At 41.7% G+C, this 62635-nt stretch overlaps 1 protein-coding gene across 6 annotated transcripts; it reads left to right on the top strand.

The window, feature by feature from the left end:
- The first annotated feature begins 3717 nt into the window (after positions 1-3717).
- Positions 3718-61710, top strand: PUS7 (pseudouridine synthase 7). Of its 6 annotated transcripts, none has more exons than XM_040472887.1 (17): positions 3718-3934; positions 15011-15443; positions 17403-17487; positions 17661-17762; positions 19932-20076; positions 25883-25900; positions 27363-27474; positions 29017-29094; positions 40589-40717; positions 41862-41987; positions 51028-51089; positions 52423-52583; positions 53626-53752; positions 54984-55085; positions 57516-57645; positions 58928-59019; positions 61131-61710. In XM_040472887.1, exons 1-17 carry the CDS (start codon positions 3808-3810, stop codon positions 61187-61189), a joined length of 2088 nt encoding a protein of 695 aa, XP_040328821.1. In that variant the 5' UTR covers positions 3718-3807; the 3' UTR covers positions 61190-61710. The 6 variants fall into 6 exon arrangements, with proteins under 6 accessions (XP_040328821.1, XP_040328819.1, XP_040328820.1 ...); XM_040472885.1 differs by lacking the exon at positions 61131-61710 and adding an exon at positions 59561-60664; XM_040472890.1 differs by lacking the exons at positions 3718-3934; positions 61131-61710 and adding exons at positions 7272-7629; positions 59561-60664.
- The last annotated feature ends 925 nt before the right edge of the window (positions 61711-62635 follow it).

Genomic DNA, 62635 nt, shown 5'->3' with positions numbered 1-62635 from the left:
AGAGGACCACTGCAGGAGATCCAAAATCTGAAAAATAAAAGAGTTCCGAAAGAAAAACCAATCACTCCTTAGGGAAAGAATGATCATCACCAAAAAATTCAAGACAATGCCTCCAAACTAAAAGTCACGAGTTTCCAGATTAAAAGGGCCCACTGAGTGCCCAGCACAATGGATAAAAGATGACTCATCCCAAATCATCATTGTGAAATTGTAGGACATGGGGGGGGGGGGGGGGGGGGGAACAGAAAAACTAAGGTTTAAAGAGAGAAAAACAGATCACTTAACAAAGAGTCAAGAGTGAAAATAACTTTCAATTTTCTCAACAGTCAAAAAAAAAGCTAGAAGACATAGGAGCAAATTCTTTTTTTTTTTTTTTTAATGTTTATTCAGTTTTGAGAGAGAGCGTGAGCGAGGGAGTTGCAGAGAGAGAGAGGGGGCAGAGGATCCAAAGCGGGCTCTGCACTGACAGCAGCCAGCCTGATTCAGGGCTTGAACTCAATAAACCGTGAGATCATGACCTGAGCCGAATTCTGACACTTAACCGACTGAGCCAACCGACTGAGCCACCCAGGTACCCCATAGGAGCAAATTCTATCAAATTTCAAAAGGAGATTTATTTCAAACTAGTATTCTACACCTGATGAGTCAAATACCAATCAAGTGTGGGTAAACAATAAAGGTATGTCCCAACATTCAAAGATCTCAAAAAATTTCCCTTTCATTTACTTTTCCTTCCTCAGGATGCTTCTGGAGGTTGTGCTCTACTAAAATGAGGGACTAAACAAAGAAAAAAAGAAGATATAGGATATAGGAAACAGAAGATATAATGCAGGAGAAAAATGATTTGAGAGGCCCTGACAACAATTCTTCACTAGACATGGATTGGTACAGGTCCAGAAGGCCCAGAAGAGACTCCATTTTCAGATGAAACTGATAGAACACCTCGTCTATCTAAGTCTTGGGAAGCAGAGATTGAAACAATCGTTAAAAAGTTTGGGCTTGGCTTGGTGATGGATAGTAAACCAAAACAAGATAATAACTGCAGGAAAAACAAAAAGCTGAGCAGGAGAAGAAAAGTGATCATAGTATATACTACTTGGCCCAAGATGTAAGTAATGTTTACCTAATCATAATGAAGTAAACAAAAACCTATTAAAAAAGGACAATATAACTAGATTGAGCAGATCAAAGGATGAAAAGTGTGGTGGCAGTGGGGAAAAGAATAGGGAAAGAAAGAAGAACTAAATCCTCATTTCCCACTAAGTGAAATCAACAGATAATGCCTAGAAGTGAGAAATCGAGAAATAGCAATGCAAACATTTTATATAGAGAACTGAAAGTAAATATCAAAATAACCAGTTAAAAGACAAAAATGACTGCCTTTAAGGAGGGGGAAATTGGTAAGGGGGGGTACAGTCTCTGCTCTTTCATTGCAATTTATAAGATTTCTACAGAATTATTTGGCACTAAATCACAGACATGCATACTCTGATAAAAATTAAAAATAACATTAAAGGGAAAAAAGATTGCTCTAAACCCAGATTTTTGCTTCTGGAGAATTCACTTCTGGTAAGGGAAACAGAAATGAAAATAAATTAAGATTGAATGCAGTAGACTCAACCACGGAAATGTTTGCAATGACTGAGGGAGCACAGAAAACAATTGACTACTATCTGGGGAGTGTAAAGAGGCAATCTAAGATGGACAGAATAGTAGGCAATAATAAGGACGAAACGAGATACAGTGTATGTTTTGGGCCCTTACCAGTTCATAGTGCTGGTGTGGATTAAAAGCAGGATCCCGAATATTATACATAACATACATGTTAGGATGTCATTTGAAAGTCAAGGAGAACATTAAATTGTTAAATGATTATTAGAGGGAGTTGGAATTTGGGACAGGCTTTGAACACTTCTGTATTATTTTAACTATAAAAGCCAATAAAGGGCTGTCATTTTGAAAAACAGAAAACTAAAAATGCATGTTTCACTTGGACCTTGTCTGAGGCGGTTCAGGATAAAATGCAGTAAGTTTTGATCATGGATCTAGCTAGCTAACAGCCAAAGGAATGTGAATGTTCTTTCCTTCCATATGCATTTATGAGGCGTTCGGCCTCAGAGAAGATAATTTTTAAAGTATACAAAAATTTAAAGTTTAGGATTGAATTTTTACTGTGTCTGTGGTAAACATATGTGCAGTTGCTGTCATTGGGACATTAACCTATGAATTAGCCATAGCCCAGGACATGTGATTATACCTGGATTAGGGACAGAAAACTGTCCTCAACTGAGGTGACTGATCTCAGAGAAAGACAGTATAGAATCCTACCAGTCTGAGTGAATTATCCATACTGAGTATGGATAATGTAAACCCAGATTTTAAAAACAAGTCTACAACTACTATAGGAAACAAAGTGGGGTTGTTCAAAAAATTGAAAATAGAATTAATATACAACAATACCACTTCTGGGTATATACCCCAAGAAATTGAAAGCAAGGTCTCAAATAGATATTGGAGCACCCGTGTTCATAGCAGCATTATTCACAATAGCCCAAAGGCCAAAGCAACTCAACTGATAATAGGGGAACAAAACATGCTATATATATGTAATGGAATATTATTCAGCCTTAGATAGGAAGGAAATTCTGCCACATGCTGCAACACGTGTTGCATCCTTAATGGATGAACATTAAGGAAATAAGGCAGTCACAAAGGGACATATGGCTATATGATTCCACTTATAGGAGTTACCTACAACTGTAAAATTCACAGAGAGAAGAGTAGAATAGTGGTTCCCAGGGCTAGGAGGTGGGGAGACTGGGAATTTGCTACTTCCTGGATAGAGTTTCAGCTTTGCAAGGTGAAAAGCCTTCTGGAGATGGATGTTGGTGATGGTTGTACAACATTGTGAATGTACTTAATGCCACTGAATGTACACTTCAAAATGATTAAAGTGATAAATTTTATGTTGCATGTACTTTACCACAATTTAAAAAACCAAGTCTAATAGAAATTAAAGGACTTGAAATAATATATAGGTGTTTCACTGAGGATTGAAATTTGGCAAAATAGTGCAAAAACTATTAGAGGCCAGAATTTGGTCGCGAAACGTGTGCTACTTGAAGAGGATGGAAGGAGTATGGATTTTATTTTTCTTCACACAGAAGCACAAACTTGCTATGATCAGTTTTTTTCTGGAGCCTATCCTATTGAGGAGCCGTCAAGCAGGAGGGGTAAATCGAAGAAGTGGGAAAATGCTTCTCTCGGATCCCCTGCACTTGAAGGAATAATATATAGAACAATATATTCCCTAAAGTTATTCTTTTCCTTAAACTAGCCGCATGTGTTGGGGCAACACAAAACGGCCATAACCATGTGGAAGAAACCTTTATTAAAATACGTGAAGCATTCGTTAAGGCCATGGCCACGACCACTTTAGAAGTCCTAAAGACTGTCTGAAGGACTCTGGTGCACGATGAAATCCCTGTTTGCCCGGGCCCTGGAGAAATCACTGTTTGCCCAGGGCCTGGACAGGCTCCCGCCTCCGTGAGCTGGCAAAGCCGCAGTGAACCAACGAGCTTCCCCCAGGCAGAGGCCACTGGGTCACTGGGCGGTGGAGAGGGGCGGGGCCTCGTTGCTCCGGGCCCGCGCGGAGGCGGGGCCGGCGGCGGAGGGCGGGCCCCGCCCCGAGGGTGGGGCAGATTAGCGGCGGCGCGTAGCTGCGCCGCACGTGTGAGAGCTCCGCGCCCGGCCAGTGCGCCCGCGCGCTCCGGGACCCAGGGGCTGAAGACGCTGACGGCGTTGCCTATGCCGGGGCGCCCTCGCAGCTGGCTCTTCCGAGTGGCCCTCGTCGCCGCCGCCCTCCTGCGCCCAGAGCAGCGCGCCCGCCCCCTCGCCGCCCGGCCCGGGCCGCGCCCGCGCTCCCAGGCCCCGGGTAAGTGCGTGGCCTCGCCGCAGCCACCCGGGCTCCACGGCCCGGCCTCAGGGCCCCGCCCGGAGGGGCAGTGCGGCCTGGGAAGGCGTCCCGGCCGCGGCGTGAGCGCACGGCTTGCCCACGGCGCCTCCATTACTGGCCGTGCCCGCGGAAGCGCGGCTGGAGCCTGGCGATCCTCCTCCCGCGGTGCCAGCCCCGCCCCCCCTTCCGGGGCCGATCCGCAGGGGGCCCAGTGCCCTCCCGCCTCCCAGTGGCGCTGGCCGCCCTCCGTTCCCAGCCCCTTTCCTCCCTTTCTTTGCCCCGGGAGCTCCCTAAACTCCTCTCCTCGCCAAAGAGAAAACCGGCCTCTATCCCGGGGCCCTTACAGCCTCGGTATATCGCGGGGCAGGTCTTCTGCAGGGTAAAGCCCACGTGCTTTCTCTCGTCCTCGTTTTCACCCATCACTACTTAACTGCGAGGCTACTGCAAGCCAGGCAAGCACCCAGCTGAATGCTTATTTTTGTACGTTTCCCAGAGTAGGAGCCAACAGGTTGGGGACCAGGAGTGTTTTCTCCAGCTCTCCACCGGGTCCGTGTTTAATGAGTGGATGTTTGGAGGTGCTGCTGTGCATGTTGAAACTCATCTACGCCGAGTCCTTACCGCCAGCCCTGCACTGAGAGGTTTAGAAGTACATCCTAATTGCCTGGGTTATTAGTGCCTGCCAAGAAGTAGGGTTTGGAGAGAGTTTCGTTTGTCAGATATTTAATCCCGTTGTCAGGCCACTTTTTTTTTTTTTTTTTCATTTCAAAAATCTTGGATTACCGAGGGCTTTTGTTTCAAGTCTCCAGTCGTCTGTGCAGTCATATTCCGTTCCCTTGGGGATACCTTGGCAATTGAGGGATCTGTCAAAAATAGGCCGTACAGTCATAGTGAAAAGAGGATGAATAGGCGATAATTTTGTTTAATCATTTAACAGCTCCTTTTGAACATCTTTTGGTAGAGGCTGAGGCGATGCAAGTATTAATAAAAGGTATATTGACCCCAAGTAGGAGAGAGATACTGCAGTCCAGCTGGTCCGTTGACTTAAGTTTTCTCCTGTTTCAGGTCCTTTACCTGTGCTGGTCCTGCTGCCTGGAACTCTCCCCATACACATCTTTTCATGTCTATAGTTCTTTCTCCCCTTCCCTTTACTCTGTTTTATTTGTAGCTCTTACGGGTGTATGTCTCTGAGATTATTATTGTTTTCGTTGATATTTCCTTAAATAAATATAAACTCTGGGGCACCTGGATGGCTCAGTCGGTTAAGTGTCCGACTTAAGCTCAGGTCACGATCCGCGGTCCCTGAGTTCAAGTCCCGCGTCGGGCTCTGGGCTGATGGCTCAGAGCCTGGAACCTGCTTCCGATTCTGTGTCACCCTCTCTCTCTGCCCCTCCCCCGTTCATGCTCTGTCTCTCTCTGTCTCAAAAATAAATAAACGTTAAAAAAATTAAAAAAAAAATAAATACAAACTCAAAGAGGACAAGAAATTGCCCCTTTTCCCCAGTGCCTAAGATAGTGCCAGACTCATAAGGGGTACTCACATATTTGTGGGATGAACAAATCTAATGGACTTAATGATTTTGCATATTAGAATGTAGAGTGTGCTCTGCCCTGAAGAAAGTGCTCTTTATTATATGTGTGTGTGTGTGTATTTTTTTTTAACGTTTATTTTACTTTTTGAGAGGCAGAGCACAAGCAGGAGAGGGGCAGAGAGAGGGGGAGACACAGAATCTGAAGCAGGCTCCAGGATCTGACCTGCCAGCACAGGATGCGGGGCTCAAACTCACAGACTGTGAGATCATGACCTGAGCCTAACGAAGTCAGACGCTCAACAAACAGAGCCACCCAGGCGCCCCAGAAAGTGCTCTTTGTACTGAGCTAGAGGGGTTGTTGACAGTTTGCAGAGGCTGGAGGATAGAAGTATTTAAAGGGGCACCTGGGTGGCTCAGTCGGTTGAGCGTCTGACTTTGGCTCAGGTCATGATCTCGCGGTCTGTGAGTTCAAGCACTGCATCAGGCTCTGTGCTGACAGCTCAGAGCCTGGAGCCTGTTTCGGATTCTGTGTCTCCCTCTCTCTCTCTGCCCCTCCCCTGTTCATGTTCTGTCTGTCTCTGTCTCAAAAATAAATAAAACATTAAAAAAATTTTTTTTTAAAAAGTGGAAGTTGTATTTTGAAATATAGATAGGACTAAGACTAATATGGCTTTAGATGTTCATTTTACAGAAATAATTTTAAGGGATTATCGGTGTTGTATTACAATTTTGAAAATGTTAAACTTTTGTTGTTGTGGATGTAAAGAGAGCTTATTGGTGAATTTAGTATCTTAATGAAAAAGATTTTAAAATATTGATAAGATTGTAATATTCCTAATGTCAGTTGGGTCATTTGGAGTATAAAAGAAACAAAACCCATTTTTTTTAGTATTCCCTTCAAAAAATTGCATAGGACTTTGAAGTTCACAGGTAAGTATCAGTAGATTCTCTTCTTGGTGGTGGTGTGGTCTATATTACTTGACTGATTACTATTTTGAATAGTGTATTTGTGCAGCATAGTATCTCTTTAAAAACTTTTTTTTAAAATAACATTTAAAAAACTCATAAAGCTGTACTCTCTACCCTTCCTCCCCTTTTTAAAAAGCCAGTCATTTCAGCTTTGAGGTAGCATGCTTGAATATGTATATTTGGATTTTCCTGAATGCAAAACTTTTTCTTAGGGAAATCACACCGGGGCATCCTGAGTGGTTTATTTTTCTGATTGAATTCTTCCCAGCATCTTCAATGTTCACAGGATCTGCTTGCTCCCTCCCCTCATTTAAAAATTAGATTGCAGGAGCACCTGGGTGGCTCAGTCAGTTAAATGTCTGACTCATGGTTTCGGCTCAGGTCACGATCTCCTGGTTTTGTGAGTTCGAGCCCCACATCAGGCTCTGCACTGCCAGTGCAGAGCCTGCTTGGGATTCTCTTTCCCTCTGTCTGTGCCCCTTCCCCACTTGCTCTGTCTCTGTCTTTCTCTAATAAATAAACCTTAAAAAAATCATACTGCATTTTAGTCTTCCCTTTCATATAGTTCTTGCTCATGAAAACAATGCTAATTTGAGCTCTGTCTCTCCTAGTCCAGAAGTTTGAACAGCTGTTACAGTAAATATGTTCTCAGTTTCTAGACCCACTGAAAGAACTTAGCAAAATACATATTAAGTGACTTATAATCATTGGTACCATGTATATTTTAATAATTAATGTGTATGATAGGGTTATTAAAGCAAATGGAAAGTATTTGTAATTTCATTTGAAACACAAAAGTGAGATTAGTTAATGAGCTTGTCTTGTAAGTTAAATATAACAAGGAAAAGAGATTAGGCAAGTGTCCACAAATATTGAGAAAAGACTGCTCAAAAATATTAAAGGCCTGTTTATTTGGTGCTGTTGGCAGTGCTTTGAGGGACTCTTAAAATTAAATGGTATTTGAAGGAAGAAACCCGTGTTTAATCATTAGCCCAGAGAACAAAAGAAGCCTAAGAAGCTTTGTTTTTTCCCCAGACTCAGCAATACAGTTCTGCTGTATAAACCATCCATAATAAATATTAATGACCAGTAGTTGAATAGGAACAGCTATTACAGACCTTTGAGCAACTCATCATTTTTCAGCTTTGCAGAGAAAGAAACCTCAGCTTAGAGAGGGTAAGTGGCCCACTCATAAATGGCAGAACCTAGATCGGGTCGAAACCAGTGTGTGATATTCATATGTGTGATCTGCTAATATTCTCATGCCAGGGATGTTAGGCATAACAGTGCTGTTTGAAACTTTCCAGGATTTTATTCACGAAATTACTGATGTGGGCGCAGCGGAGAGCAAGGAGTTGGGTGATGACCATGTCCTGACTTAGGTGACTGGTAGTTGGTGGCAACGTTCCCTGAGCTGGGAGGTATAATGTGTGTTGGTGGTGGGAGATGATGAGATCAATTTAGGGCATGTTGAATTTGAGCATTTGATTCAGCTCTTCCTAGCTGGGTCAGTTGGAGTAAGACACGGATATCTGGCAATGCTAATGAACCCGGAGCCATAGGGTGGAGGAGAGGCTTGAATGAGCTCACTGGGTGCACTCTGCAATTGCTCAGCTTGACAGCTATTGCTTTGGACTTCCCAAGCAAACTGGGAAGTCAGAGATGGGTCTTGGCTAGGAAAATGTGAGTGAGAAGGGAACAAGACTGGGGTAGGAACCTAGAGATGCCCAAATTTAAGCAGCAGCAGAGAAGGAGGGGAAAAGAGTACCTCAAGAGGCAGGAAAAAAGGGGTAGAAAGAGTTTCAAGGAAGGAAAGTGGCAAACTGTGTCCAGTTGGGAAAAGATGTCAGTTAGAGCCAGGCTTGAATGACTATGGTTTTGGCACAAGGAAGCCATCGCTGAACTTGAAAAAAAAAAAACAACAAAACACTTCATTGGTGTGTGGGAGGCAGAAGCCAGATCTTTCACTAAACGTCAGCTGCACACTGGCGGGGCGTTGATTTGATTTGCTGCAGTGTCTTTTCGCAGTGCCTGGAATACCGCCTAGCGCAGGGTGCACAGTAGGTATTTGTTAAGGGGATGAAGTGCAGCGCTTAGGAGTGAGTGTTAGAATGGCTGGACTTTTAGGAGGATTGTCTTATTTAAGGGAATGGTTATAATGAGTGGTCTAGTGCATATGCTGGAAAGAAGGGTAGACATCTGTCAGAGGAGGCCCGCAAGCAGGACTTGAAGAAGACTGTACTGACCAGGCATGGCCATGAGAGTAGGGATGGCTGTTTAAGAGGGGAAACCCCCTCACCTGCTGTGGTTTTCTCTAGCAGCATCCAGGAGCACAGACCTAGACAGTAGGTTTGATACTTGGTTGGGGTTTAGCACGGATCATGAAGCAGCACCAGTGAGCAAGAGTGTTGAGTGGTGGCTAACAGATGTGGAGGTTTGGGGAACTTGAAGAAGTGAAGGTGGAGAGGGGCACTTGGGTGGCTCAGTCAGTTAAATGACTGGCTCAGGTCATGATTTCATGGTTTGTGAGTTTGAGCCCCGCATCAGGCCTGCACATCAGATTTTTTTTTTAATTATTAAAAAAAAGTGACAGTGGAGAGACGGTATCTTGGGACCTGTTTGAAGAACACGTGATGAGAGAGAGCGGAACAGAAGAAAGGGTAAAATAGTGGTTGATCAGAACACAATAGTTTGTGTATCTTTTTATACTTCATATGTTTGAAATTTTTTGTAATAAAAAGCTTACTGTAGAAGATGTGATAACCTCCCCATGTTCCCATCACTCAGTTTCAATAATTATGAACCTGGTTTCAAATCTGTACCCCCTCCACTTCCATTCACCACTGGTAAATTATTTTGAAGCCAAATTCCAGACTTCGTAACTTTTCAACCATAAATATTTGTTAGTGTGTCTAAAACATAAGGATTCTGTTTTTAAATGTAACCACAGTAACATAATTGTACCTTTAAAAGTTAACAGTACTACCTTGATGTCATCAAATATTCCCAGTATTTTGCATCCCTCATCATCTCAAATGCTTACTCATTTGTTTTTTAAAATTTACATCCAAGTTAGTTAGCGTGTAGTGAGTGCAACAATGATTTCAGGCGTAGATTCCTTAATGCCCCTGACCATGTAGCCCATCCCCCCTCCTACAACACTTCCAGCAACCCTTTGTGTTCTCCATATTTAAAAGTCTCTTACGTTTTGTCCCGCTCCCTGTTTTTTATATTATTTTTGCTTCCCTTCCCTTATGTTCATCTGTTTTGTATCTTAAAGTCCTCATATGAGTGAAGTCATATATTTGTCTTTCACTGACTGACAAATTTCACTTAGCATAATACCCTCTAGTTCCATCCACGTAGTTGCAAATGGCAAGATTTCATTCTTTTTGATTGCTGAGTAATACTCCATTGTATATATATACCACATCTTCTTTGTCCATTCATCCATCGAGAGATATTTGGGCTCTTTCCATACTTGGGCTATTGTCAATAGTGCTGCTATAAGCATTGGGGTGCATGTGCCCCTTAGAAACAGCACACCTGTATCCCTTGGATAAATACCTAGTAGTGCAATTGCTGGGTCGTAGGGTAGTTCCATTCTCAATTTTTTGAGGAACCTCCACACTGTTTTCTAGAGTGGCTGCACCAGTTTGCATTCCCACCAACAGTACACAAGAGATCCTCTTTCTGTGCATCCTCACAAACATCTGTTATTGCCTGAGTTGTTAATATTAGCCATTCTGACAGGTGTGAAGTGGTATCTCATTGTGGTTTTTTAAATTTATTTTTAATTTTTTTTAACGTTTATTCATTTTTTGAGAAACAGAGTGTGAGCGGGGGAGGAGCAGAGAGAGAGGGAGACACAGAATCCAAAGCAAGCTCCAGGCTCTGAACTGACAGCACAGAGCCCAAAGCAGGGCTTGAACTCACAAACCATGAGATCATGACCTGAGCTGAAGTCAGACGCTTAACCCACTGAGTCACCCAGGCACCCCTCTCATTGTGGTTTTGATTTGTATTTCCCTGATGATGAGTGATGTGGAGCATTTTTTCATGTGTCAGTTGGCCATCTGGATGTCTTCTTTGGAGAAGTGTCTATTCATGTCTTTTCCCCATTTCTTCACTGGATTACTTGTTTTTTAGGTATTGAGTTTGATAGTTCTTTATAGATTTTCGATGCTAACCCTTTTTGTGATATGTCATTTGCAAATATCTTCTCCCATTCTGTCGGTTGCCTTTTAGTTTTACTGATTATTTCCTTCACTGTGCAAAAGCTTTTTATTTTGATGAGGTCCCAATAGTTCATTTTTGCTTTTGTTTCCCTTGCCTCCGGAGACATGTGGAGTAAGAAGTTGCTACAGCCATCAAATACTTTTCTAAATGCTTCTTTTAAATAGTTGACTTGTTTGAAGAAGGATCCACTCGTTGCATTTCTTTGTAGGTTTATATGTAAGTTCCCCTCCCTCTTTTTCCCCTTGCTTTTTATTAGTTGAGGGAACTGTCTTTGTCCTGGTAGAGTTTCCCACATTCAGAATGTTGCTGATTGCTTCCCCATGGTGGTGGTTAACATCTTCTGACTCTGTGTGCTGTCGAAACTACCAATTAGACATAGAGTTTCAGTCAGAATACTTCACAGCATGTGCTTTCAGGGACGTGCAGTGCCTGCCTGTCATGTATGTTAGTGGGCCATTCGTGGTGCTTGTCCAGGTCCACTATTTCATTAGGCATTTGCTACTTAGTGTGACTTTGATCTCTACAGGTGGGGAACAGTTTCAGCACCTGTTCCAAGAAATCTACAAAATGTCTATAGAAGGCTGTTATACCACTCTGAATTCTATGGCATGTATAAAAGAAATAATGTCCTCAAAAAATCTGCAGACTTCTTGAGGGGGGAAAGGGGACTAGCTTATTTTGTTCCTACTATATCTAACCAGGATATAGTGTTTATCATTTCATTTAATCTTCGTGGCAGTCTTGTGATACACATGTCATTCCCATTCTACAGATGAAGAACAGGGGCTTGGAGAAATTAATTTACTTCAACGGACAGCTAGAAAATGGCAGGAGAAAAGTATGGTACCCAGGTCCCCCATGGTAGTGCAGATGAAGGGAGGTAAAATGGCAAGACGGAATTAGTAGAGAGGAAGGCACAGCAGTCAGGACTCATGGCCTTCAGATGAGCCTTGAAGGACTGATGAGGCCAGGGGTGATCTTAGACAGGTGTGGAGGACTTCCCATTGGAGAGAGCTCATGAGCAGTCAGACTGGAAGCAGGAACTCATTGGGACTGGGCCTGAGTTGTTGCAGGTGTGTGGAAGATAATGGTACAGGTTGCTGGATGATGGGCAGTGTCAAAGCAGGATGGAGCAGACATTTCTGCAGAGGAAGTAATTGATGTGGCTTATGACCATCAGTTGTTAAAAAGGAGCTTGATGAATTCTCTGCATTCTGGGAAGGAGGTAGACATGTGCTGACAGCAAAGTCCCTGAGCCACGATACTGATGTGGTTGTCATTGGCTGTGCTTTCCTCCCTGCTGAGAGTTCAGGCGTGGAAAGGTATCAGGATCTCCTAGTGGACCCTGGCATGCCAGCTGGGACGCCATTGCACGTTTGGGGTTGAGAGTATGTGTAACACAATGTAGTGACTGGCTTCCGGATGTTCCCAGGTACCTGTGACACCTCAGGACCATAAGTGGGCTTGTCTTCCTACTCCCTGCTTCTCTTCTGGGGTTCCGTGTTAGGAAGAGCTCCCCTGTCGTCTGAGATCCCTAAGGCAGAACACCTGAGTCATCCTAGGGTATTTCCTCTTTTTGCCCACATTTGTCATCCAGTCCTGTTCCCACCACCTCCTAAATGTCCCTGAATCCAAACTTTGTTTCTGTCACCCTTGTCTCAGTCTTAGATCATGTTATACTAATTTCTTGACTCAATTTTGGTCATACCTTCTTTTTTAAGTTTTCTTTTTTTTAGTGATCTCTACACCCAATGTGGGGTTCAAATTCACAGCCCCGAGATCAAGAGTCACGCACTCTTCCAACTGAGACAGCCAAGTGACCCTCAGCTGTACCCTCTCACCGAATCTTCTATCTAACCCCTGTTTCTCTTCAAAGAGGCACTGTGACACCTTTCTAGCTCACGAGTCTAGTGGTGGTTTGGTTTTCAGGATGGAATCCCCTCCATTCTGCTGGTCTAGCATCTGCTCACTCGCTAGCTTTACCTCCAGACTCGCCCGTTGTGTGTTTTACCCTACTTGGGCTCCCACGCCTCTGCACATGCCCAACCATCCCCCCCAAACAGCCTCCTCCCCGCGTTCTGCGACCTCACCCGTTCCTCACAGCCGGGCTCAGGTGTTCGTTTCTGGTCTGCCATAAGGAAAGGTGTCTTCTCTGACACCCTCACCGGCAGTGCCCTCTGAGGTCTTTGTTCCTGTAGTCCCCGAGTGACCTGTGCCCTTTGTGTCTCCCACATTGGCGCGCAGGCTCTGTGAGGGCAGCCTTGTTGATAGAAAGTGAGCATGAATAGCACCAGCATTTCATAAACCATTCTTTTTCTTACTGGACCTTGCTTAGAACAAATAGAGAATAAATGCTTTCCTAATTGAATTAGAGGTAATTTTTGTATAGTTGTGGTCTACTTCTGTTCCAGATTCTTGGTTTCTTCCATTTTCTTTATTTAATTTTTTTGTCTTTCAAAGGAAATTGGTTTTACTGGCATCTTTCTGTACCTTTTCTCCCATTTTTTTTGTAGTCATCATCCCTTTTTCTTTCATTTTGTGCATGTATTTGCATTCTTCTTTACATTTTCTTTCCATTCTAGATTGTTGACAGTGAGCCAAGATCAAATGTGGATTTTTTTTTAAATTTTTTTTTTCAACGTTTTTATTTATTTTTGGGACAGAGAGAGACAGAGCATGAACAGGGGAGGGGCAGAGAGAGAGGGAGACACAGAATCGGAAACAGGCTCCAGGCTCTGAGCCATCAGCCCAGAGCCTGACGCGGGGCTCGAACTCCCGGACCGCGAGATCGTGACCTGGCTGAAGTCGGACGCTTAACCGACTGCGCCACCCAGGCGCCCCGGATTTTTTTTTTTTTAAGTTATCTCTAGATGGGCCTGAAACTGATGACCCCAAGATCAAGAGAGTCACGTGCTCCACTGACTGAGCCAGCCAGGCACCCTTCAAATATGGATTCTTTTTTTTTTTTTTTCAACGTTTATTTATTTTTGGGACAGAGAGAGACAGAGCATGAACGGGGGAGGGGCAGAGAGAGAGGGAGACACAGAATTGGAAACAGGCTCCAGGCTCTGAGCCATCAGCCCAGAGCATGACGCGGGGCTCGAACTCCCGGACCGCGAGATCGTGACGTGGCTGAAGTCGGACGCTCAACCGACTGCGCCACCCAGGCGCCCCTCAAATGTGGGTTCTTAAACTTTAGCTCGTTGTTATTATTCTGTTGTAGATGCTTCTGTAGTTGGGTTTCTTGTTAACTAGGCTTTGGAGAACCTTAGAATGTTAGTTTTCTGCTCATTTATGTTCTTTTATGAGTATGCTTAGTAAGTTCATTAGCATTTTAATTATAGCACCTCCGTATATAATTAATGTAGGAAAACTTTTATCCTTAATTTACCAAGAGCACCAAGTAAGGTCAAATTAGATAAATGTATTTATTTTGACTGCCACATGTTACCCCTCTGGCAAGCCGCCCAGTCCTGGGAGGTGTGTATGGCTTCTTAGACTTTCTCTCATTACATTGTGTGTGGGTTGCTTACATGATAGTCTGTATTGTTTAAATTGTGGCAAAATGCACATAACACGTAGCATCATCTCCACTTTTAAGCATACAGTTCAGTAGCGTTAAGTACATTCATACTGTAGTGAAACCAATATGCAGAACTCTTTCTAATCTTGCAAAACTGAAACTTTATAACCCATTAAACAACTTTACATCCCCCTTGCTTTTTTTTTTTAATATGATACTAGTATGCGTTCCTGTCAAGTGTATTTATACACTATTTTTATTTAATCAGGTTTTTTTTTTTTTTAAAGAATAATCTACATGAAACAAAGTTCAAGTGATCAACTACGGTATTCACTAAAACCAGCACGTCTCCCTGCTGTGCCCAGCCACCCATATTCTGTGCTAGAAGAAACCATCCTTCCCAGCTTCTGTTCATATTGTTTCATTGTATTGTTTAATTTACAGACGCAGGCATCATTTTTCTTAGTTTTTTGTTAATGTAAAAGTACTGAAATGACTATCCTTAAACCTAAAATTGTAAGCACTTCAGTTATTTTAAGATACACCCTGAAAGTAGTATTTCTGGGTCAAAGGGCATACATTTTTTAAAGTTTTTTTTGAGGCATACTCTCAAATTCTATGCAGAAGTGTTGTGCCATTTTTCTATGCCACCAAATATATACACCAGCATCAGGAAAAATTATTTTAATAGATGAGTTTTAGAACCCTAGGAACAAAGTTAACTGTGCCTCTGTTTGCTGAAACCCACTTTAAGGAAGTGATTGTTACTTCCTGCGCTCTCTTCCTTCCTAAAAGGTTCTCTTAAATGTTTTCTTGGAGCCTTAAAAATGGAGATGACAGAAGTGACTGGTGTGTCGCTGAAACGTGGGTCTGTTGCTGTTGAAGACAATGACAGGGTGGCCCCAGCTGAGGAGGCAAAAAGACAGAAGATCTTGGACCATTGTCTGACCAAAAGTCAGAGCGAGCTGGAGCATGTCTCTCCACCCAGTGGGGTCAACGTGCCTGAGCCACCTGAGGCTGTGAGTGCCAGAGAGGGTACAAAGAATTCTGATGTGCAGTTGGAAGAAGAGGAAGAGGAGGAGGAAGATGGCCTCTCTGAGGAGGGTGAGGAGGAGGAGGAAGCTGAGAGTTTTGCAGACATGATGAAGCACGGCCTCACTGAACTTGACGTTGGCATCACCAAGTTTGTAAGTTCTCATCAGGGATTCTCAGGCATCTTGAAAGAAAGGTATGTTTCACTTACATGTAAAGTTATTTTTGTTCTATTTGTTTTTCTGGTTTTTTGTTTTTTATTTACTTAAATTATAGTTAACATACAGTACGGTATTGGTTTCAGGAGTAGAATTCAGTGATTCATCACTTACATACAACACCGAGTGCTCATTGTAACAAGTGCCCTCCTTAGTACCCTTCACCCATCTAGCCCACCCCTCCACCCACCTTCCTCCATCAGTCCTCAGTTCTCTATCATGAAGAGTCTCTTGTGGTTTGTTTCCCTCTCTTCTCTCCCCCCACTCTTTTGTTCTTCTGTTTTGTTTCTTAAATTCCACATAGGAGTGAAATCATATGGTATTTGCCTTTCTCTGGTTGATTTATTTTGCTTAGTGTAATACATTGTAGCTCCATCCACAGTGTATTGTTATTGGAAGTGGCAAGATTTCATTCTTTTTGATGGCTAAGTAATATTCTCTTGTGTATATCTACCACATCTTCTGTAAATGTTCTTCAGTCAATGGACATTGGGCTCTCTCCATAATTTGGCATTCTATTTGTTCTTTAGAAAGAAATTAGCAAGGGGCGCCTGGGTGGCTCACTTGGTTAAGCGTCTGACTTTGGCTCAGGTCATGATCTCACAGTTTGTGAGTTTGAGCCCCGCATCGGGCTCTGTGCTGACAGCTTGGAGCCTAGAACCTGCTTCGGATTCTGTGTCTCTACCCCCCCCCCCGCCCCCCGCGTCTCCATCACCAATATGTTCTATTTAACTTTCTGTCCCCAAGAATGGTTTATTGACGATCATGAAGGAATTAGGATGGAGGAGAGCTGTCTAAATGAGCAGATGAAGCCATTTCAAGATCAAATGAGTAAATAAAAAATAATTTCTGTGTCAAGCCTTGCTAATATGTAAATGAGTGCTGTTCACTTCTTTAAAATAAATTATTTTAAATGGTTTTAAGTTTTCTCTTGAATTGGTCTTAAAATCTTAAATCCTTAACTCTTCCACCTGAATGTGCCACATCTACAGTAGACAGAAGGTAGTCTTTGGAGCCAGAAGGATCTGGGTATGAATCTAGACTAGTTGCATAGTATCCTTACCCAAAAAATGGTTCCTAATACTACCTTGTGGTTTTTGAGAAGGTTTTAAATAATGTGTGTAGAATATTTAGCATAAAGGCAAGCTTCAGGTTGGTTCATAGTAGATATACTGGGTTGTGATATATATTTTTTTAATGTTTATATTGGGGGGGAGGGGCATGGAGAGGGTGGGCAGATAATCCAAAGCAACCCTGTACTGTCAGCGCAAAGCACCAGGCTTGAACTCACGAACCTTGAGATTATGACCTGAGCCAAAGTCTGCTTTTCAACTGACTTGACTGAGTCACCCAGGCTCCCCAACGGGGTTCTGATTCAATTAACCATGCCATAGTTTATGATTCACTTTAGTATGGACTGTTTATATAATCAATAGGGTAATAAGCTTTGATTTATGCATTTCTCTGAAAGAATATCCTAAAGCTCAGAGGGTCTTTACGTTCTGTGTGAAGAATGCAAGCTGTGGCATAGCATTCTTTAAGAAACCAGAAAAAAAAAAAACTGCACATGAACTTAGTAATGAAGAATTAAAAAAAAAAAAAATTCCTGTTTTGGGGCTCTGGATGGCTTAGTCACTTAAGCATCTGACCCTTGGTTTCAGTTCAGGTCATGATCCCAGGGTTGTGGGGTCAAGCTCCACGTAGCAATTCTCTCTCTCTCTTTCTCTCTCTCTCTCTCTCCCCACCTTCCCTCTACCTCTCCCCCCTACCCCCATCTGCCCCCTCCCCTGCTCGCAAGTATGCTGTCTCAAAAAAAAACCCCAAAATTAAAAAAAATTTTCATATAACCTTGAAGCTTAATGTTGATAAACTTCCTCCTAAAATTAATCAGAAGCAAAATGTTAATGCTTTGAAAGTTTGTGTTTTCTTTTCATCAGATACTCCGACTTTGTTGTTCATGAAATAGGAAAAGACGGACGCATCAGCCATTTGGATGACTTGTCTGTCCCCGTGGATGAGGAGGTGAGAGCAGCTCTCCGACAAGCCACTTTCCCTATAAAATAGCACTTCCGAGAGATCCAGAACTATAGAACTCTAACAGCATTGACTTAGCATTTCCGAGAGATCCAGAACTATAGAGCTGTAACAGCTTTGAGTTCTGTGTGTGACTCACTGGGAGTTTCATTATTTTCAAGGATCCAACGGAAGATGTATTTACGGTTTTGACAGCTGAAGAAAAGCAGCGTTTAGAAGAGCTCCAGCTTTTTAAAAATAAGGAAACTAGTGTTGCCATCGAGGTAAATAGCACAAAAACATACATTTCAGGATTTTCATTGCTTCTTTTTGGGTAAAGTCTATAAGCATCTATTAGAAAAATTACAGTAGTTGACGAAATGATGACTTTGCCCTATTTGATGTAAAACAGCATTACCCTAAAAATGTTTTGATCAGTGGCAAATAACCAGTATCCAGACATACTATAGCAAAAAAATGTTACGTCGTAAGAAAATTTTATATGACCACAAGTCAGCAAAGAAATGCGTTGTTCCACGGGGCATCTGGGTGGCTCAGTCAGTTAAGTGTGCAACTTCAGCTCAGGTCATGATCTTGCGGTCCATGAGTTCAAGCCCCGTGTCGGACTCTGTGCCAACAGCTCAGAGCCTGGAGCCTGCTTCAGATTCTTTGACTGTCTGTCTGTCTCTCTTTTTCTCTCTCAAAAATAAATATTTAAAAAAAAAAAAAAGAAAGAAAGAAATGTGTTGTTCAGACCACAAAGTGACTATTCTGTCACAGTGTCTGTAGCCAAAGGACTGCCACCATCTAACAGATGTGTGGCCTAATAGGCCCTGGCCCTGGCTCTCCCTCCAGCAGCCTCTGGCTGTCAAGTGGGTCGTGGAGGGAGAGGAGTTGGGAAAGAAGTAAGGGAACATTTCTTTGCTCAACTTGACTCAGCTTCTGCTATTGAAGAAAAGGAGAGCTCAGCTACTAAATGGGCTAGTAGATGTTTTTTCAAAAGCTTTTGTTAGGAAAATTTTATTCTTCTCAGTGATGTCCAGTAGAATTATGTGAGCCATGTTTGTAATTTTAAATCTTGTAGAAACTTAAACAGGTGCAGAAACAGGTGAAATTAGAAGCGACTGAGGGTGGTTCAGTCCCACCAACTGTGAAATCATGACCTGAGGCGACATCGAGAGTCACATGCTTAACTAACTGAGCCATCCAGGTGTCCCCCGACATTTGTTTAAGTGCAATAAATTAAATAGAAAATAACAGTGTATTATATGCATTAAGGATAAATATTTTGTAAGGTTTTTTAAATTTTTAAAAAATGTATTATTTTGAGATCGAGAGCATGAGCAGGGGAGGGGCAAAGAGAGGATCTGAAGCAGGCTCTGTGCTGTCAGCACGTAGCCTGATTCAGGGCTCAAACTCGTGAACCGTGAGATCATGACCTGAGCCAGAATGAAGAGTCAGATGCTTAATGACTGCGCCACCCCAGTACCCCTCTAGATTTTTAGTAAGGCAGGTGCATGTATATATTTCTGACTGTTGACTCCAGATGTGAAATGTATTTCTTAGTGTGAGACACATTCAAAAATTGAGCAACAGTTCCTTACATAATAAGTTTACATTTTTTGATGTTGATTTTTTTTTTTTTATTACAAACAAATATATGAGAACACCATTATAAAATAATCCAGTATGGAATAGGATTCATTGTGAGGCAGTGTAGATTGGACTATTCAAGGGAGTTGAGTTTCTGATATCCTGAAAGGCACGGCTTGCCTCCATTTCCATCTGTGAGCCCTGAGGTGTTCGCCCAGCAGAGTCCCTGAGCAGGGGTATCTGTGATGGGTGGCTCTGGAGTCACAACCTGGACTGTACACGTGGCTCTGCTGCCCTCCAGCTGTATGACCTTAGGTCCTTCTCTTAACCTCGTTTTCCTGATCTCCAAGTGGGTATACTAGTAGCATGGTAGGGAGATGATAAGGATTAACTAAGACAGTGACTCTGAAGTTCCTGGTATAGTGCCTGTTAGAGAGTCATGCCTCATAAACAGGCTCTTAAGATGTGCGGTATTATGAAGCTCTAAAAGATTGTTGAAGGGGTGCCTGGGTGGCTCAGTCGGTTAAGCGTCCGACTTCGGCTCAGGTCATGATCTCTTGGTTCGTGAGTTCAAGCCCAGCATCGGGCTCTGTGCTGACTGCTCGGAGCCTGGAGCCTACTTCGGATTCTGTGTCTCCCTTTCTCTCTCAGCCCTCCCCACCTTGCACTCTGTGTGTATCTCTCAAAAATAAATAAATGTTAAAAAATAATTAAAAAAAAAAGGATTGTTGAAATCATACCCATGTACCTCTGTTACTTTGCATAGCTGATAACCTGACTAGTGATTTTACTACTTCATTAGTGTTGTTTCCCCATTTAATGTTTCTTCAATCAGTAGTAGCATGATTTGTTTTTAATAGGTTATTGAGGACACCAAAGAGAAAAGAACCATCATCCATCAAGCGATTAAATCTCTGTTTCCAGGATTAGAGACAAAAACAGAGGATAGAGAGGGGAAGAAATATATTGTAGCCTACCATGCAGCTGGAAAAAAGGCTCTGGCAAGTAAGTGTGTGCATGACGTGGCATTTCATCTGTCTGTTGGTCACGGGTGGCATCCTGCTTCTCGTGTTCCTTGCCTGTTCGTGTTCAAGGGCTACTTTGCTGTTATGCAGAAAAGGATATCGATCATGTCATTCCTTCAAAGAAGGTGAATAATATCACTTCAGATGCCAGCACCATCCTGCAGACTGTCTGGTTAGGGGCATTAGGTCTCTTATGTGAGTGAAGATTTGCTACATTTACAGTGGTGCCTGAGAGATAGTCGTAGCAATTTGATATGTTCCCTGAAGAGCAGAGTGGGCTCAGCGGCAATTCAAGAAGAAAATGGAAGGACGTTGCTCATTCTATATTCTTAATGGAGGAGAGAAAGCTTTCAGATGAACAAAAAGTCCCTGTGGCACATTGCAAGAGCTGTTGCTTTACAACCCTGAGTCTCTTCTTCACTCACACATAAAAAACATGGAATACATGGCAAAGCAGCCCTCCACCCAAGCTCATCTTTCGTTGTATATGATTCATTTGAAATGGGTGTGTTGTCAGTGAATTTCTTTGATATTTATGCTCTAAAAGAATTTCTACAGCCATATATGCTTGCATATAATCTTAAGAAGAATTTTTCTGCCAAATCAGCAGACATAATTCTAATGAAAATTAGAATGGGAAAAAGATAGTTCATCACCCTCATTTCCTACCAATGATGGCTTCTATTAGTAAAGAGTCGTTTCTAGATAAATTTGTTAGAGGAATTCCAAGACTGCATAACAAAAGACTTCGTGCGGTTAGTGCTTTGTGAGTATTCTCTCAGGCTAATGCTGTGAATGGATGAAGCCTTAATTGTTTATAAGTATGATTTTAGTGAAATGGAGGAGGGTATAAAAAATGGGAGCAGAGAGAAGTTTAGTTAGCTGTGCCTGCAAAAACTATGTAGTCAATTCGGTCAGTCTGGATAGTGACACAGGAATCAGAAATCTTGAGCAGCTGGGGAAGAGAAGGTGGACATTGGAGGTCACTTCCCCGGAGATACCAAAAAGAAAATGACATGATGTGTTCCGGAACAACTGAGGGCACAGGTTGCTAATTACCTCTCAAACCACAGACAAATGGCTTGGCTACTGTGTGTTTCTCTGATGTCTGAGTCACAGTATAAGATAGTACCTTAGCATGCTTTCTTCCAGCCAGGGTTCTTCAGCAGAATTAAACCCCATGGAGAATGATTCGAGTGACTCTTTTTGCATTCTCCCAAGCTTGGCAGATACCTAGTAACTATTCTAGATGTGGAGGAGAGAGGGTGACTTAACTACTGCAGCATTCAGTCTTAATTGTCTCAAGGAGCCCAGGCTGAGAACGGCTGCTAGGGAAATGCCCCTTGTAGAAAGGCAGTCCCCATCGGTCAGCCACCCTCTTTCAAAGGCGAGAAGAAAAGGCAAACTCTTGCTCTGCAGACTCCTGCTTCTTGGAAATGATCTTTGTTTCTTAGAAGATGCCAGCCTTTGTGATCGGCAGGGAGGGATGTTAGGGCATTTGCAGGTCATGGTGGCCTTTCAGTTTTCCCACCCTTTCCCCTCAAGTGACTGGTGCCAGACCTCTCACGTTTTGTCTGTATCCACATTCTCTAAGCTTATGCCACACCCACCTTTTTTCTTTCCCAAAGAAAAAAATTTCCTTCAGATTTTTCAGGTGAGCTGCTGAGCATGTATGACGCAAACCACCCTTCTCCATTGCCCTTACACATCTTCAGTAAAATATGAATTTCCCAGTTTAAAAAGAATCACAAAACCAGGTCACATTGGATCGTCACTTGCAAAGAGATCTAAACCTTTTGGGCTCGAGATGTGGCATTTGGTCAAAGATAGACTAGATGTCTGAACTGTCGTCTCCCACCCCCTCCTAGACCCAGGCACTGGAGAGCCTGCGTTCACCTCTTGCAGCTCTAGCTCCCTCCGAGCGAGAGTACCTTGTTAGTTAAATACCATTAGAAAAGTAGAGAGAGCTAGGATCCAGAGACTGTTCTTGCTTCTGTAGACAGAATCCAGCGCCAATGACAGCTTGTCTTCCTGGGCTGCCTTGCCTAGCATTTGAACGATTACCTTTTACTTATTTTTATAAATTTATTTTTTTATTTTGAGAGAGTGCTAACAGAGGAGGGGCAGAGAGAGAAGGAGAGGGAGAATCCCAATGTGGGGCTTGAGGTTCATGAGGTCATGACCTGAACCAAAATCGGGGGTTGGATGCTTAATGGACTGAGCCACCCAGGTGCCCCTGAATGAATTAGCTTTTAAAGCTTCATTGCAAAGATAAGTTTATAGTGTTTTTAGCACTCCTTTCCTACCACACCCTGATATAAATTGTTACATGCATTATCTGGCAGATTTGCAATATTCTTACCTAAACTCTTCTCATCTAGAGCCATGCATCCTAAAACATGGGCATGGTGGATTCTAAATCATGGTGCCCAAACACTACAAATTACCAGCTGTTTTAACTCAGATGTTATTTTGTTTGTTAATCCAGTCAGATAGATAGGGCCCTATCTAAGCATAGTTTGATTCGCCTACCAAAGCATACTTATGGTATTTTTCTGAAAGTATAATTATTATAAATCATTAATCAGGTAAATTAATTTATATTTTGAGAAGCATAGTATATATTCCAGATGCCTCTAAGAACTTCTTTTCAAAGACTTAAGTAAAAGAAAAAGGAAAAATCCGCTGCATGATATATAGAGGTTCTCCATACTTAAGGAAATGAATGGTTCCCAGCAGGGATACTGGATCAGGGAATCCACAGAGACCAGCGGGAGGAAGAGCCAGACAGATAAAAAGGAAACTGTCTGGGAGTCTGGTGTTATGGAATCCCCAAGAAGAGTGACTGCCAATAACCAAAGTGATGAGCAGTGGAAAATATTATGGATGGGTTCAGTGAGATAAGACTTCTGAAATATATCCATTGGTTTTTAGCAACATAGAAATCATTGGTGCGTTGACCGTAGCAGCTCTAGTGGAGTAAGATTGGAAACCAGGTTACATAGTGGGTTGGGATAGAAGGCAATAAATACAGATTGCTTTTTATTTTTATTTATTTTTTAAAATTTACTTATTTATTTTGAGAGAGCGTGCATGAGCAGGGGAGGGGCAGAGATAAGGAGAGGGAGAATCCCAAACAGACTCTGAGTTCAGCATGGAGCCCGATGTGGGGCTTGAACTTGTGAATTGTGAGATCATGACCTGAGCTAAAACCAAGAATTGGACACTTAACTGACTGAGTCACCCAGGCGCCCCCAGACTGCTTTTTAAAATAAACTATCAGCAGGGGCTCCTCGGTGGCTCAGTTGGTTAAGTGTCTGACTTCAGCTCAGGTCATGATCTTGTGGCTTATGGGTTCGAGCCCCTCTTCTGGCTCTGTGCTGACAACTCAGAGCCTGGAACCTGCTTTGGATTCTGTCTCCCTCCCTCTCTGCCCCTCCTCTGTCGTGCTCTGTCTCTCTCTCAAAAATAAACTTTAAAAACTTTTTTTTTTTTTTTAAATAAAATAAGCTGTAAAGAGAGACACCTGTCTGGCTCAGTCAGAGGAGTGTGCAGCTCCCGATCTTGGGGTTGTGAGTTTGAGCCCCACGTTGGGTGCAGAGATTACATATATATATATATACATAATTTTTTAAAAGGCTGTAAGGAAAAGAAGAAAGGAAAGCATCATGGTTGAAAGGGAGGCATCGGTTTGACTTTTTTTTTTTTTTTTTGAGAGAGGGCGCAAGTGAGCGAGGGCAGAGAGAGAGAATCCCATGAAGGGCAGAGAGAGAGAGAGAGAGAGAGAGAGAGAGAGGCGGGACTTGTGCTCACCTGATGCAGGACTTGAACTCATGAACTGTGAGTGAGATCATTACCTGAGCCGAAGTCAGATGCTTACCGACTGAGCCACCCAAGCACCCAGGTTTGACTTTTAAAATGGAAGAGCTGTGGGCATATTGGTATCCTGAAGGGAAAGAGCCAGGGGGGAGTGGGCAGGCAGAAATTATGTTAGGAGAGTAGTAGTGGGTGGAGCAGGGTCCTGAGGGTGCTGGCAAGGTCAGTGAGCAGGGGTGCAGTCGTGGAAATGGCCTCGAATAAGGAGGAAAGAATGTTCTGCAGGCTACCCCATACGGTCATCTTTCTCAAACTACATTTTTTCCTTCCTTATTCATGAGGATCTCAGCTCAGTACATGAATCTTCCTGGATATGGTTTCTTCTGCTGTTGGTTTCTATTTCTGCTGTACTGATGCTGCTGTATCAGACCATCAGAAGGTTGCTTCCAGTGATCTCAGCCTGAGAATTTTTTGCATTCACATTTTAAATCAGAATGTCTTGAAAAAAAGTCTCAAAGTTATTTTAAATTCTCTTCAATTACAAAGCTACTCATATCCTACTTAGAGTTCTAAGGATTCAGAGTTGAGAAAGTCAAATTGCTCAAAATAAGTTGAGACTCGTTGCTTTTTCTGTTATTCAAAATATTCCCAGTTAATTAATACATATGCTTGCTATTTTGTATCCTGAGTACACTTAGAAAAAGAACCTTTGTATCTGCTTTAGACAGAGGAGATAATTGTATGCATGCTCAGTGCTTGGTTTTGCTAATAAAAGATGCATGTGTGTGAGCCAAAACTCATACTCAGTTGTCATGGTCTCCCTCAAGGTGTAATAGCGTTTAGCTTTTTCACCTTGTGGCTTCATTTATTTCTCACCATTATAGTTGTTTGTGAATGCTCTGAAGGGGTCATTAAGGGAAAGTATAGCTTGCACTTCATCAATTTTTATCACAAGTTTTTGCTAACTTTTTATTACGGACATTTTCAGACGGGTGCACAAAGTAGTATAGAACCACTGTACCCCCATCACCCATCTTCAGGACTGGCATTCTGTTGTTTTTCTTTGATCTTCCCCTCCCACTTATTTTTTCTTGTGGAGTGTTTTAAAGAAAATTCTACATAGCACTTCATTTCACTTATCAGTATTTCAGTATGTATTTAGCAGCTAAGGCCTAAAACCCCATACCAGTATCACATCCAACATAAGGAACAATAATTTCTTAATATCTAATACTCAGGGCACGTTCAGTTTTTCCCTGTCTCAAAAATGTCTTTTACATACAGATTACTTGTCAAATAATGATAGAAACAAGTTCCGAACATTTCATTCAATAGAAAAGTCTCTTAAGTCATCTCAAATCCCTTTTAATTTATCAGTTCTGGAGAACTGTTTCGGTAATGATTTTTTTCAAGTAACGTTGTTGTACCTGACTGCAGGAAACTCATAAAACCCAGAAAAACACAAAGCAGTAATTACTTAGGTAATCTTAAAAATAATCTTAGGTAGTACTCTGTGAAAACAAGTCTCTAAATGTGGAAGCATTTTGTATTCAGTCTTTTTTTAAGTTCTTATTTAAATTGCAGTGTGTTGACATAAGAATGTAATATTAGTTTCAGGTGTATGGTATATTGTATTCAGTCTTAAACCTTTTGCTACATCCCTCGGGTACAGACAGTGTACCCATGCAACTTTGAGGACGCACTGACATGTCATTGTGAGGAGGTGAGGAGGTTGAGACAGGGAGGCTTGTCCCTGTAGGTGAGTTTTCTCCTCGTTCACCATGTGCCTCTGAGACATTCCATTGTTCGTGTCTGAATGGCTGTTAACCCACCACATGACTAGCAGGTGCCGTAGCAGTCCTCGGTAACCTGTCCATGCGATCATTTGCATGTTCACCTCTTAAGCACTTTAACGTTATTCTGAATTAAACATTGCTCTCTTGTGCTCTTTATGCTGTGCATTTGGACAGAGGTCAGAACTGCAGCAGGTAAGAGCGGTTGGTGTTTCATGTAGATAAAATGAAATGCCAATGATTTTTCTCCCAAGTGCTAAGTATAGACAGTTTTATTTCACTGTAGTGAGCTGGAAGGAAAGCCAAAAATAATACTCTTATTCACAATCTTCTGAGGATGAGTTGTGAGGAATTCACACCAAGAGCCAAAGAAATACTTTTTTTCTCCAAGACAGAAAAGACTCACGTTCATATTTATCAGAAAGGAAAAGCCAATCGCCCAGCATACGTGCTGTGGCAGTTTTCCGAGATGATTTATTGGTTCATTTGTTCTTTACATTGTAGCATAAATCACTGGCCTATCGAGAATGCTTTTTGCCTTGACAAAGCCAGGTGTCTTAGCAACTTCAGTGCCAGGAGTTTCTTATCTCTGTGAAGAAGAAGGATTCATGAGTTCATGCTAAAGGATTATTTTAGGGACAAAGACAAGGGAACATTTTTAAGAGAAGACAACTCTTAAGGATTGTATGAAGTATTTTTCCACAGTTGTTCTTTCATGGAGCTACAGAAATCAAGTGAATTAGATGTGTTCAAGTAACAGTGGCAGCTGTGTGTTGCTCCAGACCCATGAGTCTTATTGTACAGCGTCTGAAAGTGTGATTGTGGCTTACATATTTTCTCCCAAATACGTTGATTTTTCAAAATCAAAGTTTAAATCCTAGTATTTTTTAAAAAATCTGTCTCTACATTACAGTATAGTTAAAATGTTGGTTTAAAAAAATACTTTTAAAAGTTCTCCGAAGTCTGGACAGATTTGCCAGTGTTCAGAAAGTTGAACAATCAAACTAACTGTAGTTCAGAAGTTAACGTTTAACTTGGCTTAATTTTTAGTTTCCTTTTCCCCAAGAATAATGACCCATTTTGTTTTGAATGGCAGCTGCTTGCTCTGTCAGGTAAACATTTGTAAACCAACTAGTATTAACTAAACTTTTGTGACCGAAGTAGCCTTTGGAAAATTCAAACCCATCACTGTGGCAACTTTCACAAACTTTATCCCCGTCCCTGTGGAGGCGTCCAGCCGGGGTGTGTGAACACCTGGCCGAGGATACAAAGCAAGGTGTATAGATGCCAACTGGAGTGCTGTTTCCCTCTGGACTGTGTGTGTTCTAGAAGGCCAGTACCCACCTAGAAGCCATCGGGGGAACAGTGGACCTCTCTGTTTCTCTGTGTGAGGACCGCTGTTTAGTCTCACTCATTTATCACACCTGCATTTCAGCTTTTGATTGTAAATATGGACAATGTTGCGTACCCAGTCACAGGAAGTATAATTCCTATAGTCTGCACAACTGTAACCATTTAACCTGTATTTCTTGTCAGACTAGATCTGATTTCTCACTCAGAGGTTCTTTGGTGAAAAATGAGCTTGTAGGTTTCATAAGAAAAAACTTAGATCGCTTTTATTATGGTATATATAACATTTAATTTTTTTGTTTTTAAGATCCAAGAAAACATTCTTGGCCAAAATCTAGGGGAAGTTACTGCCACTTTGTACTCTACAAGGAAAACAAAGACACCATGGATGCTATTAACGTACTGTCTAAATATTTACGGTTAGTATCTTGTTCTTGTGCCCATACAAAATCCTCTTTGCATGCTAATGAAAAAGGAGTGGGAAAACAGGCAAATGGATAGCAAATGTGTCTCCCAATTATAGTTTCCTTAGATAGTAGGTGAATTCTTCTAACCTCCTTGCTTATTGCCAATGATCTGAGGTGGAAATTCTTTAAGTGAGTAGTTCACGTAGAGCTGAGAGTTACCAGTCTGTCCAGCTGAAAGTAAAAATTAACCTGCTCCCCGGAAGCCCATGCTTCAATGTGTTTGCCGGGATTTGCTTTACTAGACTGTAAACTCTTAATTCTTGGAGATTGACTAGATTGAAAACCTGAGACCAGTCAGATTTTCTCATAGGAGTGCAAATATAGCAGAGATGGAGTCTCTGAGGATGGGCCTGGTGCCGAAGAATTTTTCTTCCATCATGGACACAGACACCGCAGCAAATCTGTGTGCAATGGAAATTTACTTTCTGATATATAGTAAACCCAGTTTAAACATGGTACACAGTGTGATAGTTTGCTGTGGCTGCCATAACAAAATATCACAGACTGGTGGCTTAAGTAACAAACATATTTTCTCACAGCTCTGGAGACTAGAAGTCCCAAGACTTGTTTTTTTTCTGAGGCCTCTTCTTGGCCTACAGATGGCCACCGGCTCTCCGTGTCCTGCCATGGTCTTCCCTCTGTGTGCATGTGTCCCTGGCGTCTATGTGGTCAAATTTTCCCTTCTTTTTAGAACACCAGTCAGCTCGGAAGGCCCACCCTAAACTGGCCTCATTTTAACTTAACCCCCACTTGAAAGGCCCTATCTCCAAATACAGTTACTGTTCTAAGGTAGTGGGGGTCAGGGCTTCCACATATGGATTTGGGGGAAAAGATCATTCAGCTTGTAGGATGCAGTACTCTATAAGTAACATTTTATTTTACTCCAGTTGTTAGCTGTCTGGGAGAGAGTCAGTGGTACCTGTCTGTACCTGAGCCTGGGAGAATAGACCACTGGGGAGGGAGTTCCTCTGAGATCTGCAGTTGGGGAGTGCACAGAGTTCAAGAAATTTTTCCTGTGGTTTTCCTTCTCATGTGGAACGGTTTCTGTAGAATACTTCTTAGTTAACGTAGTTACTTACACTTTTACATCAAAACTATTCCTATCCCTATTTTAGCATTTGGCTTTCTTAATGCAAAGAAATAGCATGTGTTTTTGGAAACTTCACATTATTATTAACTTTTTAAAAACTGAAGATGTAAAATTTTCAGAGTGGTATGTTGTCAGAAATGAGTTTCTTTTTACCTTCACAGGTGTGTGATCTAATGAACAGCCCACGATCAGTAGGAAATGCATTGTTTCCTTTGTGGTTACTGGCTAGCCAGTCTTTGAATGACATGCTACTCACTCACCACAAATGTTCTAAGTTGGGCCCTGCTAAGAAAGGAGTTATTTGGGCGGTGTTTACTTTCTTATATTTGTTTTGAATCTTAAATTACGAGAAATACAGTTTCCTAATGGTGTGCAAGTTCATATGTTTGTTTTTGTTTTACCAGAGTCAAACCAAACATATTCTCCTACATGGGAACCAAAGATAAACGGGCCATAACCGTTCAAGAGATTGCTGTTCTCAAGTAAGTATAGAGTACATACTGGGACTCGTTCTGCAGAAACCCTAGCACCACCTTCCAGAGTCCTCCGCTCCCCCCTTGAAACGGTTGCTTCTGTCTATTCAAAAACACATTTTTTTCCTTATCTGTATTTTGTAACATTTTTACAGCAAACAGGTATTATTTGTGTGGTTTTTAAAGGATTTTTGTGGTAGAGCCAGGAGAATAAGTGCTTCTTTCTCTCTTTCCTCTCTGTTGTTCATCCATTATTAATACGAGTTATTTAAAATTTAATTACAAAACAGTGAATGGGCTCTTTTGTTACACACCAGGGATATACAGATGAAAAGATGGTCTCTGCATTAGAAGCAATTATAATTTAATGGAGCAGGCAGACAAGTAAATCAGAACTTATCACACAGTGCGATAAATGAGGGGTTGTTGGGACAGACCTGACAACAAAGCGTGGGGCTTGTTTTGGGGGGCAGGCCAGGGAGGGCTTGCACAGAAATTGGGATGTGCGAGTTTTCATCTAATCAGGGCTTCTTGGCCTGTGCCATCACCTTTTGAAGTGGGTAATTCTTTGCTGGGGGCTGTCCTGTGCACGTTTAGCAGTGGCCCTTGTCACTACCCACTAGATGCCAGCAGCATTCTCCCCCAACCCATTCCCCTGCCCCCCAGCTGTGACAACCAAAAATGTGTCCAGATTTTGCCAAATGTTCCCTAAAGGGCAAAATCGCCTTGGTTGAGAACCACTGGTCCAGATTCTAGAAGGACAAGTTGGAGTTTCCTGGGGCCGTGAGGGTCTGGGGTTGCTGGTTTGAATCAAGAAAACAGCTTGTGAAAAGACGCTGAAAGCGAGTTGGGGAGCGCAGCACATGGGGTACCTGGCAGGCACTTGAGTCTTGGGGAGCTAGCAAAAATAAGGCTCAAGGGAACGGCAGGATCCAGATCCTGAGGGGCCATAGGCCTCGGTGAGGATCTTGGACTTGACCGTGATATAATAAACAGAGGGATCGTGTGTAGGGGCAGGAGTAGGGGTTGTGACTGGAGCAGGTGGGTAACCCTGGAGATCAGGGCCATTGCAATGTCCTGGGGGGTGGGAGAACAGAGCTCTGAACCCAGCAAGCTTAGTGAAAGGAAGGGGAAAAGATGTATTTGTAGCTCTGTGATGTCAGACAAATTTAGGCTTTCGTCTATGCCCCCTCCTCCCCCTAAGGTAAGGAGTGATGGGAGGGAGAAATAAAGGGGCAGGAGGAAACTTCTGTGTATGTTCATTATCTTGAATGTGGCGATGATTTCCTGGGCCTATTCACACGATAAAACGTGTACGTTTTGAATATGTACAGCTTACCACAGGTTAATCATGCTGTAATGAAAAGTAAAGTCGTTTATACTTGCTGTTCTCGCTTAAAGTAAATACATATATTTATTTGTAATTCCCGTATCTTTTCATAGAGTTGAGGTGGCATCTCCTCTGCCCCACAATCCCCTGTAGTCCGCTGCTTTCCCACTGTTTGGATTCACTTGCAGTGGTGTTGGGGTTAAGTGTCCGGTTGCACCCTGCTGCATTTTCCAGTCCTTTTCCTCCTTGACCTTGGGATGGAGGCAGGATGTAGTAGTGAAAGTAGAGTAAGAACATCTGCTCTCCGTGACTTTACTGTGTGTGCAAATGCTGATGTGTTTGAAAGAGAGCGGCACAGATACCTGAAGAAGTTCTACTTGGTGGCCTGTTCCTTTTCTTCCCATGACACATAGAATGTGGAGTCCTCTGCTGAGAGTGGAGGGGGCAGGAGTGGGGAGGGGAACTTGAAAAGAGTGTGAGGATTTGAAATCGCCTCCAGGGGGAGTGGGCCGGTGGGGGCTAGTCAGAAATGGGGAACAGCAGTGATTTGAGGGCTCAGGTTTTCCATCCTCCATGGTTCTTGCCTTCCCTTTGGGAGCTAAAATATCATTGTAGACAATTCCTGTGTTTTCTGGCTGGCTCTGTGAATTTTTTTCACATAAATTAAAAAATAAGTAAAAAAAAAAAAAAAAGTAAATTCATCGCCTGGCTGGCAGTCAGTGGAGCATGCAACTCTTGATCTCAGGGTTGTGAGTTCAAGCCCCATGTTGGGTGTGGAGGTGACTTAAAAACAAAATCTTTTAAAAAATAAATAAGTTAGTTTTGTTTTCATCACAGAAAGAATGAGGTAGAAAGTGAAAGTTAAGCCATAATTGTCCTTCCTCCTAGTTGCCTTGTGCACAGCTCAGTGTGTTTTTTGTGAGCGACTCTTTTCCTTTGAACCAAAATATTTATATAGAATGTGTTCTCGTGAACAGTAAATGGTGCACCTCTTTCCCTTTTAGTACATAGCAAAAGATATTTAGATATATGGCGAATCCTAATTTATGAACTGTTACTCTATTTGGGGATGTTGACATTGTTTCCCATTTCTTGCTATTATAAGCAATTCCATGACAGACATATCGGTAGCTAAATCTTGGGCACATCTGTGAAAACTCCATTAAGATAAACTTAGCAGTGGAATTCTGACTTAAAGAGAATGTGAAACTCAGGTTTTGGGTTTTTGATACCAAGGCCTAATTACCCTATGGGAAGGCAGTACCAACTTACCACCTCTATTCTGCTTCCCCAGAATCCTCCCTAACACAACTTGTGATTTAAAAAAAAAAAAAAAAAAAATCAGGGATGTCTGGGTGGCTCAGTCGGTTAAGCATCTGACTTCAGGTCAGGTCATGATCTCACGGTTTGTGGGTTCGAGCCCCACATCAGGCTCTATGCTGACAGCCCAGAGCCTGGAACTTGCTTCAGATTCTGTGTCTCCCTCTCTCTCTGCCCCTTCCCTACTCACACTCTGTCGCTCAACAATAAATAAATGTTAAAATTGTTTTTTAATAAAATAAATCATTTGCTAATTTGAGGGTCAGAACATGGCATCTCTTTCTTTTAGATTGCATTACATGATGTGAAATCTTTGAATATTTGGAATGAAGATATTTATCTCTCTTCTTGGTCAGCCACCAGGTGTCCTACTTGATCACACTGCGCTCTGTCTCCATAGCCCTTTGCTGCTTTTATCATCTTCCTGTTGACTTAGTAAGAAACCATATTAGACACCTCAGCATTGGCCTTTGGAAAGCACATAGCACTTATCTCGCGGATGCAGGCTACACCCTTCGTTTGCTTAATGGATACCCGGGGCCAGGCAGGCGGCCTTTCCCGTGAGAACTGGTAGACAGGATAAACCCTCTCTGCCACACAGGCATTTTAATTATTGCTGAATCGCTCAATCCTAGGGGTAAGCAGCATTGCTTTTCAGCTTCATGTAACTCTCCAGCCACCTCGTCATTTTCACAGGATCTCAGGCAGGAACAGCCTCATTCAGAATGATTTGTTTCTTTTCTTGCCTCTTCCTGCCAGTCTCCTTTTTGAACCTGGGCCAGTTTCAGTGCCTTTGTTAATAAGGGCTGATATGCAACCTGTTGCTTACGTTGGCTCCTTATGTTTGAGAGTGAGATTTTTAGTATTCCCAAGTTATTCACAGAATTCACTATGAATTTACAAACCAGAGAGCTCCATCTGAGATCGTCAAAATTACAACTGTGAACAGTATCATGAAGATACTGTCTATACCACTTCATCTCTTATCAGGGAATACCCATCCTTCAGAACGAGTATAGCTCCTGCTTTCTCCTGTGCCAGTGGGATTCAGAAATACATGTCTGTTGTATGTTCAAGAATACACAATAGAGGGGCGCCTGGGTGGCTCAGTTGGTTAAATGTCTGACTTCGGCTCAGGTCATGATCTCATGGTTCGTGTGTTCGAGCCCTGCATCAGGCTCTGTGTTGACAGCTCAGCGCCTGGAGCCTGCTTCGGATTCTGTGACTTCCTCTCTCTCTCTCTCTCTCTCTCTCTCTCAAAAAGAAATAAAGAATTAAAAAACTTTAAAATAAAGGGATTGGCAACAGAATGTGATGCATCCATAAGAAGGAATGGAGTACTGATTCATACTACAGCATGGGTGAATCTTTAAAATGTGATGCTGAGTAAAAGAAGTCAGGCACCAAAGGCCACATATGATCTGATTACATTTATATGCAATGTCCACAGCAGGGAAATGTGTAGAGACAGAGAGTAGGTGAGTGCTTGCCAGGGGCTACAGCCAGCGGGAAAGGGGTAAGTAGGTGTAGGGTTTTTTGGGATCATGGAAACGCTCTGGGATTAGATAGCCGTAACTGTTGCACAACATTGTGAATATACTAAGAGCACTGAACTTTGTAACAGTTAAAATTACCAATCTTAGGTTATGTTAATTCTATCTCAGCTTTAAAAAGAGGGAAAACAACAGAGCTGTCAGGCACCTCCATGGCTCTCTCAGAGTACCCTCCAGGATCTCCCCAGAGCTGCCAAAACTTATTTTGTTTCTGTGTAGTTGTTACTGACCAAAGAGGAGTTCTGTCCTCGTCTTCCTCACTCTGTGCATCATAATCCCTCTGCCTCCTGAATTCTTTGGGATATAGTTCCTGGATGAATTTATGCCTTGTTGGTTCCGCCAGTGTCCCCCTCTGTATGCAGTCAATGCCTGGTGCCCCTTTGCTAATGGAGCTGCTCTGAGCAGCTCGTCCAAGGCTGGACCTGACCTGCTCTGTGCTATGTGGTTCTCAGGTTGGACAAGGGGTTGGTGGTGGGGAGGGGATGGAGTACGAGCTCTGCCCGTTTCCCAACTTCTGGTTAGCTTCCTACATTTTGTGTTAATGGGGCAATGACAGATTTTTTTTCTCAAATTTGGTCAGCCTGCTTCTGCACATATTGAACTAGGAAACAAATAAGCTGATTGATATGCATCAAAGAATTGATTGTCTTCAGAAAGTATAGGGAAATTTTCAGCAAAGAAAAAGAGAATTCTGTGAGATGAAATGGCAAGCTGATATTATATAGGTGCATTTTAAGCAATTTATTTAACTCAGTAGCAGCATATTTTTAACTAAGGAATAAGATAAAACCCAATAATTTTTCATGTAACACTGGGACTTCAGACACTGCAGGGCACGGTTCACCCCTTTGTGGGGCTGCGTCCACGATCTGCTACTTTGGGTGTATAGACCAGGCACTTTGGGGCAGAGCTCAGCCTTTTATACAGGCCCGAGGCCCAGAATCCACTTTCAGACACACACACCCACACTTCCAACTCTTGTATTTCAGGCCACAGCTGGACCATGTCTCCCGCTAGCAGGAATGAGCTCAGGGACCAGTGCTGAAAACCAGTCTAGAGCGTAAAGTATATTATTCAACAAAGTGAAGCACAAACGCTCTTCATTGTAGTAGTTCTCAGAGTAGCTATCTTTTCAGAGCAAATCTGTATTTAGAAAAACTTAAAACTGTTTTCTTATGTGCAATGATATACTATGCAGCATTATTTATAATTTTGAGAACTTGTGAACAACCCAGATGGCACAAATTGGGGAATCTTAAGTAAAAAAGTAAATTTCAATTGATGAATTATTTTCAAGCATATTGGATTATTCCTAATTTTATTTTATTTATTTTAATTTTCTTTTTTTTTTTTTTTTTTTTCAACGTTTATTTATTTTTGGGACAGAGAGAGACAGAGCATGAACGGGGGAGGAGCAGAGAGAGAGGGAGACACAGAATCGGAAACAGGCTCCAGGCTCTGAGCCATCAGCCCAGAGCCTGACGCGGGGCTCGAACTCACGGACCGCGAGATCGTGACCTGGCTGAAGTCGGACGCTTAACCGACTGCGCCACCCAGGCGCCCCTAATTTTCTTTTTTAATGTTTATTTTTGAGAGACAGAGACAGCACAAGCAGGAGAGGTGCAGAGAGAGACGGAGACACAGAATCCAAAGCAGGCTCCAGGCTCTGAGCTGTCAGCACAGGGCCTGACGTGGGGCTCGAACTTGTGAACCAAGAGATCGTGACCTGAGCCCATGTTGTACAATTAACTGACTAAAACACCTAGGCACTCCAGATTATTTCTAATTTTAAAAAACCTCTTTACCAAAGTAGAGATGAATGTTGTCATAACAATATAAAAATATTTTAACATGACAAAATTTGAAAATCTCAAATGAGGGGCTCCTGGGTGGCTCAGTTGGTTGACTGTCCAACTTTAACTCAGGTCATGATCTCACAGTTCATGGGTTTGAGCCCCGCATTGGGCTCTGTGCTGATGGCTCAGAGCCTGGAGCCTGCTTCAGATTCTGCATGTGTGTGTTTCTCTCTCTCTGCCCTACTCCCACTCGTGCTCTGTCTCTCAAAAATGAATAAACATTAAAAATCAATTTCAAATGAAAAACCATTGTCTTATTTTTTTAAAGTTTATTTTCTGTTTGAGAGAGCACGGGAGGGGCAAAGAGAATCCCACACAGGTTCCACACTGTCAGCACAGAGCCTGACTCAGGGCTCAATCCCACAAATGGTAAGGTCATGACCTGAGTCAGGATCATGAGTCAGATCCCTGGGGCACCTTGGTGGCTCAGTTGGTTGAGTGTCCGACTTCAACTCAGGTCATGATCTCACAGTTCTTGAGTTTGAGCCCCACATCAGGCTGTGTGCTGAGAGGTCAGAGCCTGAAGCCTGTTCTAGATTCTGTATCTCCCTCTCTCTCTGCCCCTCCCCTGCTCCCGTTCTTTCTCTTTCTCTCGAAAATAAACATTTAAAAAATTTATTTTTATTATTTAAAAAAAAGTGTTTTGATGTTTGTTTATTTTTGAGAGGGAGAGAGACAGTGCAAGCAGGGGAGGGGCAGAGAAAGAAGGAGACACAGAATCCGAAGCAGGCTCCAGGCTTTGAGCTGTAAGCACAGAGCCCAATGCGGAGCCTGAACCTGTGAATTGTGAGATCATTAACTGAGCCAAAGTTGGACGCTTAGCTGACTGAGCCACACAGGTGCCCCCACAATGTACCTTTTTAAAAGGACATAAATCAAAAAGGCACTTGTGATGCTGTTATTTTAAAATGTGGAGTCCAAGCCACTGAGCTGCAGCTGACCTGGTTGCCAGTCTGTATGTGAAAAACGCTTGCCCTTTTCTTCCCTTGACCTCCTTGTTGCTTAGCACGATGAGCTGCATGGTGTAAAGCAGGTGGCGAGAACAGCAAAACCTTCTGAGTGAGCATCACCTATCCTGCTCTTTCCTAAACCATCCACTTTTTGCATCAGAGGTGGGCTGGGGAGTGAGAAACGGAAGCTCCCCCTCAGCCCCTGGAACAACAGTGCCCAGAGTTCTATTTTTCTCCACAACCAGTGGAAACTTGTAAAAACCCAGTAGTGAAAATTAGTGGGTTAGTGAACCCATGGAGGCCGACTCTGCTCTAAATGAGCCATGATAAAAAGTAATCACTACTCTAAGCCAAAACAAAACAGAAGTGCCCTTCTTACTAGGAAAACAACTGTAAACGTACTCTACTTAATGTACTTCAATAATAATCTCCAACTAGGAATACTCTTTCTAAGGATGACTTAAATCCCAGACCTACTAAAAAAATATTCATGAACATAACTACAGTTTTACTATATAGTCCTTATTTACGGAAGAATGCCAGCTAAAGCAGGAGTGGTAGTACAGAAAAACACTCACATCAATCCAGTAGTATTTACTTCAGGCAATACGAATTCTCAGATACCTGAACAAGCCGATGCAAGACTGTGGGAGAACAGGGTAGTTGCCCAGTTTTTAAAATACCACCCTTCAGTTTACTAATTACAAAGAAAGGAAGGGGCGCCTGGGGTGGTTCAGTCGGTTAAGCATCTCTGTTCAGGTCAGGATCTCACAGTTCCTGAGTTGGATCCCCACATCGGGCTCTCTGCTGTCAGTGTAGAGCCCGCTTTAATCCTCTGTTCCCCTCTCTCTGCCTGTCTCCTGCTGATCTCTTTCTTTCTCTCTCTCTCAAAACTAATAAACATTTTTAAGTGGATGGATGGATGGATGGATGGTGGGTGAAAAGAGAGAAAGGTCCCATTACAGTAGAAAAACCTAGCAAGTACCATCATAACCCAGTGATTAAGTTTATACCATCAGTGATGGACAGACTGAACATTATTGCCTTTTGCTGTGGTACACCATAAAAGCCACAGTATCACTTAAGTAATATGTGTACCTAAGTCTAATCACGAGGCGTCAATCAGACAAATCCAAATGTAAAGGCATGGTGTAAAACAGCTGGCCTGGATTCTGCTAAAAGCCCGATACCAACGTAATGCAAAAGGCTGGGCAGATCCAGATACCTTAATGGCGAATAACTAGATGTCCCAATGGGAGTATGTGGTCCTCGGTTAGATCTTGAATTTAAGGAGCTTAAAAAAAAATCGAAATTGTGTTACTGGGTAATTGAGTGAGTTTGGATATGGACTGCTTATTGGTAGTGTGGAATTTCATGTTAGGCTTCCTGAGCGTGACCCGCTTGGTTAGGCAGGCAACTGCCTGTTCTAGGAGATACACACACAGCTCTCTAGGAGTAAGGTGTGATGTCTGCAACTAACTCACATGGGTCAGTCAAGTATTTACTGTGTGGGTGTTTATAGATCTAGAAAGAGATGTAAAGTAAATCTTGGGAAAAGTTAACATTTGGTCAATCTCCCTGCAAAGTATAAGGTTCATTACATTGTTGCCACTTTCTGTCATTTGAATTTTTATAATTTAACAGGAAATTTTCTGAAGTATAAACTACTTTAAATTCACGAAATGGGAGATATTATTTGCAAAACGTGTGGTAAAGAGATTACCTTACTATGTAAAAACAGCAAGAAAAATAATATCAAAAATAGGTTTAAAAAAGGCAGAGGCGGGGGGGTGGGGGCGGGTGGCAGCGGCACCTGGATGACTTACTTGGTTGAGCGTCCTAGCTCTTGATTTTGGCTCAGGTCACGGTCTTGTGGTTCATGAGATCAAGCCCGGCATCAGGCTCTGTGCTAACAGCGTGGACCCTGCTTGAGATTCTGTATCTTTCCTCTCTGCCCACCCCTTGTTCATGTACACGCTTGAGCTCTTGCTCTCTCTAAATAAGTAAACACATCTTAGAAATAGGTTAAAAAAATAGGTAACAGAACAAACAGGCAGTTCGCAGTCAACATATGTAGAAATGTTTAAATGTTCCTTGCAGTAGGAAGTATGTAGGTAAAAACCAAGATAAAATACCATTCTTAACAGACTGGCAGAGCTCAAAAAGGTTTATAATATGCTATGGGAGGAGACACAGGGATGAGGCAGCAGGCACTTACATATTAATAGTGTGAACATAAATTGATAAAACTTTTTTTTTTAATTAAAAAAAATTTTTTTTAACGTTTATTTATTTTTGAGACCGAGAGAGACAGAGCATGAATGGGGGAGGGTCAGAGAGAGAGGGGGAGACACAGAATCCGAAACAGGCTCCAGGCTCTGAGCTGTCAGCACAGAGCCCGACGTGGGGCTCGAACTCACGGACCGCGAGATCATGACCTGAGCTGAAGTCGGACGCTTAACCGACTGAGCCACCCAGGCGCCCCGATAAAACATTTTTGGAGGGCAATAGGGATTAAAATTTTAAATCCACATCTAGGGATTTATTCCAGTCATGTACCTATATAGATGCACAAAGAAGTATGTGTAAGGTTATTTGCTATAGAATTGTGTGTGATAGCAAAAGATAGGTAGCAATTTAAATGCCCTTCAAAGGAGACTGGTCACGTAAAGGATTGAATATCCATGTAGGACAGCAGCCATCCTTGTGCCGCTGGCCAAAGAACGAGGCAGCTTCAGAAGTACTGCGTGAATAAAGTAAACCTCGGATTTTCATTGTTTTTTTTGAAGTTTATTTTGCGCGCGCACGTGCGGGGGGGGGGGGCGGCAGAGAAAAGGAAAGAGCATTCCAAGCAGGCTATCAGTGCAGATTTCAACGCAGGGCTCAGACCCACAAGCTACGAGATCATGACCTGAGCCAAAGTCAGACGATTAACCGACTGAGCCATCCAGGCGCCCCATCAGATATTCATTTTTAAGTGAAAAAAGCAAGATGCTGAACAATTTACAATGTAATGAAATTTGTTTTCTAAAAGGGAGGATCTGGGTATTAGTTACATGGTTGTGTTTACTTTGTGAAAATTCATCAAGCAGAACACTTATGAGTTGTGTATTTTTCCATATATATGACATTTATGTTAAAAGCTTCCCAAAAAATACTTAAGAGAGAGGAGACAGTAGGTACTTACATGCTTCTATATACAGAAAGTGTTTCTGGAAGGAAACATGAGAAGCTATTAACATTGGCTACTGGTGGGGAGAGTTGTTTAGGGCTGGAGAAAGGACAAAAGTTTTTCAGTCCTCTATTTGTTTTTCTACATGTATTACTACCTAGGGATTTTTCATGAACACTTTCTAATACCTTTTAAATGATAGCAAGGTACACATTCGTGGTAAGATTCCATCTGTATCTGTCTGTCTGTCTATCTATCTGTCTATATCTATCATGTGTTTAAGAAGAAAAGACTGGAGGGGTACCTGGGTTGTTCAGTTGGTTAAGTGTCTGACTCTTGATTTCAGCTCAGGTCATGATCTCATGGTTTGTGGGTTTGAGCCCCACATCAGGCTCAGCACTTACAGTGAAAAAGCATGCTTCAGATTCTCTCTCTCTCTCTCTCTCTCTCTGCCCCTCCCCTGCTCTCTCCCTGTCTCTCTCAAAATAAACTTTAAAAAAAAGAAAAAGAAAAGAATGAAAAAAAAAAAAAGAATGGGAGGAATTACAAAGTTAGATATTAACATTTTTTGCAGGTAATGAAACTATAAATTGCCTTTCTTTGTACTTCTCCAAGTTTCCTGTAGCAAGATTACAATATTTTTCTGAAAATGGGACTGACTCTTTAAAATGTTTAATAACAGGGGCGCCTGGGTGGCGCAGTCGGTTAAGTGTCCGACTTCAGCCAGGTCACGATCTCGCAGTCCGTGAGTTCGAGCCCCGCGTCAGGCTCTGGGCTGACGGCTCAGAGCCTGGAGCCTGTTTCCGATTCTGTGTCTCCCTCTCTCTGCCCCTCCCCTATTCATGCTCTGTCTCTCTCTGTCCCAAAAATAAATAAACGTTGAAAAAAAAAAAAATTAAAATAAATAAATAAATAAAATAAAATAAAATGTTTAATAACAATCTCTGCAGTTGTATGGGATTGCTCTCTGTTCTTATCCCCTTGCCGCACCCTTCCCCCGTCACAAAAAGTAGCAGATTGCGCCTACGTGATTGTCCCATTACTGATTATAAATAACTTGAGGCTTTATGAATATAAGTATGGCCCAGGTTACGTCTGTCCAATAAGAATGAACCAGTATCATTTTGCTGGAGGAACAGTCCAGAGGAAAATGGAAAGTAACGCTCACCCTAGCTGCTGGGGTGCCTTTTTCACTCTTCATAGCATGCTGTAGTCTGGTTTCAAGTAGGAACAAGTAACAAGCGTCCTGGACTATTTTTCAGTGAGGCAGTATTTCATGATCTCTTTGTGCTCCTTTTTTTTTTTTTTTTTATATTTTTTAGAATAACTGCTCAAAGACTTGCCCACTTGAACAAGTGCTTGATGAACTTTAAGCTAGGGAATTTCAGCTATCAGAAAAACCCTCTGAAATTGGGAGAGCTTCAAGGGAACCACTTCACTGTTGTCCTCAGGTAAAGAACTGCAGGTAGGAATGCAGACTAGAGGGTCTTGCTGGGGCACCTCACGTCTGTTTGCACCAGTGATCAACCCAGGTGAGCTGGCACTAACAGGTGTGGCAGGAAAGGAAGGCAGAGCAGAGCCCCATAGGGCCAGGAGAGCAAGTACTGCTGCAGTATTTGTGCCAACGCCCCCTCACCTCTCAAAACTCAGCCCTTCCTTCTGAGAGAAGCTGTCTGCTTCCAACACAGGGTTTAAAGATCAAGAGGCTGTGCTTCCGCCTACATGCAGTACCTGGATGGGCGCACTCACAGACACAAGAAATAGAGTAGAGGTTACCTGGGGCCTGGCGTAGGAGGGGGAAAGGAGAGCTATTGTTTAGTGGGTGCAGAGCTTCCATTTACAATTTAAAAAAAGAAAAGAGAAAAAGAAAAGAGTCCTCAGGAGGTAGAGAGAAGGCTACCAGGGATAAGGGAAAGGCAGGGAGGAGCACCTGGCTGGCTCAGTAGGAAGAGCATGTGACTCTTGATATCAGAGTCATGAGTTCGAGCTCCACGTGGGGTGTAGAGATTACTTAAGTAAAACTTAAAAAAATTTTTTTAATGTTTATTTTTGAGTGACAGAGAGTTTGAATGGGGGAGGGGCGGAGAGAGATTGGGACATAAAATCTGAAGCAGGCTCTAGGCTCTGTCAGCATAGAGCCTGATGCCAGACTTGAACCTGTGAACCGGGAGATCATGACCTGAGGTGAAGTCAGACGCTTAACCGACTGAGCCACCCAGGGCAGCCCTAAAACCTTTTTTTTAAAAAGGGGAAAGGTGGGGCGCCTGGGTGGCGCAGTCGGTTAAGCATCCGACTTCAGCCAGGTCACGATCTCACGGTCTGTGAGTTCGAGCCCCGCGTCGGGCTCTGGGCTGATGGCTCGGAGCCTGGAGCCTGTTTCCGATTCTGTGTCTCCCTCTCTCTCTGTCCCTCCCCCGTTCATGCTCTGTCTCTCTCTGTCCCAAAAATAAATAAACGTTGAAAAAAAAATGCTTTAAAAAAAAAATAAAAAAAAAATAAAAAGGGGAAAGGCATGGAAGCTAAGCCATATCATTTATATGTATCCATGAATATGTGTGACTAAATTTTTTTCTGGGAAATTTGGGCCCTTAACAGAAATATAACAGGAACTGATGAACAAGTTCAGCAAGCCATGAACTCTCTCAAGGAGATTGGATTTATTAACTACTATGGAATGCAAAGATTTGGAACTACTGCTGTCCCCACATATCAAGTTGGAAGGTTTGTATTTCATTCCTTAACTTTTGTCTGAAAGAGCTCTCATAAAAAAAGAAAGATTTTTTGTTGCTGTGATTTTTAAATTTTTTTTAATGTTTATTTATTTTTGAGAGAGAGACCGTGAGTAGGGTAGGGGCAGAGAGAGAGGGAAACACAGGATCCGAAGCAGGCTCCAGGCTCTGAACTGTCAGCAAAGAGCCCGACACAGGACTCAAACTTACAAACCATGAGATGATGACCTGAGCTGAAGTCACACTTAACCAACTGAGCCACCCAGGTGCCCTGTTGCTGTCATTTATAACTATTCATGTCTGGGCCAAATGAGCCAGTGTATCTCATCAACTGATCCATAATATCCTTCTAATTTTTTTTGTGTTTTAAGGTAATACATGTACGTGGAAAAAATAAAAATACATCAGTGTTCAGAAGGTATAACCCAAAAAGTAAGTTTTTCTCCCATCGGGGATTCTGTTTTTAGTTTCTTTTTTTATAGGTAAATCTTGGCTCAGTACAATAAGCAGTTGGGTGACTCCGACCCAGAGTAGCCTGACAGAGATGGTGTAGTTTGTGATCTCTGTTAACAAGCACTTCCCAGTTTATTAAACTTACATCTCCACTCTCCCACCTTTAAAGACAGTGGCATAGAATATAAATTGCGTGGTAGAATTTATTTTAAGAAATCTGATTCTCTTGGGGCGCCTGGGTGGCTCAGTCCTTTGAGCATAGGTCATGATCTCACTGTTCATGAGGTCAAGCCCACATCAGGCTCACTGCTGTCAGCGCAGAGCCCACTCCAGATCCTCTGTCCCCTTCTCTCTCTGCCCCTCCCCTGGTTGCACTCTATCTCAAAAATAAATATTTAAAAATTAAAAAGAAATCTGATTCTCTTTTAGGCAGTAAATAGGGAATCCCTCTAGGGTAAGGTACGGTGGGGATCCCATCAATAAACACTTAGACTCTCGGCGTTATTCGAGCCCCATGTTGGGTGTAGAGGTTACTTAATGAGTAAGTAAATTAACTTGAAAAATAACTAAATACTTGGTTTCATAAACCTAAACCTGTATATGCTGCCCTGCTGTCCTGTAGACTGTGTTACTAAAGTAATCATTCTCATGGGAGTTTGGATTGTAGAGGTTATGAGTTGGTGGTAATGTGAGAGCTTACATAGTTTGCATTCTTCCTTGGGTTTCAAACCCCTGTTGTAGCAAAGGTGAAATTTAGGCTTGGGGTTTGCTGGAGCTCACCAGTTTTCCTCCATAGTCCTAGGAACAGAGGACTTTTCTGGACTTCCAGTGCATGGTTGCAGCAGCCGACTACACGAAGTTGCATCTGTTCATGTGTTTTTAAAAACACAACATGATAAAAATCTGTGATGTAGTATTCCTCTACCTCTTTAGGCAGTGTTGTAAAAGTTAAAAGCTCAGGCAGTAAAGTCAGACTTGGGTTTTGAGCCTCAGACTACTCATCTGTAAAATGGAGATCATAATACTAACCCCACAGGGTGGTGAAGTGGAAGTGACATGGTGTCTATGCAGCATCTATTTCTATGCCTTAAATACAGTAAGTGCTCAATAAGCAGAAATAATATTTTATTTGAGAGAGAGAGAGGGAGAGAATCTTGAGCAGGCTCCATGCTCACTGCGGAGTCTGATGCAGGGCTCCATCCCATGACCCTGGGATCATGACCTGAGTCAAAATCAAAAGTCGAAAGCTCAAACAACTGAGCCATCCAAGCGTCCCCAGAAAGTAATATTTTTTTTTTTAATATTTATTTTTGAGACAGAGAGAGACAGAGTGCAAGTGGGGGAGGGGCAGAGAGAGAGGGAGACACAGAATCTGAAACAGGCTCCAGGCTCTGAGCGGTCAGCACAGAGCCCGATGCGGGGCTCGAACCCACGGACTGTGAGATCATGACCTGAGCCGAAGTCGGACGCTCAACCGACTGAGCCACCCAGGCGCCCCCAGAAAGTAATATTTTAAAACTAAAGCATCCTAAGCACAGAAAGAATTTTTGCCAAGAAGAAAACTAAAGTAACTGGTAATCATTATTATTAGATAATAAATGATGATGTTTTCAATCTTGCTAAATGGCCAAAGGACATTGATAAAGATAGTGAAGATGTTAATTGTATTATGGGACAGAATATTTAAGGGAAGACTGTATCAACTTTTGAATTTGTAATGAATTTGGCAGAAGAACAGCGGTGGGACCATGCAAATTTTGTACTCCAAAGATAGTGTAAATTGATTAATGAAGATGAGATCAGATTTATCAAAAATATAAAGGAACAGGGGCGCCTGGGTGGCGCAGTCGGTTAAGCGTCCGACTTCAGCCAGGTCACGATCTCACGGTCCGTGAGTTCGAGCCCCGCGTCGGGCTCTGGGCTGATGGCTCAGAGCCTGGAGCCTGTTTCCAATTCTGTGTCTCCCTCTCTCTCTGCCCCTCCCCCGTTCATGCTCTGTCTCTCTCTGTCCCAAAAATAAATAAACGTTGAAAAAAATATATATATAAAGGAACAAAAATTGCATTGCATGCCTTAAGTATACAGTATGAGTATACAGTGCATTTAGAATCCCAAATCAACAGTTTCCACAAGCTAAGAATATTTCCTAGCTTCAAAGAAGCCCACTGTTACCATCATAGGAAAACAAAAACAAAAAACAAAACCCTTAGTTTCGAGTTTTGGAAGGGTGACTTACATCCAAGATTTTTAAAGAACTCTTACAAAGCAAAGACACAAGGACAAATGACAGTCTAAAAACGGGCAAGTGAGAGGCACCTGGGTGGCTCAGTCTTTTGAGTGTCTGACTCTTGATTTCGGCTCAGGTCATGACCCCAGGGTCTGTGACAAGCCCACGTGGAGCCTGCTTACGGTATTTTCTCTCTCTCTCTCTCTCTCTCTCTCTCTCTCTCTCTCTCTCTCTGCTTTTGCCCCTCCCCCACTCACATACACGTGCACACTCTGTCTCCAAAAAAAAAAAACTAAAATAAAAACAGGAGATCTGAGTAGACATTTCTCCAAAGAACATAGATTAATGGCCAGAAAGCACATGGAAAGATGTTCAACATCATTAGGGAATCACTAATCATTAGGGAAAAGCAATTTAAAACCCCAGTGAGCTATCACTTCACATCCACTATGATGGCTAAAGTCAAAAAGGCTTACAATAAAAAGTGTTGGTGAGGATGTGAAGAAATTGGAACCTGCATGCCCTGCTGGTAAAAATGTAAAATATTATACCTATTTTGGATAACAGCCTGGCTAGTCCTCTACACCAAATACCATATGACTCAGCTGTTGCGCTCCTAGGTATATACTCAAGAATTTGAAAACGTGCGTCATACAAAAGTTTACACCAATGTTTATAGAAGCCAAAAAAAGGGAAACGACCCAGATGTCCATCAACTGATAAATAGATAAACAAAATGTGATGTATCCACACAATGGAATATTATTCAACAATAAAAATAAACAATGAGCACCTGGGTGGCTCAGTTGGTTAAGCCTCCACCTCTTTTTTTTTTTTTTTTTTTTTTTTTAAGTTTTATTTATTTGCAAAGGGAGAGAGAATCCCAAGCAGGCTCCATACTGTGACCACCACGTGGGACTCCAATCCACCAACTGAGACCATGACCTGAGCCAAAACCGAGTCAGAAGTTCAGCTGACTGAGCCACCCAGGTGCCCCAAGCCTCTGACTCTTGATTTTGGCTCAGGTCATGATGTCATGATTCGTGAGATCGAGCCCTGAGCTGGGCTCCAGGCTGGCTATGGAGCCTGCTTAAGATTCTTTCTCTCCTCCTCTATCCCTCCCCTACCCCCCCTTAAAACAAAGGGACAATAAAAGAGAATGGAGTACTGATACTTGCTACAACATGTTTAAACCTTGAAAACATGCTAAGTGAAAGAAGCTAGTCACAAAAGGCAAAATACTGTAGGATGCATTTATATGAGTTATCCAGATTACACAAATCCATAGAGAAAGGAAGTTGATTAGTGGTGCCTAGGTCTGGGGGAGGAGTAATAGATAGTGACTGCTCATGGGTGCAGGATTTATTTTTGGGTGATAAAAATGTTCCAGAATTGATTGTGTGATGTTGCACAATTCTGTGAGTATACCATAAGCCATTATATTGTGTACTTAAATGGATGAATTATATGGATACATGAATTACACCTAAGTAAAACATTTTTCTTTTAAGGTGTAATAAATCTTTGCATATATGGTCAAATAACAAGGATGACAAGACCATTCAATGGTAAAGGACTGTCTTTTCAGTCAGTTGTGTTGGGGAAATTGGGTATAAACATTAAAAAATGAAGTTGGACTCTTATCGTACACCATTTACCAGAATTAATATAGATCAAAGACCTAAACATAAGAGCTACAACTATAAAATTAGAAGAAAACGAGAAAACCTCATGACATTTGGTTGCCAATTTCTTGGTTATAACACCAAAAGAAAAAAATAGGTTGGACTCCATAAAATTTAAGATATTTATGTACAATATCCAGATGGCTAACAGACATGAAAAGATGCTCAACATCACTCATCATCAAAATACAAATCAAAATACAGATAGAAATACAAATCAAAAACATGATGGGATACCACCTCACACCTACCAGAATGGCTAGAATTACACAAGAAGCAACAGATATTGGCAAGGGTGTGAAGAAACAGGAACCCTCTTGCATTGTTGGTGGGAATGAAAACTGGTGCAGCCACTCTGGAGAACAGTATGGAGGTTCCTCAAAACTAAAAATAGAACTACCCTATGATCCAGCAATTGAACTATTAGGTATTTCCCCAAGGAATACAAAAATAAAATTCAAAGGGGTACCTGCACCCCAGTGTTCATAGCAGCATTATCAACAATAGCCAAACTATGGAAGAGCCCAAATGTCCATTGACTGATGAATGGATAAAGAAGATGTGTGTATATATATATGTACAATGGAATATTATTCAGCCTTCACAAAGAATGAAATCTCGCCATTTGCAATGATGTGGATGAAGCTAGCACATATCATGCTAAGCAAAGTAAGAGAAAGACAAATACTATATGATTTCACGCATATGTGAAATTTAAGAAACAAAATAGATGAATGTATGGAAGGGGTGGGAGGAAAGGAAGAGAGGCAAATAAACCACAAGAAACTCTTAATGATAGAGAACAAACAGGGTTGATCGAGGGAGCTCGGTGGGAGATGAGATAGATGGGTGATGAGTTCTAAGGAGAGCATTTGTGATGAGCACTGGGTGTTGTATGGAAGTGATGAATCACTGAATTCTCCTGAAACCAGTATTTCACAGTATGTTAACTAAAACTTAAATAAAATTTAAATTTAAGAAAATAAAAAGTTTTTGTGTCCAAAGGACACTTATCAACAGAATGAAAAAGCAACCCACAGAAGGGGAGAAAATGTTTGCAAATTATATATCTGATGAGGGGTTAATATCCAAAATATATAGAGTTCCTACAACACAACAGCAAAATAACCTGATTTTAAATGGGCAAAGAACTTGAACTTTCTTCCAAGAAGATACATATTTTTTAAATATTTGTAATGTTTATTTTTGAGAGAGAGAGACAATGTGAGCAGGGGAGAGGCAGATAGAGAGGGAGACAGAAAATCTGAAGCAGGCTCCAGACTGAACTGTCAGCAGAGAGACTGACGGGGGACTTGAACTCACAGACCATGAGATCATGACCTGAGCTGAAGTGAGACACCCAACCGAGCCACCCAGGCGCCCCTCTTCCAAGAAGATACATTAATGACTAATAAGCTAATAATGAAAAGATGCTCAGTATTACCAATCATTAAGGAAATGGAAATCAAAATCACAATGAGATACTATATCCCATTAGAAATGCCATTAGTTAAAAAAAAAAGACAATAAAACAAGTGTTGAACATGTGGAGAAATGGGAACCCTTGTGCGCTGCTGGTAGGAATATAAGTGGTACAGTCTCTATGGAAAATGATACGGTGTCTCTTCAAAAAATTAAATGTAGAATTAGCGTATGATCCATAAATTCCATTTATGAGTATATACCCAAAAGAAGTGAAAGCACTCAACATATATTTATATGCCTATGTTTTTGAGCACTGTTCACAATAGCCAGAAGAAGGAAGCAACCAACTTTCCATTAACAAGTGAATGCATAAACAAAACATGGTACATAGATACAATGGAATATCATTCAGCCTTGACAGGAAGGAATTTGTGACACATGGTACAAGATTATAAACCTTGAAGACCTTTATGCTAAATCAGCCAGTCACAAAAGGACAAATAACTGTAATTCCTCTTACGTGAGGACCTAGAATGGTTAGACGCATACGCAAGGTGGAGTGCTGGTTGCCAGGAGCTGGGAGGAGGAAGAGATGGGAATTAATGTTTAATGTGTGCAGAGTTTCAGTTGAGGAAGATGTAAAAGTTCTGGAGGCAGGTAGTACTGTTCACGGCAATATGAACGTACTTAGTGCCATAGAACTGTACACTTCAAAGTGGCTAAAATGATGAGTTCGATGTTATATGTATTTTATACAATTTTTTAAAAAAGGAAGGTAAATAATAGGGCACCTGGGTAGCTCAGTTGGTTAAGTGCCCAACTTCGGCTCAGGTCATGATATCACAGTTCATAGGTTTGAGCCCCTAGAGCTTGCTTCGGATTCTGTGTTTCCCTCTCCGTTCTTCCCCTGCTCATGCTGTTTCTCTCTCTCAAAAATAATAAAGATTTAAAAATTTAAAAAAAAAAAAAGGTAGGTAAAGAAAGAGAACATAGGAAAAGTAGAAAACATCTTAATGTGTAGTGGGCCAGATAGAATGGCCTATTGTAACCACATCTGCGAATATTTAATATGGCAGTGTATATGGAACTTGCATGTATATAGTAGCATCTTAAACTTTGCAATATTTTGTACCACTTGTTGGCAGACTTGTTCTGCCAAGGGCCACACAGTAAATGTTTTAGGCTTTGTGGGCCGTGGAGTGTTCATAGAACGACTCACCTCCACTGTTAAAACAGTGTGAACCAGTCATACACAGTGTGTAAATGGCTGAGCGCAGCTGCTTTACAATAAAAGTATTTACAAAATCAAGTGGCCAGCCAGATAACAAAGGTTTTTGAATAAAGACAGCTCCTTCTATGATACCTGGCAGACCAATGCCTAGTCCTGAGTTAGAACTCTCTTCTCTTGGGAGGTGTTGCAGATAGCCTAGCCAGCTACATAATGTGTCACCCAGGAGAATATTTAAAGACTGATAGAGCATGGCTTGTTCCAGGAACGCAAGGATGGCCAGTAGTAGAAAATCTGTTACGTAATTAATCACATTAGTGGATAAATAATCCATATGAGCACATCATCGGATACCAAACAGCATTTTATACACTTTAATATACAAAAGTATCCCATATGGGTTAACTTAAATACGAAAAATTAAAACCCTAGTTAACTAAAACTAAAATTAATGGGTATTTCTATATTCTTATGGTCAGAAAGGCCTCTCTAAGCATAACTCCCAAGACCAAATATCTTAACAGAAAAAAATTGCAGATATGATAGGCAAAATAGAATTTTTGCGAGGCAAAAGATAGTACAATAAAAGTTAAAGAAAAAATTGTGTGCACTTAGACAGATGTATCAAGAAAAGTCATGGGGATGTCTGTCTGGCTCAGTCGGTGTAGCACATGACTCTTAAATTTCAGGGTTGTGAGTTCAGTCCTCATGTTGGATATAGAGATTACTTAAAAATCTTTTTTAAAAAGTCATGAAAAATACACTCTAAAGTGTTAATTTAGGGGCACCTGAGTGGCTCAGTCAGTTAAGTGTCCGACTTCCGCTCAGATCATGATCTCACGGTCTGTGAGTTCAAGCCCCGTGTCAGGCTCTGTGCTGACAGCTAGGAGCCTGGAGCCTGCTTCTGATCCTGTATCTCCCTCTCTCTCTTCCCCTCCCCCACTCACACTCTATCTCTAAAAATAAATGAACATTAAAAAATAATAAAGTGTTAAATTAGATTACAGGTAACCTTTCTTATGTACTGTTTAATTTTTAAGAATCATGTATAACTTATAACCAACAAAAGTAAAGATGTTTCCATTTGGGCCAGAATAACAGGGAAGGATAAAGTGTTACTCTTTGTCTAGGCAAGAAGGTATTTAACACAGGGGAGAAATTTCTTGAGAGGTTTCAAATAAGTTTTAGTACAGATTTGTACAGATACCATGTTTAACAGCTTAATGACTTGGTAGTATTTACTATTATAGCTTTTAAAATCTGTGACAAGGGGCGCCTGGGTGGCACAGTCGGTTAAGCGTCCGACTTCAGCCAGGTCACGATCTCGCGGTCCGGGAGCTCGAGCCCCGCGTCAGGCTCTGGGCTGATGGCTCAGAGCCTGGAGCCTGTTTCCGATTCTGTGTCTCCCTCTCTCTGTGCCCCTCCCCCGTTCATGCTCTGTCTCTCTCTGTCCCCCCCCAAAAAATAAATAAACGTTGAAAAAAAATTTTTTAAATAAAAATAAAATAAAAAATGAAACCTGTGACATAAGGGGCATCTGGGTGGCTCAGCTGGTTAAGTGACCAACTCTTGGTTTTGGCTCAAATCATGATCTTGTGGTTCATGGGATCGAGCCCTGCATCAGGCTGTGTGATGACAGTGTGGAGACTGCTTGGGATTCTCTCCCCACCCTCTCTCTGCACCCACCCTCCCTCTCTCTCTCTCTCTCTCTCTCTCAAAATAAATAAACATTTAAATAAATAAATAAAAATACAAGTTGATGTGATGTTAAATGTTAATAAGTAAACATTCTTAATTTTCTTCTCTCTTTTGAGTTCTTTTCTCATTTACATTTGAAACCTATATCATTAGTTTTTCAGCTTATTTTTAAGTTTAATAAAATATATAGAATTTTAACACAATTTTTTACTCCATAAATTTCAGCGTATAAAATTTATCTTAATGCAAAATTAAGTGAAATAATGTAAAATTAAGTAGAAAAAAATAAAGTAAAATAAATGCTGTTTCATTTTAGAGCTATATTACAGAATTCCTGGACTGAAGTCATGGATTTAATATTGAAACCCCGTTCTGGAGGTAAGAATAAAATTGATGTTAATGAAAAAAAATAGAATATCTTGTTAGGTATTTGTGGAATTGCTTTGAATAAAAAATATCTGTGTATATTAGGTAGGTATTTCAGAAATTTTAAAAATTGTTTTTGGGGCTCCTGGGTGGCTCAGTCGGTTGGGCGTCCGACTTGAGCTCAGGTCATGATCTCCCGCTCTGTGAGTTCCAGCCCCGCGTCGGGCTCTGTGCTGACAGCTCAGAGCCTGGAGCCTGCTTCAGATTCTGTGTCTCCCTCTCTCTCTGTCCCTCCCCCATTCATGCTCTGTCTCTCTCTGTCTCAAAAATAAATAAATGTTAAAAAAAATTTTTTTAATTGTTTTTATAGTAAAATTAAAAGGATAGTTTATTTTTTCACAAATTTTATGTATATATTTGAGATTTATAATTTGTATCCTGTGTTTAGCTCTTTAGTTCATCTAATATATTAATTCATAAACAAATATATTTCCTTTGCCCCATACACTACTAAATCCCTGAACGTGCAGGAATCCAAACACATCTCACTTGTGGTTAATTTGTTAAAGCATAGTGTAGTAGAGATTAAAAACTGGGCAAAACGTGTTGAAGATTTTAGTTTGTTAGCTACTTTCCAGAAAGTACGTCTAAATTCATATCATCTAAAAAATGATTTAAATACTACTTTACAAATTATCAAAATATTTAGTCCCTTTGGGTAATTATTCATTTCCAAATTAAAGAGATATGGGGGCGCCTTGGTGGCGCAGTCGGTTAAGCGTCCGACTTCAGCCAGGTCACGATCTCGCGGTCCGTGAGTTCGAGCCCCGCGTCGGGCTCTGGGCTGATGGCTCAGAGCCTGGAGCCTGTTTCCGATTCTGTGTCTCCCTCTCTCTCTGCCCCTCCCCCGTTCATGCTCTGTCTCTCTCTGTCCCAAAAATAAATAAAACGTTGAAAAAAAAAATTTAAACAAATTAAAGAGATAAAGTTGTCTACTTTTAAGGAGAGTTCCTATCAAATTTGCCAACACAGTAGAAAAAGAGAAAGGAGAAAAGGCTCCCTGGGTTTTGTCTTCTGTTAAATCAGCCGTGATAAGGGGACAGTAATGGACTTTCAATACTGGAGGTGGTGGGGGGGCTAATATCGACGAAGCTGTTTCATTCTGTACATTCTCCCCGTCCCACCTTCTCACCTCCTGACAGGTATTCTCAATGAGCAGAATCTGTTCAGAGTACCTGTGTTTCAAAGAGCATTTTCTAATTTTGTGTTCTCTAGGAAGCGTGTTAAAGTTACGGAAATCCGTCCATTTCATAAATTGTTTTAACACACCTTTTTTCCCCCCCAGCTGAAAAGGGCTACTTGGTTAAGTGCAGGGAAGAGTGGGCGAAGACCAAAGACCCAGCTGCTGCCCTCAGAAAACTACCTGTCAAAAGGTGTGTGGAAGGGCAGCTGCTGCGAGGACTTTCAAAATATGGAATGAAGAATATAGTCTCTGCATTTGGCATAGTGAGTGCTATTTGTGAAGTCAGGCAAATGACTTGAGGTGGCTTAATTCTTTTTAAATTTTACCTTTAAATATTTTACTAAATCTTAGAAGAGCGGAAGGTAAATAAGGATCCTTTGGTGATCTCGGAGACGTGTGTTACCTGAGTGATCCTTGTGTGTACCCTGAATGGTGACGAGGGAGGGTGGTGGGTGTGGGTGGTGTTGGCAACAGTTATTCACATGGAGGGCTGAGAAAAGCATGAAAGTGGTAAATACTGCCTACAAGGAAATTTAATTTTAATTTAATTAAATTTAACTTAAGGAATTTAATTTAAGGAAATGTAACTTAACTTTAATTTTAAGTATCTTGCTACTTGAGAAATTCAGAATCCATCTTAGGGTGCACTTGTTGATAGTTGTCCAGCATCGGGACTGCAACCTGCCTCAGTAAGAGGTTGCACGGGAAGCGCCCTAGTGATTACATTTTAGTTTGGTTTCTTCGTGGTTGTTCAGGAGTGGGTACCATCTTGGCAAGTGTGGCCTCTGCCAGTGTTCAGATGGCTGTGATCCCTCGTGGACTAAAGGTTAACTCTTAAACTTAACGTCTCATTTACTCTTCCCCTGGTAAACAAGAAAGAATTTTTACTGCATGAAGTCAGTTGTCAGTTCAGTCATTCAGATTTTCTCCCTCCACGGCCATTAGCAGGAAGGAAGCACTATTTGCTGTGTAACTAACCAATATCTGAATTTCTAGAGTTTGAGGGCCGTGTCTTTGGTTTAGGGTGTGAGCTCCACAGGACTTGATTTATTTGCACGAACATGTGGGAGCTGCCGCCATGGAAGCTGACCATGAGCACCCCGTAGTCGGAGGAGTTCTGTCTCTAAAATTGGTTGCTGTGCATCAGTCACTGTTGCTATAAGCCTTTAGAGAGATGAGATTTGAGCTACGAGCTTCTTGTTCTAGGGTCACCACTGAGCAAGTGGGAGGCCTGGGAAAGTACAGTACTTTTAATATTCAGAATATGTATTTTTTTCCTTGCCTGTTTTTTATCCTTCCCTCCAGATACCAAGAAATAATCGCTTAATGTATATTCATAGCTACCAAAGCTATGTGTGGAATAACATGGTAAGCAAGAGGATAGAGGAGTACGGACTGAGACCCGTCCCGGGGGACCTCGTTCTCAAAGGAGGTAAAAAAGCAGATATCCTCCTAACTCCACCAAACTAGGGTTCAGTCATTTGACACTAGTGCTTAAAATCCAGCCTGGCCACTGCTTGGGGAGGGTGGGGGGTGTCTAGTAAGGTTAAATGGAAAGGCATTGAACACTTTGCATCTGTATCTCTAATCAAAATATGCATACGATTTGAGTAAGCGTCTGACTCTCTTCTGGGTCTCTGGGCCTCCATTTTCTTGGCTAGAAGAAGATTTGAATGAGATGTTGTCTTTAAGTCTTTTTCTAAACTTTAATCTGGGTGTAGCAAATACTCCTCTACACTTCTGGACTTGCCTTGGCACCTCAGCTATTGTCCGCCAGTTTTAAAGAGTTTCTGTAAGTCAGCTCTCGACCGGAGCTCACTTCACACACGGGCCGTGACGTAACAGACACTTAGTGCGTACTCTGTGCTGGCAGTGTTCATAAAACACACAGCTGATCCCCTCTGATGCTGAGCCCCCACCTTGTGTCAGGCCTTGTGTTAAGCCCTTTGCCTACCTCTTCTGGTTTAAAGCTCGCAGTATTCTGTGAAGTGTTCCCTGTGTTCTTCAGACAAGATTCACAAGATTCCACATCTGGTTAAAAAAAGAAAAGGCAGAGATTCAGAATCAAAGTCGGCCTGTTTCCAAAGTCCATGTTCTGGCACACCCAGACGCCCTTCGTCTGTCTGAAGACATAGCCTGTTCCTCTACATGTATACCCAATAAGTCCACTAAGGGTCCTGTTGAGAAATTTTGATTATCCTGGATTAATAGTTTTTAATCTCCTCCAATGTTGATTACATCCAGTGTGTTTTAATGTCCCATATGCCATCACATTTCATCCTCTAAACGCAGACTGATTTAAAATTATTCTTTTATCAAAATGCATCCAATGGCGATAGCTTTCTAGATAGTATTTTGTAGGATTGTTTAAAAAGGAGAAAGCAGCTTGTTTTTTTAAAGCATTCTAAAAACATATGGGTGCAGCTGAGAAATAAATGTTTGTTTTTTTGTTTTTTGTTTTTTTGACTTTCCACTTGTTATGAATCCATGATTTTATTTCTTGGGTAGAGCAGAAAAGACAGAAAGGTACCTAACTTAATTTCCTTAAATTTTGTAGGCCACTCATCCTGTGTCAGCTTGCATATAATTTTTGAAGATCAAGCTCATGAAAATATCACCTATTTTTGTAGTTTTTCTTAATTTATCTGTGTGTCAATTTGCAGCTACAGCCACCTATGTTGATGAAGAAGATGTTAATAATTACTCCATCCATGATGTGGTAATGCCTTTGCCTGGTTTCGATGTTATCTACCCAAAGCATAAAAGTAAGTTCCCTGTCAGGGGAAAGTAGATAAAACAAAGCCTGACATATTTAAGCCACTTACCAGCCACCAAGAATAGAGAGAGGGGAAAAAATCAGTACTTTAAATATGTAATTTTAGAACTTTCATTTCTGTCAGACTTGAAAATGTTTAGATTTCAAACATTTATAAACTATGTTTACATATATAAAGTCTCCCTGAAAGGTATTCAAGTGGATAATTTTTTTTAATGTTTATTTTTGAGACAGAGGGAGACAGAGCACGAGTGGGGGAGGGGCAGAGACAGAGGGAGACAGGGAATCCGAAATAGGCTCCAGGCTCTGAGCTGTCAGCACAAAGCCCGATGCGGGGCTCAAACCCACGAACCATGAGATCATGACCTGACCCGAAGTTGGATGCTTAACCGACTGAGCCACCCAGGTGCCCCTCAAATGGATAATTTTTAAAAAATTTTTATTTTTAGGTAATCTCTACACCCAACATGGGGTTCGAACTTAAGTACCCCAAGTTCAAGAGTTGTATGTTCCACTAAGTCAGGCGCCCCTGGGTAATTTAAATTAAGAAACAAAATGGTGGAGGGGCTTCTGGGTGGCTCCTTCAGCTAAGGGGCTGACTTCTGCTCAGGTTATTATCTTGAGGTTTCGGGAGTTAGAGCTCCGTGTCAGACTCTGTGTGCTGGCAGCACACAGCCTGCTTGTGATTCTCTGTCTCCCTCCCTCCCCCCCCCCGCCCCTCCCTACTTACACTGCCTTTGTCTCTTTCAAATGAGTAAAAACTTAAAAAAACAAAAAAAAAGACGTCTTTTCTCTCGAGGGGTCAGAATGATTATTTTGCTTATCAATGTTATATTCCTTGTAACCATACAAGTTACAGAATGCTTAGGAATTAACACCCTTCTTTGATACTGCAAATACTGACAAAAGTTAGTCATCTGCCACTTACATATTAATATAATCAGATTGCTGCGCTTCTAATTCTTATGTGAGGTTGACTTCACTGAGAGAAAGCAGAGAAAAGGAAGAGGGAATGAATAGGAGGGGGGAGGGGAACAGTCTGCCTACCCTATGGCACAGGGTAATGCCATTTAAGCCATAAATTCAATACAGCTTTTGACAAAGTTTGTTCATGGAATCCTTGTGGCGAAGACAGGGGCTCGTAGACTGGATGGGCATGTGGATAGGTTACATATGCGCGCTTGGCATCCAGCAGTGCTCAGTTTAGGGATCCCTGTTGTCTTATAGATACGTTGTGAGGGAGTCTTTCCTTGACCCTGGTCTACCCAATATTTTTTATGACTAACTTGAATAAGAAATCTGCAGGGCGCCTGGGTGGCTCGGTGGGTTAAGTGTCCAACTTCAACTCAGATCATGATCTCACGGTTCATGGGTTCAAGCTCCGCGTCGGGCTCTGTGCTGACAGCTCAGAGCCTATAGGCTGCTTCAGGTTCTGTGTCTCCCTCTCTCTCTGCCCCTTCCCTGCTCGTGCACTCTCTCTCTCTGTCTCAAATATAAATAAACATTTTTTAAAAATCTGCTTATCATGTTTGCAAGTTATGTTACCCAAAACTGTTAATACTAATTGTATAAAAAGTAAATTTTTTAAAAGAACTACAGAAGGCATTTAATAGAGTTAAATATAAATTCTTACTTCTGTAAAGGTCCGGCTTGATAGTAGTCTATATAAAAAGTATCTGGAGTTCTTATTGAACATCATTCTGCTACCCTGAGGCAGATGAAGGGTTTTGTGGAGAATACAGCAATGTCAGAAGAGGGACAGTTGAAAGAACGTGTGTGTGGCCTAAAGAAGATACGGCTTGAAGGTCCAGCACTTGTGTGAACATGTGAAAAAGGGCAGTTAACCTGCTGTGTTGCAAAGCAGTGAACAGAAGTTATAAAAAGACAGATTTCAGTTTGGAATAAGGAACTTTCTAACAATTGGTGAGCCTCACAAAGACGTTACTGTAAATGGCAACCTGCAAGCAAAGGCCGGGTGACTGTCTCTCTCAGGTGTTATAAAAAAGATTCCACATCAGGGGTGAGGGTGAGCCAGATTGTTTTCCCAGGTCTCTTATTTTTATACATTTATTTATAACTGCCTTCTTCAGGAATTGGAGGCCTCTACATGCTGTCTTCCAACTCTGAGCATGTATAAATTATAGGTTAATAACTTCTCTTGAAATGGCCTTTTATAGTTAGCTTGAGAACCTTACACCCCAGATACTGTGGCTGCTTATGAGAGATAACTTACAAGCTCAAATCTAAGCTGGAGACATCTAGTCCTAGTAGTTAATCCCTAAATTTTGATTCTAGAGAACAGGCTGGATTATAAATGAGAGAGACTAATTTTGTTAGGATGCTATGAATTTATTTGTGGTCTGGCAGAAGGTGGCTTGCTCACATGCTGCATTCCAGCTAACTTTTTGTATCTTAACAGTTAGCGAAGCCTACAGGGAAATGCTCACAGCAGACAATCTGGATATTGACAACATGAGACACAAAATTCGAGATTATTCCTTATCAGGAGCCTACCGAAAGATCATTATTCGTCCTCAGAATGTCAGTTGGTGAGTGATAGTCTGGAAGGAAGTAGAACTGAATTACAATGTGAGATTTAAAGCTTTTGCATCACATGTTTATTGTCCAGTGTTGACAACCTGGCATAGAAGCATTACTTGTTGTTACTATTATCATTATTACTTCTACTTGCATTTTTCGATCATCAGGAAACAAACAAGTGTAAGTGGTTAAGTTTACATTTTATAGACCTTGCTAAATTATTGAAAATCTATGCAGAGTGGGGCGCCTGGGTGGCTCAGTGGGTTAAGTGTTTGACCTTGGCTCAGGTCATGATCACGCGTTCCATGGGTTTAAACCCAGCGTCAGGCTCAGAGCCTAGAGCCTGCTTCGGATTCTATGTCTCCCTCTCTCTCTGCCCCTCCCCTGCTTGCACACATGCACGCGCTTGTGAGATCTCTCTCTCTCTCTCTCTCTCTCTCTCTCAAAAATAAAAATAAACATTAATAAAAAGGAAGAAGGGGCACCTGGGTGGCTCAGTCAATTAAGTGTCTGACTTCAGCTCAGGTCATGATCTCATAGTTCGTGAGTTTGAGCCCGCGTCAGGCTTTAAAAAAAAAAAAAAACAGGAAGAAACATTTAAACTTTTTCCCTACTTTGAAAAAACTAAGATTTGCTTATAAAGCTATCCCTGAGCAAGCTACCTTTATTCCAAATTAGCTATGAGTTTCAAACACTGATCTGTTTGTTTTAATATGTTCTGAAGAAAAAAACATACATGTATTAACTCATTTAAAATATTTCAGTATATGTATTTGATAATTTTATAAAACTCATTTCTGTTTGATAATTTTAAAAACTAAATCCTGAATTAGTTGTCCATTGCCGGGAGATTCTCTCTTTTCCCTGTCTCCATCTCTGGGTTGTGGGATGAGGTTGGCCAGGTTGGACTTGGTCTTCCCCACCCCAGAGAGCTGTTTCTGGTGAGTAACGCGGTGCTGTTAGAAGTGATGACCACCGTGGAGAAGATACAAATGCCATTACTAATTCACATCTTCACCAAGTGAAGTTTCCACCTACATAGAAAAAGAATTTCCATCCTAAGGAAGCATTTTATATTTTAACGTAGTCTGGCATCATTTGTCATCTTGTATGATCGTACAAAAGCAATACTTACATGTAAAATCTGGCCCTGTTCTTTTATTGAACAACTTCCCCTTAGAATTCCTTACACAGGCCTGTGTGTTTTTTCCTTTCTAAGAAAATGGTGATGAGCAGTTTTAGTTCCTTTCATAGAAGTTTGCATTCACACTTTATTTGTGTGTTTTGAAGGGAAGTCGTTGCATATGATGATCCCAAAATTCCACTCTTCAACACAGATGTGGACAACCTAGAAGGGAAACCACCACCGGTGTTTGCTTCTGGTAAGTTTACTCAGCTGTCAGCCCTGTGTCAACTTTGAAACATTTTCTCAGACGAAAACATAAATTAAACTGCCACCTTCCACCTGCCCAGTGATTGCTATTTTGTGTTTTGTCATCTTGGTTTCGTGGTTATAGCTTGATGTCAGGTGATTAGAACAATAGATTTCACTGAAAATGAATGAACATTATGGTATTAGGTGGTTGAATATTTCCTCCCCCACTGAGTGAACAAAGGTGAGGGAATATCCAGGAACAGAGTCTAAAACATGAAATCTGCATTGTCCTTGTCAACTTCTGGCTGCCATTCCCTCGTCTGTTTCCACCCTGTGCCCTTCTTGAAGGTTCCAAGTAGAATTACTGTCGGGATCGGCTGGATCATATACTTCTGATCTCACTTCTACATTTTATTCTCTGAGGCCCCACGGGAGGTGGTGCCTGCAGAAGAGCCCAGTTCTTTCCTCTCTGTAGCGATTATATGACTCTCCCCAGTCTCTCTAGCTGCCTTCCTTTTCTGACCGTTCTCTTCTTTCTTGCCTGGCAGAAGGCAAATACAGAGCTCTGAAGATGGATTTTTCTCTTCCTCCTTCTACCTACGCTACCATGGCCATTCGCGAAGTGCTAAAAATGGATACCAGCATCAAGAACCAGACCCAGCTGAACACCACCTGGCTCCGCTGAGTCCTTTTTCCCCAGACGAGAACATGCAGACTGGTGTTTGCTGGCTTCTTGTTCATTTTTGTCTTAGTACAGACCATAGGTGTATTTTAGATCTTTGTAGCTAAAGATTATTTGTATTTTTTCAAGTTTTTATTAGCTTAATTTGCAATATTTGTACACATAATACAAATCCTGAGGATCCTAATTCTAGCTCAGAGAATATAAATTGATCAGAATATATTTCAGGTGCTTAAATCATAGTAAAACATCAGCTTTATTTGGCTTTATGATAATTTAAAAGGACTTTCGGTTTAAACTTGCAATTTTAAGTTTCGCTTTATTCTTAAAGGACGACATGAATTTTTCATGTAGCCATGAATGGAGTATGCAGCAATGCATTTTAAGAGAAAATGCAGCAAAGCAAATCTTGACTATGGATAAATAGACTGCCCCCAGCCCGCCTATAAGTACAGTACTCATGCTTATTTAAATGATGATAAAACATGTCCAGGTTATAGATGCAAAAGTGGCTGTCATCATCTAACTCCCCTGCCAGGTTTAGGTAAGTGTGGATAGATCTTTTAGTTGCAGTAGCTTTTGCATTTATATTATCGTTGCCTTGTAGGACAGTTGCGTGATAGGACCTTTTTTCTCAGTGTAAACATGTGTTGCTATTTTTATTAGTCAAGGTGTGATTTTTACTCTAGGTGCCTTTTATGTTCAGAATGCTTTCCACTGGACTGGTATTTGTCCACAAGTAAATGACAGCAGAGAAGAAAACTTTAAACCTTTACAAAAGGGCTCCTCCGATCAGCAGCCTCACCCTTTGTCACCTTCGGCTTGGGTATTTCCGTTTCTGGCATTGTGTAAAACTTTTCTCTGGTGTGAAAGGCTGACTATGCCTTGCCAAGGATGTGTGACATAATTGCACCAGTTTTTATTTTCTACCATTTCTAGAACAAAATATAATAAATATTTTTTAAAACTCCTTTCTAGTTATGGGTGTTTTTTTTTTTTAAGTTTATTTATTTATTTTGAGAGAGAGAAAGCACGAGCAGGTGAGGGGCAGAGAGAGAGAAAGAGAGAATTCCGAGCAGGCTCCACACTGTCAGCACAGAGCCCAACGCAGGGCTCAAACTCATGAACTGTGAGATTATGACCTGAGCCAAAGTCGGATGCTTAACTGACTGAGCCACTGAGGCGCTCCCTGTATTAGTTATGTTAATAAGTTATCTAAAACTGAGTGCAGATGAGAACCTTGGCCCAGACTGAGGGCAAGGCAATAAGTGATTGAGGGATCCTCAGAGATGGTGTCGACACAAAGGTGGGTGTCATGATCAGGTGTGAGATGTCATGAAAATCATACAGTTGAGTGTCCGACTGTATGACTCTTGGACAATGATGGACTGGATTCAAGGTTATTCTTACAATAACACCCCTCACTTGCTTTCCAGTGTGCTTTCTGGAGAGAAGAATGGAGAAGACCTTCTGTACCAGGAGCATCACGCCATAGCAGGGTGGGTGACATTTGTCCCGTATCTGGTACTGGACAGTTCAGGACTGTTTTTCAGCCCTTGTGTTTTAATGGCATCCATCACACTACAGAGGTGGAAAAATACTAGAAATGTCATGGTAAATAGCCCTTTTAGCTGGCTGGTTTCTAAAGAATCTCTTACCTACAAAAGCCAAATATATTAAATGTGTATTGGACTGTTTGTAGTTTCTAGTGCTTCCGAGTTATTTTCCTTCATCAGACTGATTAGTGAACATGCTTATTAAGGGGACCTGACTCTGCCTAATGCAAGTACAATCAGTAGTTCTGCATTTATAAATTTACATTACCAGAAAAAAATAAAGTCCAAACTCAGAAATGTTCTCTTCATCTGAGAATACTTAGAGCCGTATAGGTTGAGTTCATTTTCCCCTGGCATTAGCCAACTAACAGTTTGTGCATGTTTCCTCTTAAATACCAGCTGGAAGATAGTGAATCAGGCAGAGTCTTAGAGCCATTTTTTTTTTTTTCTTTTTAATGTTTTAGTTTTGGGAGCATGCAAGCAGGGAAGAAGGTACAGAGGATCTGAAGTGGGCTCTGTGCTGACAGCAGCGAGCCTGATGTGGGGCTCGAACTCAAACTGTGAGAACATGACCTGAGCTGGTCAGACACTCAACCAACTGAGCCACCCAGGTGCCCCTCTTAGAGCTGTTTTGAGACTCTAGGACACTATCTAACTCCAGGAATCAATCATTGCCTTAGCAGAGATGTCAGGACATTTTATTGTTAACAAAGGGGGGGATATTTCTCTGAGGCAAGTTTACAAGCCTGAAAACAGCTTCATCCCTAACTACACCTTCGTTTGTAAGTTTTTGGCTAAAAGAAATAACAAAAGACCATTATTTTTTTTATTATGATATAAACTCAGCACTATTTACTAATGGAAAAGTAAGCTAAATAGTCATACTATCAACTGATTTTATTCATGGTTTTATGTTGTAGAGGATAACTAGACAGTCATTACACAAATTGAAAAAAATATTTCCTGGTTGAGTCCAACCAAAAAATGAGCAGCACCTACAGTAGCACATTGGTACTTCAACCTTTGCCAGTTGTGGGGCTCCTGGGTGGCTGAGTCAGTTGAGCCTCCGACTTCGGCTCAGGTCATGATCTCACAGTCTGTGAGTTCAAGCCCCGTGTCGGGCTCTGTGCTGACAGCTGAGATCCTGGAGCCTGCTTCGGATTCTGTGTCTCCCTCTCTCTCTGCCCCTCCCCCATTCATGCTGTCTCTCTCTCTCTTTCTTTCTCTCTCTCTCTCTCAAAAATAAATAAACATTAAAAGAAAAAAATTTTTTAAACCTTTACCAGTTGTGCCAGCAATACATACTAGCACAAACTGGTCTTTGTCCTGGAATGCTCTTTGTGGCCAATTTTGCACTAAAAAAATAAGGATCTTTGTGGTACACA

This window comes from Herpailurus yagouaroundi, unplaced genomic scaffold (assembly GCF_014898765.1).
Source record: "Herpailurus yagouaroundi ecotype Mexico unplaced genomic scaffold, PumYag 100, whole genome shotgun sequence".
Taxonomy (NCBI): domain Eukaryota; kingdom Metazoa; phylum Chordata; class Mammalia; order Carnivora; family Felidae; genus Herpailurus; species Herpailurus yagouaroundi.
The sequence above is the reverse complement of the archived record's forward strand: the minus strand, read 5'-3'. Positions and strand labels throughout refer to the sequence as shown.

Excerpts from the sequence above, each read along its gene's own strand:
- PUS7 (XM_040472885.1), top strand. The coding sequence starts at position 3,808 with ATGCCGGGGCGCCCTCGCAGCTGGCTCTTCCGAGTGGCCCTCGTCGCC. Across the intron at positions 17,763-19,931 it reads AAACTAGTGTTGCCATCGAG|GTTATTGAGGACACCAAAGA; the intron begins GTAAATAGCACA and ends TGTTTTTAATAG. Across the intron at positions 51,090-52,422 it reads ATTGAAACCCCGTTCTGGAG|CTGAAAAGGGCTACTTGGTT; the intron begins GTAAGAATAAAA and ends TTTCCCCCCCAG.